The 60,948-nt window shown below is 39.7% G+C and overlaps 4 protein-coding genes across 10 annotated transcripts; 2 read left to right on the top strand and 2 right to left on the bottom strand.

The window, feature by feature from the left end:
* Positions 1-1,290: 1,290 nt before the first annotated feature.
* On the bottom strand, positions 1,291-10,068 carry LOC114297498 (ankyrin repeat-containing protein At5g02620). 5 transcript variants are annotated; one of them, XR_014363549.1, is made up of 5 exons: positions 9,582-10,068; positions 8,606-8,970; positions 7,523-7,932; positions 2,176-7,123; positions 1,291-2,095 (listed from the first exon to the last, which is right to left on the bottom strand). XR_014363549.1 is itself a non-coding variant. In XM_028241938.2 (4 exons), exons 2-4 carry the CDS (start codon positions 8,937-8,939, stop codon positions 6,272-6,274), a joined length of 1,596 nt encoding a protein of 531 aa, XP_028097739.2. In that variant the 5' UTR covers positions 8,940-8,970; positions 9,582-10,068; the 3' UTR covers positions 1,291-6,271. The 5 variants fall into 5 exon arrangements, 3 of the variants coding, with proteins under 3 accessions (XP_028097739.2, XP_082775416.1, XP_028097740.2); XR_014363550.1 differs by having other exon boundaries at positions 8,606-8,955; positions 9,582-9,903; XM_028241938.2 differs by having other exon boundaries at positions 1,291-7,123.
* Positions 1,303-6,538, top strand: LOC114297500 (putative membrane-associated kinase regulator 4). The gene has a single exon (XM_082919291.1). It carries the CDS (start codon positions 1,303-1,305, stop codon positions 2,554-2,556), a length of 1,254 nt encoding a protein of 417 aa, XP_082775417.1. The 3' UTR covers positions 2,557-6,538.
* Positions 10,069-25,122: 15,054 nt separating the features above from the next.
* Positions 25,123-30,373, bottom strand: LOC114297494 (ankyrin repeat-containing protein ITN1). 3 transcript variants are annotated; one of them, XR_003641520.2, is made up of 6 exons: positions 30,234-30,373; positions 29,561-30,154; positions 28,208-28,617; positions 26,648-27,510; positions 25,745-25,830; positions 25,123-25,629 (listed from the first exon to the last, which is right to left on the bottom strand). XR_003641520.2 is itself a non-coding variant. In XM_082919288.1 (5 exons), the coding sequence occupies exons 1-4, from the start codon at positions 30,253-30,255 to the stop codon at positions 26,683-26,685; spliced, it is 1,854 nt and encodes a 617-aa protein (XP_082775414.1). In that variant the 5' UTR covers positions 30,256-30,373; the 3' UTR covers positions 25,123-25,830; positions 26,648-26,682. The 3 variants fall into 3 exon arrangements, 2 of the variants coding, with proteins under 2 accessions (XP_082775414.1, XP_028097732.1); XM_082919288.1 differs by having other exon boundaries at positions 25,123-25,830; XM_028241931.2 differs by lacking the exons at positions 25,123-25,629; positions 25,745-25,830 and having other exon boundaries at positions 26,471-27,510.
* Positions 30,374-54,222: 23,849 nt separating this feature from the next.
* On the top strand, positions 54,223-56,436 carry LOC145821371 (uncharacterized). The gene is made up of 3 exons (XM_082917878.1): positions 54,223-54,255; positions 54,581-55,318; positions 56,380-56,436. Exons 1-3 carry the CDS (start codon positions 54,223-54,225, stop codon positions 56,434-56,436), a joined length of 828 nt encoding a protein of 275 aa, XP_082774004.1.
* Positions 56,437-60,948: the final 4,512 nt, after the last annotated feature.

Here is a 60,948-nt window from a genome sequence, read left to right as displayed (position 1 = left end):
ATCTGGAGAAATGGGATTGGGATTTCGAATTTGAATTATGGTGGCAGAGAAGTTGTGGGTGTTGAAGCAAAATTGCCAGAACCCAAAAATAAAAATGAAAAAAAAAAAAGGACCCAAATTTGGACCGAGGTGCATGGTTTAAAAATTGATAATTAATGATTTTTTTTGTCATAATTTTTATAAATTGTCGTTAAAATTTTCAATTAGTGACTTTTTTATGACAAATTTTTTCCATAAGACCTATTAGAAAATAAATCAACTTATTAAGATTTACACGTAAGTAACTCCTTAATCCTTGAAAGGAAATCTATTCAAATATAACAATTCTAAGTAGAAAATAGCCATGGTCCCATTTTTTGTGGAGCCCTGCATATTAGAGATTTTGAGTCTGATTTTTCTGTTATAATTTTTCTTATTATACTTTTATATTTTTGTATCACATGTTATTAAAATATATCGAGTTAATACAAAAAAATATTACAATAATGATGTTATAAGACAATGTCATTTTTTATAAGGGAAAAGATATTCTTACAAAAAAAAATTATATATAATTTGTTACGAGAAAGATGTGACAGTGACATTTATGTAATTAATAATTGATTTGATAATTTTTTTTGTTTTAAAGTGATAGGCTCTCAGTGGTACTATATCAATTCGTACAAGTTTTTTTTTTTTTTTTTTTTGTATACTTTTTCTATTTGTATAATATTATTCTTTTTATAAATAGAATTCTTCTCATAAATATTTTATTTTAAAATAAAAAAATTTATATTGATTACCACTTCTCTATTCTCAATGATTGATGTGGTTTGATGTAGCTCTCAATCCATACTATTTCATTTATAAGCCATTAGATTTGAGTCAATTTTATTATTATTACTTGTCATATAAAGTACAAGAATAACAGAAGACTGAAAGATAACAAGCAGTAAAGTGTGCAGTGAGTGCACTAACATAAACCTATAAAGCTTCAACTTTCACTCACAAAGTTCCAACTTGAAATTATAAAAACTAATTCAAACATTATATAAATAATTCAAATGAAATCAATGGCATATCACAAGGCCATACCATACACTTATAATGCATACATTGAATGAGCAATACAAGTCTAAGATAGAGATGGCAAATAAATCCATTTTCTTCTTCCCTTTTTTGTTATTTGGAAGCATTCAAGATATTAATAAAAAAGAAAATGTAATACAAACAATATATATATATATATAGATTGGAAAAACTCTAAAAACATATAATGATATAAATTGTATTTGAAATTGAAACTTATCATTTTTAAATAACATGTTCATTAGAATAATATTTAATTATAAAAATTCCACCGTCACATTATTTTGGTTCAAAACTTGCATACAAACTTATTTTTCACAAAAAGAAGAAAGAAAGAAAAAGAGAGAAAATCTGACATTTCCTCAGAAGAGTCACAAAGCTTTTCTAACTTGGCACCATCTCTGCATTAAAGGATGCTCTGCCCTTCTTCTCCCTCCACCAAGATCAGCTCCCCATAAGCATCCACACAAGAGAGAGAGAGAGAGAGAGAGAGAGTACAGTTGTAAGTCAGATGAAATGGCAACAACAAGTGCAGATGAAGACTACATAGACATGGAAGTAAGCTCTTCTTCCTCTACTTTCTTCTGCTATTCCATGAACTCTCCCCCTCCTCAAACCAGAGAATTTGAGTTCCAAATGTCTTCTATTCCCAATAACAAACCCCTCACAACCTCCCCAGCAGATGAGCTCTTCTACAAAGGAAAGCTCCTCCCTCTTCACCTCCCTCCAAGGCTCCAAATGGTCCAAAACCTCCTCCAAACCACCACCACCACCACACCACTGAATCAATCCTGCAACATTTCACCATCAGAGTCTTGCAGGGTGAGTTGTGAGCTCAACTCAGATGAGCATTTCTTTGAATGGTCCACTGAGTTAAGTGGCTTTCTCTCAGATCATCATCTTCCAAAGAAGTCCTGGTCCAAGAAGCTCAAGCTGATCAAGCAATCCTCACTTTCTCAAAAGCTCAAGGCCACAAGGGCTTATCTGAAATCTCTCTTTAGCAAGTCTGCTTGCTCAGATGAGTCCTCTGCCAAGGCGGAATGTATGAAACAGTGTATGAAAGTAGAAAACAAAAGCCCTTTTGGACAAATTGGAAAAGGAGCTTACCCAACAATAGCTTCTGTCATGAAGAGCATTGACAGAGAAATGAGTGATCAGGAGGGTGTGAATGGCCACAGAAAGTCATTTTCAGGGGCAATCAAGCGGCATTCTGCGATAAAGTCTTCGTCTTCATCTTCGTCTTCATCATCCGGGGCTTCTTCGCTGTCATCGTCGTTTTCGATTAATTCAAGTGGGTTCTATGAGTTACAGTTCTTTAAGAGGAGTATCAGTGCTAATTCAAAGATTGAGAGTTCAATTGAGGGTGCAATTGCTCACTGTAAACAGTCTCAACAAGAAGTGTTTGGTTCAAGGAAGATGTCAAGTGAAGTTGGGCTTTGTTCTGTGTCTGCTTCAAGGATTGCTGTTTCTGAGGATAAAGAAAGATGAGGGTTGTGCATTCCCTGATGTTTTAACGAGAGAGAGAGAGAGAGAGAGAGAGAGAGAGAGAGAGAGAGAGAGAGAGAGAGAGAGAGAGAGAGAGAGATGATCATATTGTTTTTCCATTGCCTGTCAATTTTTTTTTTGTATGGTTTGTCATTTAATACCAAGTTTGATTTCAGGCATTTCCATAAGCATGGTTCTACACTTCTACTGCACAACCATTAAACCAAAATACAAATAGATGCTTCACTTTTCCCTCCACAAATCCCAACTCAAATCTTTAATCCAAACACAACCTTACTATCTATCTAGACATACACACCAAAGTTCCTCTTTCTAAACAAAAATATTTGGAACTTATTCATTCATCAAAGAATTTAGGGTAAATTACATCGACCTACCCTAAGGTTTGGAGAAAGTACAAGCCACTCAATTATGCATAATTACACCTACCTCCTATTTAGTAAGGTTAAAGAGACTAAAAACTAATGCAAATAGTGTTGTGACATAAAGATAAATTGGTAAAATATATTTCAGTGTAAATGATATGAAAACATCATTTTTGCATTCTAATGATTAACGAATTACCGATGAAAAAGAGGCTGAGTATTATACGAATTAAAACATTAAGGGAACCCAATGTAATTATGCTAAATTTTATGAGACTTACTATATTTTTTCCAAACCCCAATGGACGTAAGTGTAATTTACCCAAGAATTTTTTGTTCCAAATTACACTTATGCTCTCTCTCCCTCTGCAAAGTCACATTCCACACAGAACTAAAAAGACCTTTTCCGCATTGAAGCTAAATTTCAAGCTGGTTGGTTATTGAAATTCATGCTAATTTTTTTTTTTAAAAAAAGGAAAAAGAAAAAGAAAAGAAAAAAAAGGGACTGCATTTCAGAGAAAGGGAAAAAAGAAAAGAAAAGAAAAGTAAGAAGTTAGAAGAGTAAAAAGAAATACAGCTTTCACACACATCTAGGTAGTGGACAGCTTTTCCAGGAAAGTTACCTTAATCTTTCTTCCACAAGTACTGTAAAAATTTGAGCTTTCTATATTCAAGAGAGGATTGTGTGAAATATTGTACTAGTTAGTTATGCATCAAAGTGAGGAATGTAATCTTATTCAACTTTTCTCTTTACTAAAGAGAAGTAGAAAGTAGATAGTCATTTAAGGGTATCTTCCACAATCAGCAGGAGAGAGAATATAGTTTCAATGAATACCTAGAATTAGAATTTTCTTGAGAAAGTTCAATTTTAGAGGAATCATCCTACATCTACCTTTCTTTGAAGAAGTATACATAAAGTGATAAACGGGGATTATAATCTTACATTAATAGAAAGCTCATAGTTTTGGTGAATACCTAGAATTTTTTTGAGAAAACTGTACTAAGCAAAATCAAATTTCGAGGAATTATCCTACATCTACCTTTCTTTTAAGAAGGATACATGAAATGATAAAGAGGCATTATAATCTAAAATTCAAACAAAGTGCAGTTGCCACCCATAAGACATCTTGAATCCACTGCGTATTAAACTAATCTATTGAAATGTAAAATTTCATTTTATCATCAAATTTGCCAAAGAATGAATGCATTGATATCATAGTGATCTGAACAGAAAAGCCCCGGTTTATATGTTTCATGCAAATGTTAAAATGTAAAGTAACACAAACACACCAAAAAAATAATAAGAAACATATAAGAAAAAAATTGTGATACAGTAAACAAATGACACACCTGCAATAATAAGAAGAAACAATCAACTAGACAACTTTCATATGCAGACAAATCCCTTTTACATGCTTTTATGTTCTATTTTCTGATTTTGACCAAACACAAACCTAGAAAACATGTCATCCTATTTTTAAAATTTTTTTTAGAGTGACAAAATATCAGCAAATTCCATACCCACTTTAGAAATCAACAAATTTTTGCATACAGTTGCTAAACTATTATTGTTCTTCCCTAAGCTACTAAGCTGAGTGAGCGGTAAATATTCATTTTGTCCCGGTGCATGGTTACTCTCCCTGTGATTCCTGACAAGCTTTTTCGCAAGACAAATTTGCTAGTACAAGTAATTCACCCACCATATATACTAATTTGAGCATTCAAAAGAAATAATGTTGAATGTTCATCTAAACTGAAAAAAAGATAGTTGTGGTAGCAACAGGACCAGTCAAGCCAGCGGAGCATGTGGGTATTGTCAGGATTGAGGAGAGATAAAAAAAAAGAAAAAAGAAAAAGAAAGGCACCATCACTATTATTATTATGCACAAAACCTTGGAACCCTAAATCTTTCTGTAACTAACTTGTATCTTCTTACACTATTCTAATGTTGTCCTCAGTAATGTGCCCACCAACAAAATCAGCAACAAGAAGAAATGGAGAAAACACATCTCTCTGTCCTATGCTAACTTTTTGCAGTCTGTTATTTTCCCCCCCACAGATTTCAAGTTCTCTCTCTCACAATATATATATATATATATATATATCATACTGATCAGCTTACTCTTTCAAATTAGGAATTAACAAATTAACTAAAGCAATTATCCGACATGAAAAACTAATTGAAAAAGCAAAAGAGCCTTATTTTCATAAAAGCCTATTCATATGAGTCATCCTTCCACAAGACTGAAAATCTGAAATGAACACGGAGTTAGGATATGAACAATACCTCCTAAGTAACAAAGAACAATGGTTATGGTAGCAGCGAGGCACCATGCACTGATACATTGTCTGATTCATTTGGATACCTTTTGCCCTTTGGTCAAGCCACTTTCATGTCCTCTAGATTATTGTCTCCATCTCAAGTAAAAAGAAGCAACACTAGAATGTGGTGCTATGCATGTAGCATTGTTTTTTTTATTTTTTTAAATATATATATATATATATATAAACAAAAACCGATCTTTGAAGATTTTTGCCATGTTACATGGGTATTTTCGAAATACCACGTTGGAGATGACATATCATGGGTGTGTGGGTACTGGATATATTGTGTGACAGGCCTACACGACCTATATTCTTTCCAATCGAAGATCGTATATATCAATAAGCAAAAGATTAGACTTGGAAATTTCGATTGCACGAGATTTAACAGGACAATAAGTCATGGGCAATGTTTTCTAAAAATTTCTACCTTGAAAGGACTAGTTTTCCTGCCAAAAAATAGTCAAATAACAAGTTGGACAAAAGCGATAATGTGATATGCTGATCTCAGCTAAGTATTAGCAATTTTATGTTGCCCTATCTTGCATGAGGCCAGAACAGGAATCGGTACAGTGGCATTAAACAAATGCCGATGAGAAAGTCCATTTTTCGTGCTTAGTTTGGAAGGAACATTGATATAACTTAGCTAATAATGTTATGGAACAGAACACAGGACCAAAATATAAATTAACCGACACAAGTACATGACACATGTAAATGAAATTTAGTATGAATAATTTTTTTTTAATCTGGTCAACAAAATCACTAAATTTAAGGATAAAGAGGTTACAATACAAGTCTCTGCTACTTGTTTACATTCTACTAAACTTTCGTGAACTGGCAGTCACACTTACATTCTTCAAAGAAAAAGGACAGGATGAGATAAAATTGCAATCATTTATACACACAAAGGAGGAAAATCATAAAAATATGACGGAATAGATCAGAAATGCTAAACAAGGGGTCAAAAAGGATACACGTCTTACTCACAGCAAATTGCATATTGTTTTTTATACCCATTGCTCAGCATCTCCAGCTGAGATCGCTGGCACAGACCATGACTTACTACTCCTTCCTGACCTATGGATGCTACTCAAATTGTTAGCCCCAATCCGATGCATAATCAACCGATAACACATTGTCCCCAATGTCGATCCCATCGTAATTGTACCGAATACTGTCACTCCAATGGCCAACCATCTCTCAGTCCCAACAACAATATATGACATGGCGAGGAAAGCCACCGACACAAAAACGCAAGCCAACCACATGAGCTTGCTAATAACACCCATCATTTGCTTCTTAGCCTTCGTCTCTACAACTACAATCGATGTCTGAACAACCACAACAGCCAAAGATATGAAGAGTGCAAGTGAGTCAAATATGATGAATATCAAGAAAGAGGTTTGTCGAGCAATGTTTGCTTCTCCTAGAGAGACTTCGGGAGGAATAGGATTGGACCCATCAGCGTACTGGCCAGGGATAGTAAAAATGGCAGCGAAGGTAACAGTGGCAATTAGAACAGGAACAACTGTGGCCGAGTTGACAGTGCTGTTGAGCCCTTCCTCATTCATTATGTTGATCCTCTTGGTTATACCTTGTACATGATTTCGTGTTTGGAATGTGTGCTCGAGCTGGTCGTGTACCTCGTGTTTTATGTCACTTACAGTTTGCTTTAATTCCTTGGCTGTATTTGTTGTTGGCATTGACTTCATGGTTTTTGAACTCTGCACTCCATGATTCTTAAGGATAATTGCAATCTCTGAATGCCCCGTTTTCTCAGCAGTGTCAAGAGCAGTTTCTCCTGATTTGTTAATGGCTTGTTTATCGATTCCCTCATGATTCAGTAGTGCCTGAACAATCTGCAGAAAAACATGAGGCTCATCCAATCACAAGGCTTTATAAAGAGATTGAGAATCTTTTTTTAAACAACTCTAGTTCTTTAGTTTTTGTTTTGCAGATTGGGCTTATGTTATGAATGACAAATTTGTCTCCATTACAATCCAATTAGAAGATCTTTTGCTATGTTACATGAATATTTAGAGGGTATTTGGGATGCAGCTAAAATGCTGCTTTTGCCTAAATAAGCCAAAAAGTCAAAAAGCTTGTTTGTCATCAGCTAAAAAAATCAAAAAACAGCTACTTTTCAACCCAAAAAAAAAAAAAAAAAAACACTTTTATAGCACCTTCACAAACACATTAGCTTTTTTAGCTTCTACTTAATAAGTCAAAAGCCACTAAAAAAAATCACTGCCAAATACCTGTGCACGACCCTTTCGGGTTGCTATGTGCAGTGAAGTGTTGCCCTTGTTATCAACCATTTTTATCAAAGCAGAATCTAACTCAATAAGCTCATCAACCACCTCAATACTCTGCCCCTTAACTGCCATGTGAAGAGACGTCTGCCCCTTCTTATCAATCCTCAATGCAATTCCCGGTTCTTTTCTCAAGAGGGCCTTCACAACCTCCAAATGTCCATTTCTTGCAGAAGAATGCAATGCAGTTTTTCCATTGTTTTTTGTTATCGTGGCCAGGCCACTTTTTCCTTCCAATAGGAAATTGACCACTTCAATATGGCCATGTATTGCAGCAGTGTGCAATGCAGTGGTGTTGGATTGATCAAATGTCATTGAAAGGTCAGGAAGGGCCTTCATGAGTACCTTCAATATCTCTGCAATATTTAAAAAAAAATAAAAATTAAAAGTCAAAGTCATGAGAATATTTCAACCCTGAGAATGATTAACACGCCTGAAATGACCAGAAGCTTGGAAGCAAACGATGTAAAATATGGGAAGACTTGTAAGAATTTAAATAAAACGTCCAAAATAGTTTGCGATAATGTTTGGCTTATAATTTGCACCTAGGTTACTTGAACTCTTCTAAATGTGTGAAGTTTACCCAATAAGCATGTCTAGTAATTCGAGTTTACCATAAATTCATGCATTAAACTTATATTCCGTATAATGCATGAAATGCTCTATGTTACCATGTAAACATGAGTTCACCCTAGAAAATAGAAGATAATATTAAGAAAAGCAAATAGTTTGTCATGTTCCCATGTCCTTAGACATGGGAATTAGATGAATCCAGTGCTTAGACACATACCCAAGCCTGACACCTGTACACGAGTCCATGAACATGGATTTGCACTTTAGATTATTATTATAATGACTTTTGCAAATATGGTCAAAACAATCACCAATCTACGATTAGTACATGTGAGATAAGATTGAATTAAAGTTCAATGAAAAAGATAAAGACTTCAAATGGAACATGTTTAAACAAGGTAGATATTTAACAACACAAAGATATCACAAAGGACGGGCATCTTTTTATGAACTTACCCAAGTCTCCTTGCTTGGAAGCAATGTGAAAGGCATCATACCCATTTTTAGCTTTGACAGTAGCAGATGACATATCATAATACTTTATCATCTCCTTCACCAAATCAACATAACCATATTCAGCAGCAACATAAAGGGCAGTTTCGCCCGATTGATTTGGCTTAGACAACAATTTCTTCAACTCTTCATCCCCACAATTAGTGAGCATTTCCAAAGCCACTTCCAAATTCCCTGCTCTTGCTGCTGAATGCAAAGGGGTGTCATCTCGTTTCCCTGTTAACTGCTTCGTCATCTTCTTCCTACGGAAGCTTTGCTGCCTCGCCGGAGACTCCATGAAACTCTCAATTTTACTAAAAGATTCACCTCTATATCAATATCTCCATGTCAGTGGTAAGATTTAATTTTCTAAACAGAACTGAATCGTAGTGAATCGCAATTGAATCATACGATTTACTCAATTTAAGATTAAACAGTACGAATCAAATCCTTACGGTTGAAACTCGTATCCAATCATATTAATAGAATTGGGAATTACAAGATTCTAGTAACCATATCTCTAAGTATCAAATTGTGCATCAATTGAAAGAAGATACTTTGGATGACTATTTCACATGAGGGTTTCAGTTTTGATACCCAGTGCCAAAATCTAACATCATACACACGCAACTGTATATTCTCTTTAACTACCCAAAAAACTGTATATTCTCCTCACACCAATACCCAATTGCTTGGATATTGTTCAGTTCACACCTCTTCAATCATTATCACCATAAGAAACAGGACCAAAAGACGCAAAACTGCATAATTTTCAACCAAAACTGTAAAAATAAAGAGTATTTTTAGTTTTTCCAACTTAAACTACATAAAAACATTGAAGAAAAAAGAGAAGGGAAAAAAAAGGGCAATTGGGTACCACCCACAAGATCAAAAATCAACAATAAACCATGCAAATTCAAGATAAATTCAAGATATTCACCTGGGCAGCTTTGAAGAGCAGTAGCAGAAACTTTACAATCTCTCAATCCATCTCAGAAAGTAGAAAGTGCACAAGCAAAAAAGGTATTAAAGAACACTAGGTTTATAAGGGAAACCACAAAAATCACATAAAGATTGAAGAAATCTAACTTTTTTAGCAGCTATATATGTTGGAGAGGACAAGAACATAGGAATGAGAAACAGGCCAAAAAGATAAGAACTAATAACAGTGGAAAAAGAGTGGACACGTGGAGGGCAAGTGAAGGCGAGAAAATTGTCATTTATTGGACCTTGGACCCACTATAATCTGTGAATAATTAAATATATAGATTTTATTTACAATTGCACAAATGATAAGGTTTTTCAATTTGATTGATCATCAAAATGACTAATTGGAAATACATTTTAAAAAGGCTGTTGTTTTTGAAGGACAAAATGGTATCACACCATAGTCCTTGCTATGAAGAAGCAAAATTTATTATAGCTATTACAATTCATCATCTGTTGGTGGGTTATATAGTGGCACAAAAGTAGATCCATAATGTTACGTACCTCAAATTTTGTGTCTCAAAAATAGTTCAAATGGTTAAAACGACGTTTTTTTGAGTACAGAACAACATAAAAATGGCCAAAACGACATCGTTTTGGCCTTTTGAACTACTTTTGAGCCACAAAATTTGAGTTATGAGACATTTTCCAAAGTAGATTACTTTAGTGAGTGGGATTTGAAACAAGGATTTGTAGAGTCAGTGATAGAAAAAAAAATAAAAAATAAAAAATATTTGTATTGAGATTTTAAAAAATATTTGAGATTGAAAATATCTTCCTCAATTAGATTCATAATAATTTAATTTAATTTAATTTAATTTAATTTTTAATTTATCACATATTTAATCATATAAAGTCCAGTTTTCTTATCAGATCATAGTGCTTAAATTTGTTAATCTAAACTATGTGTTTTTAACCTTTATTGATTATACTAATACTAAGAATATAAAATTAAAAATAGAATAAATCACAAAAAATAAAATCACATACATAAATTTATTGTAAGCGTGAATCTTATAATTAGGTTTAATCTTGTACGGGGAAGAAATAATTCTCCTCGTATAATCCTGTTGACTATGTCCTCGCTCCTCCGTACGACGTCGCTTTGTCACCTGAAAACACAAACGTGAGCTAGCCGGCGGGTGTGTGCCGGAAACCTCTCCGATGCCTAAGTCAGAAAACTTGACAAATAGACAAAGCTCAATGTATTCAAGAAGCAAAATTGTAAGTTGTGTGCTGTTACCCCTTTCCAAGGTAATGCTTGTGAGTTTTTATAGGTTTCGAGTGGCCCAATCCTAGTAGGACTTTTATTTCTCCATGCAGAGTCCTCCTAGGATTCATACTCCTAAAGGATAATGCTTATCCTTTTACACCCCCCACTGCTTAAACCAAGTGGGATGGTTTTCATCATGGCCGAACTTCCATACAACCGAAATAAACCTGGATATGCCGAGCCATAGATTAAGCCGGACTATCATTGGTTCGGTTCTCCCTTCATTCTTCCTTACCTCGGTTCTCTCATGTTCAACCCATAGTACGTTCAGACCGAACCCACGATTCTGGACCGATATAACTCCAAACTGTTTCCGGACCGAAGTACTTTACAACTCCTAAGCCGAAGTAACTTCTTCTTCTTTCGACCGGAGTAACTTTGTCCCTATTGGGCCGAAGTAACATTACAGCCTCTTTTACACAGTCCTCCGTACTTTGGGCCACAAAATTCATCTTATAGCTTGGCCCAATTTTCACCAAAAATTACCCTCTCAATTGCCCCTTAATTCCATCTGCACAACATGATTGGGATTACCAGTCTACTAGCCGAGCTGGAGTTTTTTAAGCTTTTCCAGTCGAGCTAAAAAAATTCCTAAGTCTTTCAAGCCGAGCTAATTTTTACTCCGGGCTCTGTTTTGTCCGGTCAAAACGTCTCTTCAATCACTGACTGTAACGCTTCACTTTCCAATGACACGTGGCAGGTTCTGATAGGCTGTGAGCTGTCACCACGCCGCTTTCGTACTTCGAAATTTTTGAATAGTCCCGCCCCCTTTTTGCCGCTTTTTCTCTCTCCTCTTTCACAAAACCACCCTTTCATTTTTCCAATCATTTACTCTACTCCCTTCTTCTTCTCTCTCTTGTTCCTGAGCCCTGAGTTTGAGCTAGCTGTGTTCGTGCCCTCCATTACCGTCACTGCCTCCATCTTCAAGCTCCTTCCTTCTTACTCTAGTAAGCAAATCTAACCTCCTCGCTTTGTTTGTTTTCATATTTTGCTTTCTATGTTTTTGCGAAACATTTTTCCTCCGTTTCTGCTTTGCTGCTGCTGTTTTTCTATAAGAAGAACTTCAACTGTAGAACACATGTGTGTGGATTTATTTCGTAGAAAACTAGTCTTAGATCCAAAATCATGTAGCAACCGAACTAGGATACTGTTCGTCTTATATAGGTAGATCACTTTAGCAAATAACCGAACTAAAACTTGGAAGAATCAGTAGTTTCAGTGGGTTACCAACTCCGGATTCACCTTAGCCAAAATAAGATCACCGAGGTTTGAACATATTAAACTAGGAACCTTGGTTTCAACCGAACTAAGTTTTTGGGGCTAAGCCAGCTTTCTTAGTTTCTAAACCGAACTCAGAAAGCTGCCCCTAGAGGCTCAACCGAAGTAACTTTATTCATACATCAACCGATTTAGGCCTTTGGGGCTAACTCAGCTTTCTTAGTTTTTTAGACCGAACTCAGAAAGCTGCCCCTAGACGATGAACTGCTCAAACCGAGCTATCAATCCTTTTGATGAACCGAGGTAGAACCAGCTCGCAAGGCCGAAGTAGGGCTCTTGTATCTTGCTTTTAATTTGTAGCACGGTCTAATGATCAGTGCTTAACCCCTTTGTTTTCTACTTTGCAGACTTAGGTTACCCAGGCACTCCTGTGCGCGCTCAACCGAGCTACTGAGCACGATTTTTGCACCGATATAATTTATTCGTAAATTATACACCAGATGGGTAAGTATAGATATTTGGTAGAGACCCCTGGTGGCATGGCCGAATTCCGAAAGGATTATGGTATTCCAGACGATGTACACCTTACCCTTGCCAAGAAGGATATCATACCCTGGGGTGAGGCAGGCTTTGTACCCTTTACCCTGCTTTCAATAATAGAGACCGGACTAAGGTTCCCAGTCCAGCCTTTAATTTGTGAATTTCTTAGGCAAACCAGACTATGCCCAACCCAGCTATCCACCAATACATACCGGATAATAATGGGTATAGCCGAGCTAAACCGCCAAGCAGGCCTGAACCTCGGTTTAGTCGAAATCTTCCACCAGTACTCCATAGGTTCCAAAGAAGATGGCTGGGTTTATTACCTTAGGATACGCCGCCGTAGAGAAAAGATAATACAAGACACGCCGGATAAGAACGTTAATGATGACGACTTTTTCTGGGTATCGGGCAATTTTGAAGATCAGCAAGCCCAAATCCCAGGCCGAAGTATTAACTGGAAGAAAGGAAAACCTGGTAGAGTTTACTTCGGTTTTATGTATGTTTTTCTTTACTTCGGTTTCTGGCGTCATGACCGATCTAACAGTTGTATATTTTTTGCAGACTTAGCCCATCTTGCTTCCTATTATAGTTACCCAAATCTGAACACACTCCGAGCTGCACTACGGATTAAAGAAAGAAGTTGGGCCAAGCTTCTAAACTTTGAACCGACCTACAGATATAGCGGTCGTCGAAAGGCCCGAGTGACCGATTTCCTTCTTGAGGAAGCACCAGAACCGGACCCAACCTTGCCCGAAATACGACTTGTCCCATTAACTGCTGAAGAAGAGATGGCAAAGAAAAGCAGAGTTAGGGCCCTTCTGAATGCAACAACTAGGGCCGAAGTGCAGCCATCCATACAAACACAGCCTGCCGTTGTGGCCCTTCCTTCCTAGCAACCTTCTTCATCTCGCCCTTCTAAACGCGCCCGATCTACATCGGCCGAATAGCAACTTGTCGATGAGGTTGAATCCATCCCCAAAAGTCCTCAACCTACCCAACCGGAGCAAACTGACCGAGCAGAATCTTCCAAATGGGCTCCGAAGTTAACCTTCAACGACCGAGATATCAAAGATTCTGATTCGGTTGTTGCTCAAAAAGATCATCAATTGGCCTTTAACCTGGCCAAAAGTGTGTGCCTCCCCAAGGACATGGAGCACCACCTAAAGCAATTAAACACCGAAATGAAGTCAATTCGGTCTACATCGAAGTCCATGATTTTGGTAAGTAGCTCTGTCCGTTTTTTCTGTCTAAATTTTCCAACTTTTACTTCGGCTCAAGAGAAGTCTTCGTTTTGACAGGCCTTACAGAAGAACAACATTACTTACAAGAAAGTCCAAGAGCTTAGAAAAACCACAAGGCAAGCAATGGCGGAAGCCGAAGCAAAGGTGGCCGAGCTAGAAGAAGCCGAAAGGAAAATGGCCGAGCTACAAGCAGAGAACGGCCGACTTGCCGATCTGGTTAGTTCGGCTGAGGCGGAGAAGCAGAAAGCTGCCATTGCTATAAAAGCCAAGTATCTACGCGAGTTGGTAAAGCTTGAAAAGAGAAAAGACACCGAAATAACTCAACTGAAAAAGAGCGCGGAGGGAGCTGAAAAGCAGGGTTACAAGCGGGGTTACAAGAAGGCAGAAGACGCTTATGTCAAATAGTGCGACGCTGCCAAGGAACTGTTCTTCAAGTGCGGCTGGAGGGCGGCTGTTGAGAAGCTCGGTCACGATCCACAGACCGAGGTTTTCAACCCTCCAGCCTATTTTATACCGAGCTCCCTTGGGGAGTATGCTGATGCCCTGCAACAGCAGTTTTTAGAAGACTCAGATTCTGACGACTCCTCTGCTTCTGAAGATATTCCGGTTGTCAGTGCGGAACCATCAGTTCGGTCGGAGCCCACTGTGGAAGACCTAACTGTTGATCTTCCTAGTGAAACCATGGTTCCAGCCGAAGTGACTCTCCCAACCGTGAGTGAGCTCCCTTCTGAAGCCGGTCTTCATGCAGATGCTGATGTAGCTTTTGATGCCGAAATTGAAGAACTTTTCTCTTGATTATGTACTTTTTTCTTTCGTTATTCTTTGTTCTTGTAACCGGGCTATGCCCCTCTGTAATGGTTTTTCAGTGAATGAAATTTGTGCTTGAACTCTTATTCCGGTTTTGATATGTATGTTTGTACTTTGTACTGTCTTCTATAACTCTAACTGCTACTTCGGTTTTAGCTGGTTAAACTACGCTTACTAGCCAACCACTCCTTAGCCGATATAATCACTTCGGCTGAGGAGTACAGAGTTGGTTTATCCAGCCACTTCTTCAGCCATACCCTTACTTCGGCTGAGGAGAAACAAGAGTTGGTTTATTTTAGCCAACTACTCTTCAGCCATTCCCTTACTTCGGCTGAAGAGTAATAAGAGTTGGTTTATTCCAACCAACCACTCTTCAGCCATTCCCTTACTTCGGCTGAAGAGTAACAAGAGTTGGTTTAATCCAGCCAACCACTCTTTAGCCATACCCTAAGAGTTGGTTTATTCCAGCCAACCACTCTTCAGCCGTACCCTTACTTCGGCTGAAGAGTAACAAGAGTTGGTTTATTCCAGCCAACCACTCTTCAGCCGTACCCTTACTTCGGCTGAGGAGTAACAAGAGTTGGTTTAATTTAGCCAACCACTCTTTAGCCATACCCTTACTTCGGCTGAAGAGTAACAAGTGTTGGTTTAATCCAGCCAACCACTCTTCAGCCATACCCTTACTTCGGCTGAAGAGTAACAAGTGTTGGTTTATTCCAGCCAACCTCTAAGTTAGTTTTTTCAGCTAACTTAGAATAATGTTTGGTTATTCCGACCAAACGTCCTGCAGCCTGGATCCTTATCCTGGGCTTAGGAAGGTGTTGGCTTAATCCGGCCAACCTCTAAGTTAGTTTTTCTAGCTAACTTTGAGTAAAATGCTTGCAATGTACCTAACCTTTATTAAAGCTAACTTTTACAAAGAATAACTTGCGTTGAAAAGAATTGCTTGTTTTTATTGAAGAAAGAGAAAATTACATATGTTTGAAAAAGAAAAGCTAAAAGTAAAACAACTTGAGATTGGCCGTGTTCCATGGCCTAGGGATTGCTTTGCCATCCTTGTCTTCCAGGTGGTATGCCCCTTTGCCTGCTAACCCCACCACCTTGTAAGGACCTTCCCAATTTGGGCCTAACTTGCCATCGCCTGGGATCGAGGTGTTTCCCATTACTTTGCGCAGTACCCAATCCCCAATCTTGAATTGTCTTGGAGGCACCTTCTTATTGTATTTTCTGATTAACTCTCGTTGGTATGAGGCGATGTGAATCAGTGCTCATTCTCTTCTTTCTTCTGCAAGGTCGAGTTCTAAAGCTATGGCTTCTCCATTTAAGTCTGGATCAAAATTTTCGTTTCGAATTGTGGAGAGGCCAACTTCTAGTGGGATTACTGCTTCCATTCCATAGGCTAGGGAGAATGGTGTTTCTCCTGTTGATCGCCGAGGTGTGGTGCGGTACGCCCATAAAACATGAGGAAGTTCTTCTGCCCACTTGCCTTTTGCTTTTTCTAGCCTTTTCTTTAGTCCATCCAAGACGACTTTATTTGATGCTTCTGCTTGCCCATTCGCTTGTGGATATGCCGGTGTAGAATTGTAGAATTCTATCTTGTACTCTTCACAAAAGCTTCTGAAGATTCTGCCGTCGAACTGAGTGCCATTGTTTGAAATTAGGGCTTTTGGAATGCCAAACCGAGTGATGATGTTCTGCTAAACAAACTTCTTTACATCTTTTTCTTTGATTGATGCCAATGTTTCTGCTTCCACCCACTTTGTGAAGTAGTCTGTTGCTGCAAGAAAGAACTTCCTGTTGCCAGGAGCTGTTGGAAGTGGTCCTACTATGTCCAAGCCCCACATTGCGAAAGGCCATGGGCTAGTTAATGGTAGGAGTTCTCTTACTGGTTGATGTATTTGATGTGCGAATTTTTGGCATTTCTCGCACTTCTTCACATATTTTTCTGAGTCTGCTTGCATATATGGCCACCAATATCCTTGCGAAATGACCCTGTAAGCTAGCGATCTTCCCCCTTGATGACTTCCACACACCCCTTCGTGTATTTCGAATAAGAATGCTTCCACTTTGCTGGAATGAACGCATTTTAGGTAAGGTCCTGAGAATGACTTCTTGTATAATGCCAATGATGGAGATAGCCAAAATCGCTGTGACTTTACTCTTACTTTGTTGGCTTCTTTTTTCTCTTCTGGTAGAATGCCGTCTTTTAGGAATAGGATGATGGGATCCATCCAAGAGGGGCCTAATTCTGTGCAACATACCTCTTCTGCTTCGGGGTCTTCTATGCTTGGTCTTGGTAAGTAGTCGATGAGCAATGGATGAGGGATGGATGTGTCTGCCATTGAGGCGAAGCCTGCTAGTTCGTCTGCTCTGCTGTTTTCCTCCCTGCTGATTTGTTCTATCCTTACTACATCAAATTTCTTGATCTCTGTTCTAACCAGTTCTTGGTACTTGGCCATTCTGTCATCCTTTGCTTCGTAGTCGCCAGAAATTTGATTTACCACCAGCTGTGAGTCGCTGTAGACCATTAGTTCGGTGGCCTTCATGTAATGTGCTGATTTGAGCCCTGCGAGAAGCGCCTCATACTCCGCCTCATTGTTGGATGCTGGGAAGCCAAGGTTGATTGCTTGCTCTACAACCAGGCCGTCTGGAGAGATGAGGACTATGCCAAGTCCTGCACCATGCCGGTTGGATGCTCCATCCACAAAGAGCTTCCACATCTCTCCAACGAATAACTTCTAGCAAGTGGAGGGGTCAGATGATGTCGTGGGGTCAAGGATGGTGTTTTCTTCAAGGTCCATGTTTGTTGTCTGCCCTTCGTCATCTGATTGTACTGTTGGTGAATCTTTGTTTGTCTCTTCCTTGTTGTCCTTAGTATGGTCTGCCTTGGTGCTTGATTGACTACCTTCTACTAGGGGTTGCGCTATTCCGGCGTCAACTTTCGTCCCTAGTTCGGTTGTGTCAGTTAGGTCGACTGGGCAGATATGGTGACTTCCAGGAGTAAACTCTGCGACGAAGTCTGCCAAAGATTGGGATTTTACTGCGGTCTTGGGTTGGAACTTGATGTTGAATTGTCCCAACTCTACTGCCCACTTCAAAATTCGCCCACTAAAGTTCGCCCTTTCAAACAGGGCTTTTAGTGGAAAGGCTGTGAGGACGACTATGGTGTGGGCATGAAAGTAGTGCGCCAATTTCTTGGAGGACATCATTAAGGCTAATGCTAATTTTTCCAAGGGCAAGTACCTTGTTTCGGCTCCCAACAACGTCTTGCTGACATAAAAAATGGGCAAGTGTTGTATTCCTTCTACACGAACCAACACTGCGCTTACTGCGTGCTGAGAGACTGCTAGGTACAAAAAGAGTTCTTCACCAGGTACTGGAGTAACAAGTAGTGGTGGGGAAGACATGTACTCCTTCAAGCTTTCCAGAGCTTGGTCGCATTCTTCATCCCACTCAAACTTGGCCTTTAAAGCTTGGAAGAATGGTCGTAGTCTGTCTGATGACCTGCTTATGAACCAGTTGAGTGCAGCCACTATGCCGGTGAGATGCTGCACTTCTTTGACTGAGTTTGGTCTCTCCAACTCCTGGATTGCTTTGATCTGAGAGGGGTCTACTTCTATACCTCGGTTGGTCACCAGGAAGCCCAAGAATTTGCCAGATCCCACACCGAAGGCGCACTTGGACGCATTGAGGCGCAACTTGTGCTTCTTTAAGACTTCAAACATTTCTCCCAAGTCCTTGAGATGGTCATTCTCATCCTTGCTTTTGACCACCATGTTGTCGATGTAAGCCTCAATCGTTCTTCCTAACAATGGTTCAAACATCTTGGTGACCATTCGTTGGAATGTTGCCCCTGCGTTCTTCAGGCCAAAGGGCATGACCTTGTAACAGTATAGTCCTCTTGGAGTTGTAAAGGATGTGACCTCCTGGTCTGGTTCATGCATGGCGATTTGGTGGTAGCCTCTGTATGCATCTAGAAAGCTAAGTCGGTTGTGCCCCGCTGTTAGGTCTACCAGTTGATCTATCCGTGGAAGAGGAAAGCTATCTTTTGGGCACGCCTTGTTGACTGTTTTGTAGTCGACGCAGACGCGCCATTTGCCATTCTTCTTTGGCACTACGACCGTGTTGGAGATCCATTTTGGGTAGTGCACCTCTCTAATTGCTCCTGCCTCCAGCAGGTTGCCTACCTCTTCGGCCACTATTTCGGCGTGGTGGAGTACCGATCTGCGTGTGCGTTGAATGACTGGTCTGGCGGATGGGTGGACATTGAGTTGGTGACTGATGAAGTTTGGATCAATGCCTGGCATGTCGTAGGGTGTCCAGGCAAGCACTTCGATGTTAGAGGTCAAGAATTCCAAGACCTCTAATCTTTCAGTGCTGGACAATGATGAACCAAGCAAGAAGAACTTATCCGGGTTCTTCTCATCTATTTTTACCTCCACCAAGTCCTCCACCGCTTTCTGATCAGCCTCTTTGCCGACGTCCGCGAATAGTTCATTACTTTCCGGTTCTTCCACCGAATGAACGTATCCTTTGGCAGCGCGGCTGCCATTCACCGTGGCGAAACATTGCTTTGACATGATCTGGTCTCCATAGACTTCTTCAATTATACCGGTGTCGTTGGGGAACCTCATTACTTGGTGGTAAGATGACGCCACCGATTGCATGTCATGCAGCCATGTTCTGCCCAGGATGATGTTGTAAGTGGAGGGGACCTTCAACACCCAGAACTCCACTTGTTTTGTCACGCTTCCTGCTCTGACTGGAAGAATTATCTTGCCGACGGGCCATTCTGGCATGGAGTTGAATCCAATTAGGGGAGACACGACAGGCGCCAAGTCTTTATCTTGCAGCTTCAGTTGTTTAAATGTGTCGTAGTACATGATCTCACATGAACTACCCTGGTCAATCAGAATCCGCTTGACATCAAAATCCTTGACTCGGAGAGTGACGACCAGAGCATCATTGTGAGGACAATATATTCGATCCAAGTCCTTATCCGAAAAGGACATAACATTTGTTGCCTTTGTCTTTCCCTTCTTGATTGCGGGTTGGGCACTTAGTACTTCTCTAAAGTGCTCAGCCTTTTTGATTGATCCCCTGAGCTCGCATACATGCTCAGGTTCAAAGACTCCATGTATTACATTGATAATGCCTTGAGGTGGGGCGTCAATTGGCATTCCGTTGGGGTTATTGTGATCCTGGGGGGCTGGCTGTGTCCCTCCTTCAATGTATTTGTCCAAGTAACCTGCTGCTACCAATTCTTCCAAATCCTGTCTTAACGGCGTGCAATTCTCAGTTCAGTGCCCCTTTTCTTTGTGGAAGGTGCATCGTGATTTGTCATCGTAGTCTTTCTGAGCTTCCCCTAGCTTGGCTGGCCACTTGACAAAAGGCTCATCTCTTATTTCGCTCAGGATCCGATATATTGGTTTTTTGAACACCGTGGTTATGGCGGTGCGGATTCTCAACCATCTTTTGTCTGGGTCCTCTCCATTATCTCGTTTGCCACGTCCGTTTCTGTTCTGACGATCTACTGTGTTGACCTTTGCTGAGGTCCTCTTTTCTGGTACTGTGGTCGCACTAGATTTTGCTTTGGCTCGAGCGCCATCCTCTTCTACCCTGATGTGCTGATGCACTCTTTCCATCAGGGCTTCCATAGTGAGGGGTGGCATCATGGTGATCGAGTCCCTTAGTCTGTTTCCGACTGAAAGGCCTCTTTTATACTGTGCAATGGCGAGATTGGTGGGGCAGTCTCCAATCTGGTTAAATGTCTCCCAGTAGCGACTGTTGTAGGATCTAAGGGTCTCTTTATCCCCCACGTCGATGGAGAGTAGCTGGTCGATCTCCACCGGTGTTTTAGTGTTTGTTCGGAACCTTGTTACAAACGCTTCTGCCAATTGAGCCCAGGAGGCTATGCTGCCTTCAGGGAGTTTTTCGAACCAAGTCAAGCCTAGGTCGCCAAGGCTTGATGGGAAGAGTATGCACATTAAAGCCTTGTTTCGCCTATACACAGCCATGACTTGGCGAAAGTGGCTCAAGTGTAAATACGGATCCGTCTTTCCTTTATATGTAGTGAATTTTGGTTGGAGGAAGCCTGATGGTAAGGGCGCGTTTTCAATCGCTGGGACAAACGGCGAAGTTTGTAGTCTTGCCAATGCTTTGTCCGTTGGTTCGTAGGCTGGGCGCGGTATTGGCATTCTAACCTCGACGCTTCCATGCGTCCGAGGAGCCAACCGCTGTAAGGCAGAAACTCTGTGTAGATCCCTTGCCCTGGCATCCTCCTTGCATCGTGCTTTCTCTTCGAGCACGGTTCATAAGTCGGATGATCTGGGTAATTCTGTCTGTCTAGATCTGGTTTGGTGCGAGTGCGAGGGCCAATACGTGCTCCCTTTAGTGTATGATCTCTCAGATCTCGTCCTCTCAGACCTGGAATGACGAGTTTTGGAAGACCAGGATTGAGTGTCGCCTGTCCTGAGGCTTCTGCTCTCTCCTTGCGAGGGTGTAGTATTCCTACTACGATTTTCTGAGTGGCGAGGGGGCGTCTTGTTTTTGCACCCCTCTCCTGTCGCCACTTCTTTTTTCTTCATCTGGCGTTTCAAGGCCTCCATGTCCGCCGCCATCTTCTTTATCAATTCATCTTGCTCTTTCACGCGATCTTCCAGAGTTTGAGGGTCAATCCTCCGTCTTTGTCTGTCGGGACTTTGAGAATGGGATTGACGGGGGCTGTGAGTCCGTCTCCCTCTAGCATCCCTCCTGGAGGTATGTCTTTGGGGCTCCAAGTCCGCCATGGGAGGGACAGAAGGTAATCCTTCACGCCTTGCGCCCCCTTCTGGAGTTAGTCCGTCGACGGCGGACTGCGGCAAGTCTTCAATGTGTGCCATTGAATGAGAAAAGGAGAAGCTTAGTCAAGAGGTTTCGTTCTGTCTGTTTTTCCCACAGACGGCGCCAATTCGTATAATCCTGTTGACTATGTCCTCGCTCCTCCGTACGACGTCGCTTTGTCACCTGAAAACACAAACGTGAGCTAGCCGGCGGGTGTGTGCCGGAAACCTCTCCGATGCCTAAGTCAGAAAACTTGACAAATAGACAAAGCTCAATGTATTCAAGAAGCAAAATTGTAAGTTGTGTGCAGTTACCCCCTTCCAAGGTAATGCTTGTGAGTTTTTATAGGTTTCGAGTGGCCCAATCCTAGTAGGACTTTTATTTCTCCATGCAGAGTCCTCCTAGGATTCATACTCCTAAAGGATAATGCTTATCCTTTTACACTCCCCCACTGCTTAAACCAAGTGGAATGGTTTTCATCATGGCCGAACTTCCATACAACCGAGATAAACTTGGATATGCCATGCCATAGATTAAGCCGGACTATCATTGGTTCGGTTCTCCCTTCATTCTTCCTTACCTCGGTTCTCTCATGTTCAACCCATAGTACGTTCAGACCGAACCCACGATTTTGGACCGGTATAACTCCAAACTGTTTCCGGACCGAAGTACTTTACAACTCCTAAGCCGAAGCAACTTCTTCTTCTTTCGACCGGAGTAACTTTGTCCCTATTGGGCCGAAGTAACATTACAGCCTCTTTTACACAGTCCTCTGTACTTTGGGCCACAAAATTTATCTTATAGCTCGGCCCAATTTTCACCAAAAATTACCCTCTCAAATCTCTACTTTTTTTTTCTTTTTTATATTACATTTTTTGCAATTATTCTACTATCCATTCTATGCATTGTTGTAAAAATGATGGTAATAACAATAGTAGCATTGATTGATTGGTGGAGTTTTTGGAGCTCCCACCGAAAGTGTGCGATATGATTGGATTCTTGATAGAGGGAAAATTATATGATGTTTTTAGGTGCTCCAATTTGTATTGAATCATTTAAAATAATAGAATTTTTTATTTTTATGTTAGTTTTTAGTAGACAATTAAATAAATATCACACAGTAAATGGTGTGAAATAGAGGTGAAGGCTTGGAGTTTGCCGTATACTTCTTTCATGTCTCAAATTTGAAATTTCTTAAAATAATTTTTTAAGATCAATCTATCTTAATGGATTAATCGATTTCTTAATTTATTGAATCGGATAGCGAGTTATAAAAAAAAAAAAAAATATGTGAAATATTGCTAGACCAAAGTGCTAGTTAACTTAACCAAACTCTAGTCAAGCCGCCTCAAAGGACCACAGATTTTGTTGCTTTCCGGAAAGCCCAGAACTTAAAAGACAACTTTTTTTTTGTTTTCTTGTTTTCAGGGGTATAATTTTAGGGGATACACCAATAAATTTTAAATTAATAATTTATATACTATTTAGTCTTAAAAGTTTTCTTATAGACTGAAAGGTTCCATTACAATGTTTCAAACATCAGATTAATGTTTTGAAAATTAGATTTCGAACATCATATTAATGGTTCAAACATTAGATTGATGTGTGAATAGGACTAAATGGAGTATAAGAAAACTTTTAGGACTAAATGGTTCAACTTTTCAGAAACTAGGACTTATGGGTAAATTTTTCATAATTTTAATTTTGTAAAACATGAAAGCCAACTTTAAAAATTAAGTAGAAAGGTAGTAAAAAAAATTTAAAAAAAATCATTGGGAAGCCATTATTTCTCAAATAAAATAGGGCAAATTACATATACACCCCTCGAGGTTTGGCTGAATTACAAATATCCCCCTGAGGTTTCGGAAATTACATCCCACCCCCTGAGGTTTGTATTTTTATAACAATTTGCCCCCTGAGGTTTATATTTCATAACAAATTACCCCCTAATTTCTTATGCAAATATAGCATTCAGGGGGGAATTCGTAATTTCTCAAACCTCAGGGGGGCATCTGTAATTTAGCCAAACCTCGAGGGGTGTATATGTAATTTTCCCAATAAAATAATAAAATCTCAAAATATTATAAATAAGTTATTTATTATTATTTTTTTTAAAAAAAAGAAACTGAATGATGTCCTTTGGATTATTCTCTACTAGACTACTATTATCGGTCCTATTGAAAATATATGGATATATTGTTTGGCCAATGCTTTTTTTCTACACTAATTTTAATTTTAATTTTAATTTTTTTTTTAACTTTTAAGTGACTCTAAACTAAAAAAAAAAAAGAAAAAAAGTTATTGAATAGCTAATATGTGACTCGATCAAAATCATATTTAATTGTAATAAAATTACATAAAACTAACAATCTCACGAGATTTTAAATCACCAAAAGCTGAAATTAGCATTCTTTTTGGCAGCATGTAAAAAGCCAATTTTTTATTTTTTGACTTTTTTGGGTCACATCACCTCTCTTTTTTTTTACACAAAAAAGCCAAAAAATCGCAAAAAAATAAATAAATTAAAAAACTAATATTTTACCAACTTCCCAAAACACCACACTAGGTGAGATTCACAATTCAAGCTTACAAGGTTAGATGGCTAAATATTTCACATTCCCTTTAGAAAAACAATAAAAATTGATAGGTTTAATCACAATTAACTAATATCACAGCCTTCGTATACAAGTCAGCTTCCGTTTGGGAAGTGGGTTGACTTTTTGGCTTTTTGACTTTTTTGACTATTTTAGCTTGAGCTAAAAAGCTTGGTTTGGGAAGGATTTTTTGATTTTTTGGCTTTTTTGACTTTTTTGTGAGAGAAGAGTGTAATGATTATGGATTTGATGTGATGTTTTGTTTTTTGTGGCTAAAATAGCCTATTTTGTCTTTTATGGCTAAAATAGCCAAAAAAATCTGGAAAAGCTCTTCCCAAACGGACCCTCAATACAATTTATTATACATCTCCAACTTAATACCACTACACTAATAATTCTATCATCCAATTTTACTATTCTCATAATCCCAATCAACTTAATACGACATGTTTGGTGTTGCTTTTAAGAAGCCAAAAGCACTCTTTCTCTAGTTCCTCAATAATTAGCTTTTTTATACCTAATAAGTTATAAGCATAAGTTGCAACAGACTCCAAAATTAAAATAAACTATATAAGCAATTCATTTGAGCTGCACCAAACAGACAATGAAAGATGGAAATAATAGAGGTCAAATAGAATATGCAATGTTGATATGTACAGAAATAGCATGCTTAAGTTTCCTTTGAAACCAATCCCAGACAAGCCCAAAAGTTACCATCCACAACCATGTTGTTAGTTATCTGAAATAGAAGTTTCTCCCCCATAAATTAGCCCAACCACCAAGACAAAGATAGGTTTACAGGCTGAGAATAAACACAAGCAGTTCAAATAATGTATGAACTCATATCAGATGGTATACCGAATGTTTTGATTCACAAGACCCAAATAACATAATTACGAACGCAAAATAAATTAAAGAAAACATTCATCCCAGACAAAAATTGGCAACCAAAAAAATCCAGACAATAACCTTGCAATGAAATTGATCTACACAATGTGGAAAAACAAATTCTTCATAGCCGATCATCACTGAATGTATGATTTTAACAAAAATATCTATTTTCATCGACCTGGCATAGGTGGTTGTTAATCTGTAGTCTGAGAAGCTTGACAATTACAACAACAGCTACAGTAACCAACTTGCTGCAAAAAGCATGCAATTTCATGGCAAAGTTGGGTGATGCAGTCATTTCTCTAAGAAGGCAAAACAATAGAAAAAGCTAGGTTTCCAATGCCTCCCCAACCTTAGGGAATACATATATGGAACTGAATATATGTACATAAATGAATACATACATTTTATACATATATAGACACTCATGCAGGTATTGTACGGCTCAATCTGTGGCGGAGACTGATGTGTGCCATTACCTAAATACAATTTTACAACCAACAGAAAACTCTTTTCATTTTGATATATATATATATATATATATATGTATTTATTTATCTATTTTTGTGGGTATAGATCCATCCTCATTCTTAGTTGAGTATTCTTAAGAAGCTGCAATGCAAATAAAAACAGAATGAACTTCAGCATCAAATCAACAGAGTTCTCAAGAACTTGCATAAACAAATTTACACAAAGTTAAAACAACTTTAAATTGCATTGAGCTTACCAACTACAACAAGCTAGGATTATAACAGAAGCTAACCAACCTTCCGTTCTGTGCCAATAGATCTTCCTGATCTGTCAATCCCATATCTGAAATAAAATAGCAATGAATCAGGTTAAAATTTAAGCCATAATACAACAAATTATTGCAGCCATGAACTAATTTTAAAAAATATACAAATTTTAAACAATTAGAAATATGTCATCCTCTGAAGACGCAGGTTTCTGATGTGCCAAGGTGACCATTCTGTTGTGATCCCTGCAATATCCCATTGAGACCTTCATTTTTTGGGGGGGGGGGGAAAAAAAAAAAAAATAATAATAATATAAGAACCTTCACCTCATCAAATGATGATCAAAATAACAAAATCAGAAGATATTGTAGAAGCTTCGAGTATCAATTTCATACTGTGAGTAACTGTCAAAATATGGTACCACTATTGGTTGAAGAACAATGTAAAAAAATGTGCAATTAGGAGCCCAAGGTGAGAAAGAGCATTGTTTGTTAGGGCTGTGCAGAATCGGCTAGCAAACTAATAGGGTGAGAACAAATGCTTATCAGACTTTAACCAAAAGCATTTTACGAAGTTTGCATAATTAGGTTCAGCCCAAACTAGATTTGCAGATGGATTAGTCAATTGATCATTCGGAGCTGAACCTGCTTATAAAAAAAACCATGACATTTTCTCAGTCAGCACGAGAAACTCACTCTCTGTGAAATCTACAAAGATTGCAGAAATATGTATAGTACCCATTAATAGTTAAGAGATTAACAGTTCTGCTCTAACTCATTTCTTATCACACCATATTTCCTCAACACACCAAAATGCAATTACTCCCAAGAAATTCATCCATTTGCAATGTAACTCATTGGCGGATACAGTAATTACAGCACAGAATCTCTTACACAAACTGCATTACTTTTCTTCTGATATTCCTCCATCAAAGAGCATAAATCGGATTTACTTCTGAATCAGATAAATCTGAATGACGCCACGAGCTGTTTCCACTCTGCGAATACTTCTCTCTCTTCCTCACCTTCCGATGCCTTTTAGACTTCACCACATAATAAGTCATAGTACCAAGGACCCCAGCCATTATGACTCCGCCTACAACTGTAACAAAAATTGCAGCCCACTTATGATGCCGGCCAACTACAATGTAAGATGAAGCAATAAATGCCACGGTAGTGCAAACAGAGGCCAACCACATCAACTTATTGATCACTTCCACAACCCTCCTCTCAGATTTTATCTCTCCCCTAACAACCGTAATCTGCACCAGGACAACAGCCAGTGATGTGAAGAGTGCAATGGCATTAAAGATGAAGAAAACCTTGAAAGATATACTGCCCACCATCACGGCCACCCCATCATCATCATCACCTCCAGGAACTGTGAAAATAGCCGCAAATGCAACTGTGGCAAAAAGAACTGCCACCACAGTGACCGAGTTAGTGGCATTATTGATTCCTGCCCTGTGGAGCTTTCGGAGCTCCTTCGCAATTCCATTCATGTTCTTGTTGGTTTTCCGGGCTTGTTCAAGCTGGGTGTGGACATCGTTCTTGATTTCTGTTACAGTTTTCCTGAGCTCATCCCTTGGCTGGTTTAGTTCGTTTGCTTTGACAGCACCGTAACGAGCCAAGCAATCCTTTATTTCTGAGGATTCTTCAGACAGAGGAAGCCCTTCTGCAATGTCAAGAGCTGTTTTGTGGTCTCTTGTTAATGCATTCACATTGGTGTCACGGAGGGATAATAGCTCATTCACTATCTGCAACAAATCAATTACAACATTAATAAATTGGCACGTTCTCTTCTAATTTTACAGAGCTTTTCTTGGTTTTTGTGTTTTTTTTTTTTTATTCCTATAATCTTTACATATCCATCATGTTTTGTGCATACTTTAGTCCTTTCCACATGATACTTGTTCATGTATTTTTTTTCTTAAATGTTTTCTGGTCCACATGAAAGTTTGTTTACTAGCCTATAAGCATGCCATTATTTTATATGCAAACTTTTAATTTCTTTTTTGGTTCTAAGTAGCATGCAACATGCATATTCTTTCAGTTCTTGTGCATAAAGTTGCTTCTCCAGTTTGATAAGGGCTTGCCCCCTTGAATTTGAATGGCAATGGCCCCATCAAACTTTTCCACAGCATTCAATGTAAAATTTTTTCATATTGAATAGCATCATCATTTGTAACCAATGCAACCATCCAATCTTGAATTTGTCATTTCAAGGAAACCTAATAATGATCATGCATGAAGACGTACAGTGAAATCCCCCATCTAGCTCCAATGAAGATGATCTATTTCTACATTTTCACTTCAGAAAGGACATGGTTGACTTAAATCTAACTGAGGATATGACTTCGAATATAATCAACTGAGACAAATTTTTAAGCCTTGCCCATATATTATCAAAAAGATACATTATGTAGATATTGAGGTGTCAATGTTAATCAATACCTCTGATCTCTTTTTCCTGGTGGCTACGTGTAATGCCGTGCTACCAAACTTGTCCGGAAGCATCACAATGGCTGCATCTGCCTGAAGAAGCAACTTCACAACCTCACAACTAACCCCTTTGACAGCCATATGCAATGAGGTCTGTCCTTTCTTATCCGTTCTCCTTGCTAATTGTGGATCCTTATTAAGCAATGCTTTCACGATCTGCACGTGCCCCTGCCTGGCAGCTAAATGTAAAGCGTTCTTTCCATTGGATTTCGATATCTCTAGCAAGCTGGAATCTTTTGCCAGTAACTCATTAACCACTGCTAAATGGCCTCTTGTAGCTGCAGATATAAGAGGGGTTGCATTCGATTGGCCAAGTGTTTTGCTTAGCATTGGGTCATGGTTTAATAGCACCTGGACAATGGCTGCAAAAATATAGTCATTAAACCATATTGGAGTGGTTTCACAAATAAACAATCTGTCATGCATAAATTAAATAATTGAAAAATAGAACATGAACTATGAAGTATGGATATTTCCAAAAGAGTCGTGTATCCATATCATACCCGTGTCAAATACTGACACTCCTCAAATACTTAAGGATACGTATTGATAATTCCTAAACCTATCATTTTGAGAAGTATTGAATACTCTTCATACACTCAAAGTCATGTATACAAACTATTATGAAATTGAAATTGTAATAATTTTTGCATAGTATTAGGGGATAATTGTTAGAATAAATACAAGAATAGTTTTCTATTTTCTTATTCCTTATTGAAGAAGTAAATAATAATATTAAAATAGTACTTTACTTTAAGATTTTTTGAAATTAACAGATCTACCAAAAAAAAGAAGGATACTAACTATTAGCTCTTAAATTAATATCTAATTGTTATAGAATGGATTCTCGCTATTCTTTTACCTCATGTATTTTTCACTATTCTTTAAGCTCAAGTATAATATAATACTAAATTTTATGTTTCAACATATCTAGCTATATCCTTAACTGTATTTTATATTTTAAAATTTTATCGTGACGTTATGTCCGTATCCGTATCCTGTATCTATATCCATGTTTCATAGAAAACAAACTGATAAGCTTTTCAAAATTCAATGATGAAGCCAATACATTTTAGGTTATATTAGAAGGATACATTTTGTTACATCCTATTGTATCTTTTTTAACATTCATTTCTGATACCCTAGATCATTTTTTTTGAAAATTTACCATGTAAGCTACCCTCCAATTCAATGACAAAACACAAACATCAATAAATTTGCTGTAATACATTTGCATCAATTAGCATATAGTGAAAACAACTTAAAGAGCATTGACCAATGAAATCTAAAATTCAAAACCATTACCATGGTGACCTTGACTTGCAGCAACATGAAATGGATCAAACCCGACCCGATTCTTAGCCATAATCCCCTCCTTGGTGGTGTAGGGCAGGAGCTCCCTCACCACATTGATATGCCCCTTCTCCGCCGCCGTGAACAACGCCGTCTCCCCCAACTCATTCACCTCATTCACAATTGCCGCTCTAATCTCCGCCACCTCCGAATCGAACTCCGCCCCGCTCAGCGTCTTCACCATTTGCGCATCGATCTCACCGAGGATCTGCTTCACCGCCGCCACGTCACCTCTCTGCGCCGCGAGGTGGAGCTCCGTATCGTTGTGCCTTCCGGTCACCTGCTTCACATACTTCTTCTTCGCCGAATTCGGTTGATCCATTCGCTTACCCGAACCCGACTGGTCCATCCGCTTACCCGAATTCGAAAGGACCAGTGCTTTTCCAGAAGTCGAAACCCTAAGCGCTTTTCCAGAAGTCGAAACCCTAAGTGCTTTGCCGGAATTCGATAAAATTAGAGCCGGTGCCGCCCTCGACGACGGCGTTGGTGGCTCGGAGGGGAGTTTTGCGGCGGAGGTCAGTCCCATCTCGATGTCCCTCTCGCGTCCTTCACAATTAAAACATTGTTATTAAATTTATTGGAATTCAAAACATTGTCATTATCATATATCACAGATTGCACATACCTTCATCGTTGAATGAAGCCATTGTTGAGATTGTGAAGAAGAAGAAGAAGAAGAAGAAGAAGAATTGCTATAAATTCATTTATGTGTGTATATTTTATGTATATGTATGTATAGTTACATGGAAGGTGGCGATTGGGAGGCGGGGTTGATCGGAAAATATGGTGGTAGGCCGCCGGCGGTGGTGGTTGTTGGTGTTTTTATTTATTTTATTTTATTTTATTTGGGAAATAGAGTGGCCGCGGGGGCCTACCATTTGGTACGGTAGGACAAATTTCGTTGGAGTTTCGTCGTAAAGCAGTTATTATGGTTGATGGCATAGGGTAGGTTTGGGATGTTGAGTTGGTTTTTGATTTTTGATTTTTGATTTTTTTTTGGGTTATTTTAGTTTGGGGTTAAAACGTTTTGTTCGTGATAGACTTTTTAATTTTTTTGACTTTTGTGAGAGAAAAAATAAAATGATTATGATTTGAATGTGATGTTTTATTTTATTGGATTAAAAAGTTTATTTTGGATTCGTTTGGTGTAAAAGTTTGTGTTGGGTTGGAGCTATTTTAGTCAACAAAATAGGTTTTTTAGTCTAATAAGATAAAATGTCACATCCAAACTATAATCATTTTATTTTTTCTCTTACAAAATTCAAAAAACCTATCACAAACGAGACTCTTTAGCCACAGATTAAAATAAAAAAAAAAAACCAAAAGGCCAACCCACATCCCAAACGAAAACTTTGTCTTTTTGTGAATAAAATAGCTAAAAAACCAAGCATGCCCAACGAAGGCATAATAAAAATAATCTATTTTGTTATATATATATATAAAGCAAAGGCTTGCCTAGGTTTATGTCACGGTTTTTTTTTTATGGACCTTTCTTAGGTATGCCTTGCATATGCTTCAACAAATTCATAGATTTTAGTGGTTACCTTCATGTTTTAATAGTTCTCAATTTTATTTTTTTATTTTTTTTAATTTTTTTTTTTTAAAAAAAAGGGAAGAGAGACATGGCACAACCTATCTACTTTGTTTTTTATGCAGTTACATGTCAAACTGAATAATTTTGGGTTGAAAATCTACCATTGCTTTTAAAAATATTTTCTAAGGCTTCGTTTGAGAAGCCAACTTTTGGGCTTTTTTTTGGCTAAAATAGTCACAAAAAATAAAATAAATTCTTTAGCCCAATAAGACAAAACATCACATCTAACCTATAATCATTACATTCTTTCTCTCACAAAAAATTCAAAAAAGCCAAAAAAGTTAAAAGCTCTTCCCAAACTAGGCTTTTTAGCCCTAAGCTAAAATAACCAAAAAAGCTAAAAAGCCAATCCACTTCCCAAACGAATCCTAAGTGATTCACCAATTTTATATAATTCACTATAAAATGGATTCGATTGGTTGAAAATCTACCATGGCTTTGAAAAATATTTTCTAAATGATTTATCAATTTTATATAATTCACCCTTTAATGGATTCAATAGTGAAGTCAATTGAAAATAATTAGGCATAAAATGAAATATTAGGTCTATGCTAGACTATTTTGTCAAATGATTGATTAAATACTAATTTCTGCCCGCATTCAAATGAAAAAAGAAGTTAATTATACTTTTGATCCCTCTAGTTTGATTCAAATTTTATTTTTATTTTTTATACTTAAATCTAATTTCAATTTGGTTATTCTACTTAAATTGGAAATTAAAATTAACGATTTTGCATTTACCAATCGTACAAAAAATTAACCAAATTTCAATAGAAGGATTAAATTGAAATTTGACTCTTAAAGGGTAGGGATTAAATTGTTTAAATTACAAATATAATGATCAACATAAAATTTGAGTTAAATTATAAGAGTGAAAAGTTTAATTGAAGTGCCAAAGTTCATATCCCTGAGATTGTTAGTAGATTTAAATGTACCGTGACAAGTAAAATAAAACTAATATATATATTTTGAATCAAATTATGGGACAAATGATAAAAGGAATTTTTGAAAATATCAAATTAGTAGTTCATGTTTTGTTTTTTTTTTTTCTGAAAAAATAACATTATCAATCTTTCCATGCATTCAACCAATAATAGGTTTGTGACCATGGACCTAAATCCGCGTTGTCAAAGATCATGTCATGTGAGTGTTCCAAATTTTTTTTTGAGGACCATTGTGTGCATTTCTTAGTCGAAAATGTTGCAATAGACTATACAGTTGTCTTAGTTTTCTCCTATATCTCAATTTACTTCTTTTATTCAGATTGTGTTTTGATTTTGACTTTTGCACAGTAATTTGTGAACGAAAAAGAAACACAAAGAAAAAATGAACAAAATCTTATTTGGTTTCTCTTGTTTTAGTTTCCCTCTATAAATTCCTCACAAATTCAAAATCTAAATAAACAATAATATGTTACAGATTTATCCCAAAAAAGAAGTGATATTAACAAAACCACCACCGATGTACCAAAAAAAAACTATTCAGTATGTTTAGTTTGAGTTTTCTGAATTAAGTTTTTTGAAAATTAAGTTTTTTGGTTTTCGAGTTTTTTTTTATTTTTAGTGAATATTTTTAAATTTTTAAGCATATTTTTTTATTTTTTTAGATGCACCTTACTTAGATGTATCTAAAAAGTAAAAAATTTGTGAAAAAATATTTTTAAAAATTAATAAATACATAAAAATATAAAAAATGTACTAAATTCTTGTATTTTTTTTGTATTTTTGGTATTTAGTGAATTTTTAAAAGATTTTTTTTACAATTTTTTTACTTTTTAGGTGTATTTATATTAGGTGTGTCTAAAAAGTAAAAAAAAATTGCTTAAAATATTAAAAAAAATTCAGTAAAAACAAAAAAATACGGAAAATAAGAAATTAGAATTTTCTGAAAAATATTTTTTGAAAAATGGAAACAAACAAGTTATTTTTCTTACTGTAGCTGGTCATTTGCATTGTCTCAATATTTTAAAGAGTAAAATAGTTATAAAACAATTTTATGAGCACACAAGATTCTTATGAATTTGGCTGAGAAGCTAGTTCATTTGAATTTGACCCTTGTTTGCTTGATCAATTACCCCAAATTATTTAGTATTATATGGCTAATACAAGTTGTTTATAGGATTAAATGCTTGAAAATGATTATTTTGGTGAATCTCATTAAAAATTATAAAGTATATTGTTTAAATTGTTTACAATGACAATACTAAATTTGAAGTATATTTTATTTCATTTTATTTAAAGTATATTTTATTTTTATTTGAAATATATTTTATTTTATTTTACGAAAACCTCTTTTAATTTTATTTAAATACAACATTAGAAGTGTATTTGTATCTATGATTTTGCTAATACAAAAAAGAAAGAAAAAAAAAAAGTTTGAGAAGACTATTATATATCATGAGATTAATTTATACATGTTTAAAAAATTCAACATGTTTAAAAAAAATTTAAAAAATGAAAGAAATAAATTATATATATATACTTAAGGGTTAATTTTGTCATTTAACTAGTTAATCCAGAAGTTGGCTCAGTCTCCCCATTTTTATCCCACACTCCCATAGAATTGAGTTATCCCATATATTAGGGATTATTAGTCTGACCGGACTATTAGTTTGGCCTTCACTTTTCCAACCAAACATTGGACTATCTACTTTGTTAGACATGAAGTCTAATCCCATACTTTAATCCCACCAAACCAAACAAACACCCCAGAGACTGTTTGGTATAGTTTATGAAGTTGTTTATATATATATATATATATATATATATATATTTAATTTAAAAAATTTGTGTCAAAGTAATTAGTGTAACTTTTCTTTATAGTTTATGAGACAAAAATAAATTTAAATAATTTTTAAAAGAAGTTGATTATTAGAAAGTTGTTAAACTTGTAGTTATTGTAACAAACAGACTTAGATAACATGGTGTAATGATCATAATTTGAGAGTATTGAGGTCTTTTAATCTACTAATCTGAACCTTTCTCAATCGGTTAATTTTGTATCACATCCCCTCATCAGACTCATTTTTCAATCTGAACCTTTTTCAATCGATTAATTTAACATTTTTCAATCGGTTAATTTTGTATCACATCCCCTCATCAGACTCATTTAAGAAGACTCAATAGTCTTCTTAAATATATAGCATAAGAAAATTGTCAATTCAAAGACTCATTTTTATATCCAAAACTGGAATTTAGAATTGATTGGACAGAAGTCTATTTTGAGAAGTAAGTTAAAAATTGATTTTTTATTTTTATTTTTTTGACTTTTCTTAAAAAAAAAATGTATAAAAAAACAAAGAAGTGATGTAATCTAAAAAAAGCCAAAAAATAAAAAATTAATTTCTAACCAACTTTCAAAATAAGCCATAGTTTAATCGCATGATTTTATATCTCTAACTAAACACAACAAATAGCCAAGTCTTTTCCAATTGAAGACTATTTACTAGTCTGTTTGGTGTAGTTTCTAACAAGTTGAATGCTGAGAATCATAAAGTATAATTTAAATACACATGTTCTCTTACTTTTCAATAATCATATATATATATATATATTAATTTATTTAAGCTATTTTTCCCTAACAAACCTATATTCATGAGACTCAATAATAAGAGTGGTGTTACATCCCCCAATATATCATCCCACGTTGACCTCTAATGAGATGGAAGAGAGAGAATAGAAAGGGATAGAGAGAGGAGGTGTCATGACCCGAACCCACCCCTAAACGTTTGGGTCATAACTGACCAGTAATCCGTAGATTATCGAAGGCCTCAAACGATCATACATAATATTTATGCTAATGGGGCCATAAACGGAAACATATAATAATGAGAAGTCCATTGAGCTGTGCCAATCATGAGCAAAATCATAGAGTTAACCACATAACACAATAATACATATACATGCTCATCAAAAAATATAAGAACCATTGGAAAATTGTACATAGTGTTTACAACCCAAGACCATGGAAGCAAAAACAAAATAAGGTCAAGGTATGGTGTGAGTCAAGACAAAACTCCGTCTCAGAGGCATGACTCGATTGGGTCACAAAAAGGCTTCTGAAACTGACTCTAGGGGTGTGCTCCATATGCTGATCACCTACATGTGCATACATAAAATTGGGTAAGTGAAGCTAAATGAGTAATAATACAGTAAAGTAGTGTAAGTACATGATTATAAGGTTCTTACAAAATCCATAATCATACAAATCAAGTCGTCTTAGGCCCAAGCACATAACAAGCGACCTCAGGCCCAAATATATAACAAACGGCCTTGAGCCCAATCATACATCAAGCGGCCTCGGGCCCAATCATATATCAAGCGGCCTCGGGCCCAATCACATAACAAGGGGCCTCGGACCCAAACACATAACAAGCGGCCTCGGACCCAAACACATAACAAGCGGCCTTGGACCCAAACACATAATAAGAGGCCTCGGGCCCAATCATACATCAAGCGGCATCAGACCCAGTCATATAACAAGCAGCCTTGGGCCTAAACACATAACAAGCAGTCTGGGGCCTAAACATATAACAAGCAGCCTTAGGCCCAAACACATAACAAGCAGTCTGGGGCCCAAACACATAAAAAGCGACCTCGTGCCCAATCATATAGCAAGCGGCCTCGTGCCCAATCATATAGCAAGCGGCCTTGAGTCCAATCATATAGTACATGTCATATAATATTAATGAAGTTTCTCATTTCAATCAAATTGCAATGTCGGCACCAATCACCATTCATGGTTCGAGGTACACAATAAAGAATATATATGTATGATATTATTACTCATAGTGCTTGGTTGGATGATAATCCTTAACGACTCAGCTTGCAGAAACATAACCAAGCATAACATTTCAAAACACATTGCCTTCAATTCACTCAATCGATTTATTCGTTACATATGCATTCAATCATTCCCCATTCTTTAATTTCTCTCAAGTGTTTACATAATTCCTACAACGATTCCATATGCTATCAAGTTTACATATTTAAGGTTTAAGGAAGAAGGAAGAAGCAAGAAGTGAAAGTAAACTAAGTTAGGGTAAGGAATGGCATGAAATGATTAAAAGAAAATAAATAACCTACACTAATTTAAGCATATCTATTTGTGTATTTAGAATTTGGATGTGAAACCACCACCATTAGAAAATAGACTTCTAGGGCTTGAATTTAGGCTCAATAATCACTTAAAATGGAGTCTGGATGAGGAATATATACTTATTTGAAGTTACCAGGTATAAGTTGAAACAGGGCTAGCCGCACGTGCGCCCACTTTGACCGCTCGTGCGGTGACTGGGCCACTCGAGCGATGGTCTAAGTAGAATGAAATTATAGCGATCCCAGTTTTACCCCAACCTTTATTGTGTTCCAGACTTGGGTTCCGTGATTGTATGTTGTTGTCTATGTCTTGTTTCCTCCCTTTAATTCTTTGAATTTTGAAGTTTTGGGACTTGTTGGGCGAGTTTGGAACAGGTTGGTTGTCTATTGGTATAAATGGTTGTTGCCCAAATTTTTCCCTCTTCGCTCGAACGAGGCTTCTTGCACTCGAGTGAGCCTTGTATAGTTTGTTTCTTCGCTCGAGCGAGATTTCTTGCGCTCGAGCGAGAAATGTGGGTCTTCAAGTTTTCTTCCAGACGCAACTTTTCTGGAAAGGTGAGAGTGCGTCGCTCGAGCGAGCCTTCTTGCACTCAAGCGAGCCTTGTGAAATTGTTTCTTCGCTCGAACGAGACTTCTTGCGCTTGAGCGTGCATCTGCGTTGGTGGAAGACATGAAGCTTTGCATTCTACGCTCGAGTGACGCTTCTTGCGCTCGAGCGAGGTCACTGTTGTGTCTGGTCACTCGAGCGAAGACCCCTTCGCTCGAGCAAGGACTGCGTATATCAGTTCGCAGTAGCGTGATTTTATATCACTTTTGGGTCTCCTTTTCACTCAAAACCCTAATCCAGCTGTCTCTCTCTCTAGAACACACACTCTCTCTACAAATACTCCATGATCTTGGGTCTCTCTACCCTACTCCCTTTGTTAAAAAGATAGAGTTTTGCGTGGGCTTCTATTTGATCCGAAAAAGTTTGAGTTTTGGGCATCTTCAAGTTTCTCCTTCTTCCTCTTTGAGTTTCTCCACTTGAGGTAGGGATATTCTATTCGTTAATATGAGCTTTAACCTAGATATTTGTCATTTTGTATAAATGGTAGGATTTGGGAAGATTTGGGAGAAGTTAAGGTTAAGGTTTTGATATTTAAAAGAGCGATTTTCTATTTTGGGCTCCATATGTGTATGTGAGGTCTTGAAAATGGGATTAATTATGTATGAATGGTGGAATTGAGTTTTAGGGGTTGATGTTTGAAAAAGGAATAGATTTGCCCTAATATGATTTAAATAAATTATTGATATAAATAATGAAATTGTTATGAGAAATATGAAATTAGAAGAATACACAAATGAGATGTGTAGTAGGATTTGATAAATCACTCATCTATGGAAAATATGATAAATTATTTGTTTATTAAATTCATTTATCTGTTTAGAAATATCTACTTTGGGCTATCGGTGAAGGATAGCTATGATTGTTGTAGAAACTGCATGAGGATTAGATGAATTGAAACTAATCAATTGGATTATGTCATTGAATATGACGGTTGGATTAAACCATTGAATATGCGTTTTGATTGGTCATTGTATATGACAACGTGTTTAAATACATTGTATATGTATCTTTGTTTGGGAGGAGATAAGGGGATGTACTCCATTGTTTGGGAGGAGATAGGGGATGAACTCCATTGATAATTAAGTTGGCCGGAGTGTCCAGAGTGTCCAGAGTGAAAATCCCAAAATCTTATATATTTATGGGTGTCGGTTCCCTCGGACGTAGTTCCGTAAAATGGCAAGAAATAAAAGTGCTAGATTGATGAATGTATTGAATTGTGAATCATTGAGTTGTAGTCTCATATTGGTTGCTTTGATAATAACGAATTTGGTTAATTGATTTATCCGAAATGGAAGAATAGAAATGAATTAAGATATTGGTTATTTAAATTGAATGACCTTGAAAAGAATATGTATTGGTTAAGAATGTTGCACATTTATCGGACGCTCATATTTTAGTTAATTCTCATTTATTGTTTAGTATATCTCTACTGGGTTTTGGCTCACCCTACTTGGAAAACCATTTTCAGGTATAGGTGACATGCCACCTCCAAGGACATAGCTTGGGAGTCTTAGGGGCTGAAGGCTCCGTTTTGTTGTTACATTTTGTGTTTATATGTTTTCTTTTAAACCGAGGGCTTTAATTGTAAAGAGCTTCTGACTCTTCTTTTGTTGTAACCAAGTGATAACTTGGAAAGATGTAAACCCTTAGGGCATTTATTTTGTTGTTCTCAATTAGGATTACATGTTATAGTTTCAAGATAAACATTTATGAAAATGTAAAGCATGTGATATCTCTTGTAATATTAACTCTGATGAATGAAAATATAACATTTCTATGGTGTCTATAGATCTCGTGAATGATTGACTTATATAATATTTTGAGGGCGTTACAGAAATTTCTTGTTTTTGTTCATATTCCTCTCGTGCAGAGCCCGTGACTGCTCGTGTGGCCTGGGCAAAGTCAGACAGTCCGAAACTTCATCAAAGATTGAGCTTTCAAACCCAATTTCAAGCCAAGATCTCATGTAATCTTCCTTTAAAACATGAAATACTAACGTTATACAAGTGTAATCCACATTAAGCATATCAATCTTGCATCAACAACAAATTCATGGACTTATCTTCTTTCCATATTTATACATTACATAAACAAGTTCAAAATACATAATTCATGAATAATCTTTCAACAAATCTTGTTTTCATAAATAATCTAGGGTTTGTTTCATGGGTCAATTATAAGAGTGAACTTAAATCAAACAAAGATGGAGAGATTAGGGTTCAATTTCATGTCTTTAGCTCAAGCCACCACACAACTCAAAACCTATAGCGATCCCGGGTTCACCCTTGTTGTATAGTGATCCGGACATGTGTCCGTGGATGTTGGTAGTTGTTCATTATCTTGTTTACATCCTTTCTTACGTTGTATTTGAGTTATAGGATGTGTTGAGTGGGTTTGTTACAGGTTGGTTGAGTTTAGAAACCAAAACTAGTTGCCCAGATTTTTGGCCTGTCCGCTCGAGCGGAGGTGTTGGCGCTCGAGCGGGGATTACATCCATCCAGTATCTTGTTGTGCAGTGTTGTGAGCTCGAGCGTAGGGTTGGGAGCTCGAGCGGAGGCCTGGTTCTGCAAAAGTGCTGGGCGAGTGCATTCTGCGCTCGAGCGGGAGGTTGGCCGCTCGAGCGGAAGTCTGGGAGTGGCCGCTCGAGCGGGGTGTTTTACGCTCGAGCGGAAGACTGGGTTTAAGTCCCGAAATTGTGACTTTTCAAATCACTTTTTGCTTTCTCTTCTCTCTCTTACTTTTCCAAAATCACCATTGTTGAGCCTCTCACTCTAGATACTACCTTCTCTCTAGGTTTTGATCTAGTAGGAGTGATTTACTCACCTTTGGCCTTTACAAAAAAGTTGTTGATCGTCGAGGGCTTCATTTTAATCTGAAAATCTCGGGTTTTGGAGCACGTTGAGTTTTGTCTTCTTCTCCCTTGGAGCTCCGAATTTGAGGTAGGGATATCCTACTCCTCTCTATGGGTTTTGTCTTTAAATTTTGGTATTTTGAGATGTTGGGCTTGGGTTGGTAATTTTGTGAAAGTTTGGGGCTTTTGTGTAATTTTACAAAAGTTGGGGGTTTTATTCATAATAAACCTAGATGCATGTTTGGCATAGAAAAATAGAATGATTGTTGAATCATTGATGAAAATGGGACCTAAGGGTTGAAATGGTAATTATGGAAAATGGCCTAATTACATTGTTTAATTAATTGGGATAATTAATTGATGAGAAATGAGGAAATGAAATGTTGATTGAATATCCATTTGTGCATTTATTTTCTGTTTTAGAAATAACTGCTTTGGGCTATCGGTGGAGGATAGTCGTGATTGTTGTAGACAATGTATGTTGATTAGGCAAACTGAAACTAATCAATGGAATGTGTTATGGAACTTGACAGTTGCTAGAATACATTAATTGTTTGTATTGTGTGATTGTATATAGAACCAATGTGTTTATATACGTTATGTGTAGAGGAGGAGATAGGGGATGTACTCCGCGGTTTAGGGGAAGATAGGGGATGGACCTCTAAACCGGATAGGTATTTGGAGGAGATAGGGGATGTACTCCGTAGACAGAGCTCATATGCTTGTCTAGAGAAGTGAAGATAGAGCTCATATGCTTATCTTTGTGAAGTGAAGTGTGGATACAGCTTGTATGCTTATCTGTGGATATTGTTGATATACATATCTGTTGTAGAGTGTGGATACAGCTTGTATGCTTATCTGTGGATATTGTTGATATACATATCTGTTGAGATTGTGGATATAGCTTTTATGCTTATCTGAATGTGAGATATAGTTTTTATACATATCTGTGGAAATGATGATAGAGCTAGCATGCTTATCTGTTGAAAAAGGGAAAATGAAATGTAATTGGGACTTGTAAGTCGTTGACATAAATATGTAATTTATGTGATTGTATCAGTGTTGACCAACTATCAATTGCTAATGTTTTAGTCATTGTCCATGGTTGGTTTAGTGTATTTCTACTGGGCTGTGGCTCACCCTATATGGGAATATCATTTTCAGGTACAGGAAGCATGCCACCTCCAAGGACGTAGCTGGGAGGCTAGTGGCGGGCATAGTTTTGTCGTTTTACTTTTGATGTATTACATGTAATTTCAAGCCAAGGGCTTAATGTGTAAACGAGTTAGAACTCTTTGTTGTAACCAAGTGTTAACTTGGAAAGCTGTAAGCCCGTAGGGCATTTTGTTATGAGGTTAACATGTAATACTTATGTCTTATCTGATGGGTTTATTGTTATTATTTTGAGGGCGTTACAACTTGGTATCAGAGCGTACCGGGTTCGAATACTTTGGGTACGTGGGAAGTGATTAGTATCACAATGGGTTTGTCTCGCTTGATAGAGACTTAGATGTAGTATCATATGCTATGTGCTTAAATGCTAACATGCCTATGTGACTATGTGGGTATGGGATTTAATTTCTAGGATGTTGATTGGATCCTTGAGTTTCTGGGAGTCTTGTTGGAAAAGCACTTGATCAATGCTGTTTCTAACCGGAACTCTAGTAACGTCTCGGGACTATCATTATCCGGAAATGAAGTTCGTAAGTGCTTATGTGTTTATGTGCTTATGTGGAGTGAATTATAGTTGTCCATGCATTAGGACGTGAGTGATTAGTTTCGGCACACCTATGAATGTGCTAACGTTCTGTGTTGCCTTTATTAGGATGTCAGGACGAGGAAGAGGTGCTAGGCGTGGTAGACCTGCGAGGCAGGAAGTACCGTTACAGGGTGAGATTCCGGTTGTGCAGGAGGGAGTTGGGCAGGCCAATGTGGCCGAGCCAGTGGGTCAGCAGGCTATGGGTGCCTTGGCCAGAGAGATAGCAGGAGCTTTGGGTATTCTTAGAGCTGGGAATCAGGCAGCTGAGGCAGGGCCGTCCTTCTTGAAGAGGGAGTTCTTTCGGTGTAATCCGGACGAGTTTATCGGGGATCCTAAAGAGCCGCTTAAGGCAGATGAATGGCTCGAACAGACAACGAAGACGTTTGAGATGCTTGGCATCGAGGACGGAGCACTGAAAGTGACCTTGGCATCTTTCCAACTGAAGGGAGATGCGGGTCAATGGTGGAAGTACGAGAAAGCTCGTGTTGGTGGTACTTGGGAGGCGTTTATAAATGCTTTTCAGGAGAGGTTTTTGTCTGCAGTAGCTAGGGAGAAGCTGAGGGATCAGTTTAGCCGGCTTAATCAGCAGGGCTTGTCAGTGGCCGAGTTTGAGGCTACTTTTACCAGTCTGTCTAGGTTTGCACCTGAACTGGTGGCGTCTGAGGAACGCCGTTGCTATGAGTTTGAGCGGAAGTTGAGGCGGGGCCTCAAGTTGAGAGTTGGTGGGTCTTATATTCGAGAGTATAGACACCTAGTAGATGCTGCAGCTCATATGGAGCTTATGATGCAGGAGGAGGATGAGGGTCAGAGGGGCTCCAAGAGGAGCCAGGATAGTCAGAGTGATGGCAGGAGGCAGAAGGGTAATAACCCTCAGCAGTCTCAGGGTGCAGTCTCTAGATCGACCTTTCCAGTGCCTAGTGTAGGCTCGGGGAGAGGCAGTCAGGGAGAATTCACTTGTTACAAGTGTGGCCAGCTGGGTCACAAGGTTTCTGTTTGCCCGCAGAAGGGTGGGGGTCAGAAAGCTGCTTCTTCTTCAGCTAGACCGCAGAGTCAGAGTTTGGGCAGGGGGCAGCACTTGATTTGTTATCAGTGTGGACAACCTGGGCACATGAAGAGGTTTTGCCCACAGTTGAGTGCCACTTCGGGAGCGTCTGGTTCTAGGCAGACGCAGGGTTTTCAGCCAGCTCAGTCTGTGCAGGCCTCGAGGGCCAATCCGGGAGTTTCGTCATCCCAGTCTGTGCAGCAGTCTTTTGCTCCGAGAGGTGAGCAGGTAGACCAGGGGCCTACGGGGCGCGTGTATGCTGTTACCGCGCAGGATTTAGTACCGGCTCCATCAGTAGTGAGAGGTACTTTTCTGTTTTGCAACTCGGTTGCTAGTGTGTTGATAGACACGGGTGCATCTCATTCTTTTGTATCTGCTGCATTTGCATCTGTTTTGGAATTGGAGTTAGCACAGTTAGCATCTCCTATTTGTGTGGTATCGCCTTTGGGTGGTGAGTTGATCCTGAAACAGGGTGTTAGAGGATGTGATATAGAGGTCGCCGATTATAGGCTTCCTTTTCCGTTTGTTGTCATGCCCATGAAGGGTTTTGATGTTATTTTGGGTATGGACTGGTTATCGTCATACCGGGCTGTTATTGATTGCTACCGCCAGAGGGTTACATTGTGTACCTTGAGCGGGGAGTGGTTCCATTTCTTGGGAGACCGGGTTGGTAGTGTTTTGCCACCGGGGTATGATTCGCGAGGGCGAAGTGAGCTTAGTGGTCTACTTGCTAGCTTTGAGAGTAGTAAGTGTGATGAGACACTGATTGTGTTGCCGAGGGTGGTTTGTGAGTATTCGGATGTTTTTCCCGAAGATCTTGTTAGTTTGCCACCTCACCGAGAGATAGAGTTCTCTATTGATTTAGTGCCTGGTACGGCGCCGATTTCTATGGCACCTTACCGTTTTGCTCCAGCAGAGTTGGTTGAGTTGAAAGTTCAGCTCCAGGAATTGCTCGATAAGGGCTTTGTTCGCCCTAGTGTTTCACCGTGGGGAGCACCGGCCCTCTTTGTTAAAAAGAAAGATGGTGCCTTGAGATTGTGTATTGACTACCGGAAGTTGAATCGGGCTACGGTTAAGAATAAGTATCCTATGCCCCGTATAGATGATTTGTTTGACCAGTTGAAGGGTTCCCGTTGTTTCTCTAAGATAGACTTGAGATCGGGTTACCATCAGTTGAGGGTCAGGGAGGAAGATATTCCGAAGACGGCATTCCGTACGCGGTATGGCCATTATGAGTTTCTGGTGATGCCATTTGGGCTTACCAATGCACCGGCAGTCTTTATGGACTTGATGAACCGGATTTTCCGGGAGTTCTTAGATCGATTTGTGGTTGTCTTTGTGGACGATATCCTTATCTATTCGTCTTCTGAGAAGGAGCACGAGGCACACTTGAGAGTGGTGCTTGAGTTGCTTAGAGCTCATAGGCTGTATGCCAAGTTCGGGAAGTGTGAGTTCTGGCTGGGGGAAGTCAAATTCTTAGGCCACGTGGTATCCGGGAAAGGGGTGTCTGTTGATACATCCAAGGTTGAGGCAGTGCAAGATTGGGCACAGCCTAAGAGTGTGTTTGAGATCCGCAGTTTTCTGGGATTAGCTGGGTATTACCGTCGGTTTGTGAAAGATTTCTCCAGGTTGGCGTCACCGTTGACTAGACTGACTCGGAAGGGAGTCAAGTTTGTGTGGAGTGAGACTTGTGAAAAGTCGTTCCAAGAGTTGAAAGTTAGATTGACCACCGCTCCGGTATTGATTATTCCGGAGAGAGGGTTGGGTTATGCGGTTTATTGTGATGCCTCACGAGAGGGTTTGGGTTGTGTGTTGATGCAAGAGGGGAAAGTGGTAGCTTATGGCTCACGTCAGTTGAAAATACACGAGAAGAATTACCCTACTCACGACCTAGAGTTAGCAGCAGTGATCTTTGCCTTGAAAATCTGGAGGCACTACCTTTATGGTGAGAGGTTCGAGGTATTCTCGGATCATAAGAGTTTGAAGTATCTGTTTACCCAGAGAGACTTGAATTTGAGGCAGAGGAGATGGATGGAGTTCATCGAGGATTATGATTTTGAGTTGCACTATCATCCGGGAAAGGCCAATGTTGTGGCCGATGCCCTTAGTAGGAAAACCATTAGTGATGTAGCTTGTATAGCCATCCGGGAATGAGAGATGTTGGGAGCACTGGGCGAGTTTGATTTGCTACTGGGCGAATCTGTCGAGGCTGCGGCCTTGTTTTCTGTTGTTGCGCAGCCTACACTTGTGATTAGAATGTTAGAGGCACAGAGAGGTGACCTTGAGGTAGAATCCCTCCGAGAGAAGATCTCCAGTGGGAAAGTTGAGAAGGGTTTGACGGTGTATCCCGACCTGAGTGTGAGATACCGAAACCGTTTGTTTGTACCGGAGTCTTGCCGAGAGGAAGTACTCCGAGAGTTTCACCATTCGCGCCTTGCGGTGCATCCGGGAGGTACTAAGATGTATCAGGATTTGGGTCGCCAGTTTTGGTGGCGGGGTATGAAGAGAGATGTGGCTGTTTTCGTATCGAAATGCCTTACTTGCCAGCAGGTGAAGGCCGAGCATCAGAGGCCAGCGGGTTTGTTGCAACCCTTGCCTATTGCCGAGTGGAAGTGGGAGCATGTCACTATGGACTTCGTTGTAGGTCTTCCGAGGACTCAGCGGGGTAGTGATGCTATTTGGGTGGTTGTAGACCGGTTGACTAAGTCGGCGCACTTTATTCCTATGCGCGTGAGAGATTCGGTAGATCATCTTGCCGATTTGTATATTCGGGACGTAGTGAGATTGCACGGGGTCCCAGTGACGATCGTCTCAGATAGAGATCCTCGTTTTACTGCTAGGTTGTGGCAGAGTTTGCAGAGTGCCTTGGGCACTAAGTTGACCTTTAGTACGGCTTATCATCCTCAGACTGACGGGCAGTCCGAGCGTACTATTCAGATCCTCGAGGATATGCTTCGGGGTTGTGTCCTGGACTTCAGTGGGACGTGGGAGAGGCACTTGCCATTGGTAGAGTTTGCCTACAACAATAGTTTTCAGTCTAGCATCGGTATGGCACCGTTTGAGGCCTTGTATGGCCGACCGTGTAGGTCTCCAGTGTGTTGGGCCGAGGTGGGTGATGCACCTTTGTTGGGTCCGGAGTTGGTTAGGGAGACGACGGAGAAAGTTGAGCTTATCCGTAGGAGGCTTGTTACAGCCCAGAGTCGACAAAAGAGTTATGCCGACCGTAGGAGGAGGCCTTTGGCGTTTGAGGTAGGTGATCATGTCTTTCTGAAGATATCACCTAGGCGAGGTCTGATGAGGTTTGGGAAGAGTGGGAAGTTATCCCCTCGGTTTATTGGTCCTTTTGAGATCCTTGAGAGGATAGGTGAGGTTGCTTATCGGTTAGCCTTACCGCCGCAGTTGTCCGGAGTACATGACGTGTTTCATGTGAGTATGCTTCGGAAGTATGAGCCAGATCCATCACATGTGTTGGATTGGACCGATTTAGAGGTAGATGAGGATGCCTCGTATGAGGAGAGACCGGTTCGGGTCTTGGATAGGCGGGATCAGGTCCTGCGTGGCAAGACCATTCCTTTGGTGAAAGTCTTGTGGAAACATCACGGAGTGGAGGAAGCCACTTGGGAACGTGAGTTGGAAGTCCGAGAGAAATATCCGGACTTGTTTGTTGATATGTAATCTTGTATTTAAATTTTACATTTTGTTGAACTTAAGAGCTTTTATATATGTCTTAAGTTGTGAAACATTGAAAATGTTTTGGTTATTGGAAGTATGTTTTGGAACTTGCCTCATATGGAAGTTGAATGTAACATTATATCTGTTGAATATATTGTTGAAATTGGAAAGATAGTGCATAATGTTAATGCATGTTGAAAGTACATATGTTGTTTGCATATTGTGATATGTCTCTTGTTAAAGGGATGGGATGACTGGTAATGGGTCGAATTGTTGAATGTTCAAGTGTAACATTGTTTAAATGGAGAAAAACTTGTTTTGCAAACTTGTGCTTAATTTCGGGGACGAAATTCTTTAAGGGGGGGAGGTTATAGCGATCCCGGGTTTACCCTTGTTGTATAGTGATCCGGACATGTGTCCGTGGATGTTGGTAGTTGTTCATTATCTTGTTTACATCCTTTCTTACGTTGTATTTGAGTTATAGGATGTGTTGAGTGGGTTTGTTACAGGTTGGTTGAGTTTAGAAACCAAAACTAGTTGCCCAGATTTTTGGCCTGTCCGCTCGAGCGGAGGTGTTGGCGCTCGAGCGGGGATTACATCCATCCAGTATCTTGTTGTGCAGTGTTGTGAGCTCGAGCGTAGGGTTGGGAGCTCGAGCGGAGGCCTGGTTCTGCAAAAGTGCTGGGCGAGTGCATTCTGCGCTCGAGCGGGAGGTTGGCCGCTCGAGCGGAAGTCTGGGAGTGGCCGCTCGAGCGGGGTGTTTTACGCTCGAGCGGAAGACTGGGTTTAAGTCCCGAAATTGTGACTTTTCAAATCACTTTTTGCTTTCTCTTCTCTCTCTTACTTTTCCAAAATCACCATTGTTGAGCCTCTCACTCTAGATACTACCTTCTCTCTAGGTTTTGATCTAGTAGGAGTGATTTACTCACCTTTGGCCTTTACAAAAAAGTTGTTGATCGTCGAGGGCTTCATTTTAATCTGAAAATCTCGGGTTTTGGAGCACGTTGAGTTTTGTCTTCTTCTCCCTTGGAGCTCCGAATTTGAGGTAGGGATATCCTACTCCTCTCTATGGGTTTTGTCTTTAAATTTTGGTATTTTGAGATGTTGGGCTTGGGTTGGTAATTTTGTGAAAGTTTGGGGCTTTTGTGTAATTTTACAAAAGTTGGGGGTTTTATTCATAATAAACCTAGATGCATGTTTGGCATAGAAAAATAGAATGATTGTTGAATCATTGATGAAAATGGGACCTAAGGGTTGAAATGGTAATTATGGAAAATGGCCTAATTACATTGTTTAATTAATTGGGATAATTAATTGATGAGAAATGAGGAAATGAAATGTTGATTGAATATCCATTTGTGCATTTATTTTCTGTTTTAGAAATAACTGCTTTGGGCTATCGGTGGAGGATAGTCGTGATTGTTGTAGACAATGTATGTTGATTAGGCAAACTGAAACTAATCAATGGAATGTGTTATGGAACTTGACAGTTGCTAGAATACATTAATTGTTTGTATTGTGTGATTGTATATAGAACCAATGTGTTTATATACGTTATGTGTAGAGGAGGAGATAGGGGATGTACTCCGCGGTTTAGGGGAAGATAGGGGATGGACCTCTAAACCGGATAGGTATTTGGAGGAGATAGGGGATGTACTCCGTAGACAGAGCTCATATGCTTGTCTAGAGAAGTGAAGATAGAGCTCATATGCTTATCTTTGTGAAGTGAAGTGTGGATACAGCTTGTATGCTTATCTGTGGATATTGTTGATATACATATCTGTTGTAGAGTGTGGATACAGCTTGTATGCTTATCTGTGGATATTGTTGATATACATATCTGTTGAGATTGTGGATATAGCTTTTATGCTTATCTGAATGTGAGATATAGTTTTTATACATATCTGTGGAAATGATGATAGAGCTAGCATGCTTATCTGTTGAAAAAGGGAAAATGAAATGTAATTGGGACTTGTAAGTCGTTGACATAAATATGTAATTTATGTGATTGTATCAGTGTTGACCAACTATCAATTGCTAATGTTTTAGTCATTGTCCATGGTTGGTTTAGTGTATTTCTACTGGGCTGTGGCTCACCCTATATGGGAATATCATTTTCAGGTACAGGAAGCATGCCACCTCCAAGGACGTAGCTGGGAGGCTAGTGGCGGGCATAGTTTTGTCGTTTTACTTTTGATGTATTACATGTAATTTCAAGCCAAGGGCTTAATGTGTAAACGAGTTAGAACTCTTTGTTGTAACCAAGTGTTAACTTGGAAAGCTGTAAGCCCGTAGGGCATTTTGTTATGAGGTTAACATGTAATACTTATGTCTTATCTGATGGGTTTATTGTTATTATTTTGAGGGCGTTACAAAACCCTCGCTCAAATTCCTAATTTCTTCTTGATTTCAAGGCAAAGATGAGTTAGAGACAAAAATTGTAAGTAGTTTAACATACCTTAACTCAATTCTAACGTTTGCCCCTTGATTTTCTTCAAATCCCTTACTTTCTCTACTTTCTCTTCTTCCTCTCTCTCTAACTCACTCTCTAGAGCTCTCAAGCAACAATGAAGAACAATAGGCTAAACACACATATATGACCTAACTCACAAAACATGATTTAATCATTATGAATCGTAATTTTTCAAAATTTCACCATAAGCTCTATAAATCATGCTAATCATAGATATGAAGCCGGTTTTTATTTATCGCGCCTCTAAGGCCTTCAATTTCAGTTCAAAGTTTCAATTGCAACAGATTTTCCTACTTTCAACAGATATTTTTTCCAAATTCACATATTTTAAACTTGCAATTCTTATTTAACACATAATCACATCCATAATTAAGCATAGTTACGGGTTGGGTTATCATAGGAGGAATGAGGAGTGTGGGTCCCTTTTCATATGATCATTCCATGTCATTGTGGGTGGATTAGGAATGCTCAATTAGAGCTTCCAAATATTTTTCTTACAATAATAATAAGGGGAAAAAGAAAGAGAAAAATATGGCACACCATATCTACTTTCATTATTATGAAATATTTTGTCAAACTTAATAATTTTGGGTTGAAAATCTACCAATTCTTTGAGAATTATTTTCTAAATGATTTACCAATTTTATATAATTTTACGAAAAAAATAGATTTGGTAAAAAGTCAATTGAAATTTTTTTTAAGCATATAATTAAATTGTGTGCTTATATTATATTATTTTATATTTGTCAGATTACCAATTTAATACAAACCAATGATATTGTAGGCACTCAAATGAAAAAATAAAAAGTAAGAGAGAACCTCAATAGTTATCCTTATATTGAGGTGGTCTGCTTAGAAAAAAAAAATATTAAAAAAATTACTAAGAATTTAAAATGTGTTGAGTTTTACTTTTTAGGTATATTTTTTAAAATTCATTATGCAAAACATTTTCACATGAAAAAATTTAGAAAAATTGCATTATTTAAATGTATGGTGATGATAGAGAAAGGAAAAAAAAGAAAAAAAAAAAGAGATCAAAGATAGATATCAAACAATCAATTCAGGTGAATTAATGTATTGTACAATAATCTTTTTAAAGACAAAACTATCTTTTTATTATTTTCTTTTTTAAAAAATATATTATCCATCTCAACAAATACAAAAGACAAGAAACAAAGAATATTTTCTGAATAAAAATAAATTAGATGATATTATGACATATTATTACATCTTAACATGACAGTTGTTGAGTACAATGTTGTGATATTAAATATATTAATTAATTTTCATGTGAGTTACACTGTGGAAGGTGGCTGCGAACATAGCGGCATTTGAGCTGCAAGTAGAGAACCCGCTTGATGAGGTGATTCCTCGAACGGTGGTCGTGATGGCACTTGATTAGTTGGCCATCGTTGTACTTTATTTGTTGGATTGGAGTTGTTGCAATAGACTATAAATTTGTTATTGTTTTCTCCTATATCTCATTTTTCTATGTTTAGATTTTGTAAGGTAATTTGTGAAAAAAAATAAATAAATAAACAAAAATTTATTTATTATTGCATTCACTTCTCTAACTTTTTCTTCATTTCCCTCCACAAATTTTCCACAAATTCAAAATATAAAATTCACAAACATTAATGCCTTATAGATTTACCCAAAAAAGCAACTAATCCTAACAAATAGCATTTCACTAACCAAGAAAACCCTCCATTTTTTTACGTTGGAACTTTTCATTTGCATTGTCTCCACATTTAAAGAGCAAATATAGTTATAAAATATTTAAACCTTATTATGAGCACACAAGATTTGTGTGACTAACTGGTTCATGTGAATTAGACCTCAGTTAGTTTGACTAATTAATCCCAAATTATTTAGTATTTTATGATCAATACAAGTCCTTTAATTTTGTCAAGTTAAAAGAAGTTGCAATATGAAATATGAACTTCTGAAGAACCATTAAAATACCAACAGGATGGACAAGCATGAGAGAGTATGGCCAAGAATTGGTTTCATAAAAATAAAAATAAAGGAAAATTTTTGATATACAAATAAAAATTTGTACAAAATAATGTCATAGACTTGAATTCGTTCATTTCAAAAGAAAAAAAACGAAAAAGAAAAAAAAAGACCAATATTAAACTGATTTATTATTTTAAAAATGTCATTGACATAAATAAAATGCATCAATATATGATAATGACATTTTAAAAATAATAAATTAGGTCTTTTGGTTTAAAATCACTGATACAAATTTGTATGACATTTTTAAAATAATAAGCTAGGTCTTACAGTTTAAAATAAATTGATATAAAACTCCAAAATCATATTCTATATAAGTTATTTTTTGTTTTTTTTTTTGTTTTTTTTTGTGGGTATACTCCTTATGTTTATATATTTGTCCAATATACAAAGAATATAGGATATCAAACAAACAACATAGTAAAATCAATTATGGATTCAAAATTTATTGATTCAGTTCCACCCATGAGCTAGTTGGTATTTCAGCTGAAAATGAAAGGATAAAAAATAATATATAAATTTTTTTAAAGACCCATTTTTATATCCGAAAATGGAATTAAGATTTGACTAGATACATAGTCTAATCACATGATTTTATACCACAAACCAACACAATAAAATAGAATTGTAGCTAAAGCTATTTCAATTGAAGACTATTATCACTATGTTTGGTGTAGATTTTAACATGTTGAAATTGAATAATAAAAAAATATAAATTAAAATCAATTTTTTTTTTTTGTTTTGCGTTTCAAAAATTATATTTTTTTCATTTTATTCAAGCTATATTTTTCCTTATGAAATGTAAGCAAAAGTGATACCAAAATTCTTGCACAAATTAAAAAAAGAAAAGAAAATTATACTAAGTCGCCCATAAATTGCACCAAATCGTTCTAATATGAGATTCCAATTAACAATGGGTTGATGATGGCGTCTTTAGTTGCACGTCTTATTTCTATCAATAACTCAACATGTTTTATCTATAAATTTTTTTTTTTTTTTTAGTGTACATAAATCTCGGATGTGCATTTCTTAGTCGGAAATGTTGCAATAGACTATACAGTTGTTTTAGTTTTCTCCTATATCTCAATTTACTTCTCTTATTTAGATTGTGTTTTGATTTTGACTTTTGTAAAGTAATTTGTGAACGAAAAAGAAAAACAAAGAAAAAATGAACAAAATCTTATTTGGTTTCTCTTGTTTTTTTTTTTAGTTTCCCTCTCTAAATCCCTCACAAATTCAAAATCTAAATAAACAATAATATGTTCCAGATTTACCCCCAAAAAGAAGTGATATTAACAAAACCACCACCGATGTACCAAAAAAAACTATTTATTTTTCTATACTTTAACTGGTCATTTGCATTGTCTCAATATTTAAAGAGTAAAATAGTTATAAAACAGTTGACATGGGTAAGCTCATAAAGATTATAGCCCACCATTTAGGGCCCAACACATATCTCAAATACTAAAACCCAGCACTGCTGAAGCCCCACATAGCAATAAGAACTAATGACATCAAGACACATGGCAAGAGAAGGGCAAGACAGATCGGCAGACAAAGATCTGCAAAGTTATAGCCACGGTACATCGCCATTAATGAGGCCCCTTACAGCATTTATTGCGATAACCCCTATCCGTCGGGACAACACGCCCTCACCCTGTGCAAGGTAAGCTACAGCATAGACTTTCGGCCAAGGTGACAGGTCGGAAGGGACAACGAAATAATTACCAGAGGATATAAGCAGACGTTGAAGACAAGAAGAAGGTTAAGTTTTCTATCTTTACTCTATCTCTACAATCCACTTCTCTTTCTAACTTGCTCGTCAGAGGGTTTACTGGGGGACTCCCCGTTCCCCGTTGAACTCTTGTGTAGGTTCCCCCGTGGGCTTGGTCACTCGGACATCGGTTTGGGAAGCGTGGATCAGTCCGACCCGTTCCATCTGGAATCCACTGTATCATTAGTTGGCGCCGTCTGTGGGAAAGGTTCTTGTTCCGCGCACCAGTTGTGCTCATTATCGTCGGAGACCTTCTCCCAATAACTCCCTCCTACCACCTGTGAAGGTGGATGGTCACAACTAGATCCATGGCTTCTTACCCCAATGTTCCTGATCATCAAGCCGACCCTCCCAATCCAAATAACCCACCACAGTATTTCACCGAGCTCACCAACAGCATTAACCACTTGGCCGAGCAAAACCAAGCCCTGATTAATGCTCTACTCCAAAGAAACCTTCCTATGCCTCCTCCACCACCTCCAGATATTACCCCCAACCAAGAACGAGCCCCGAGCCATACTATCCTGCAGCCTAATCCACCCAACTTGGGAGGCTTCCAACCCCCTCTCCCAGATATAAATCCACCACTCCGAGCCCCGCATCCATCGGTTCTGGCACCAACCCCTGAAGGAGAGGCCAGCAACGTCCAACCCCTGCTGCCCTCCGGTGGTGACAACATTCCACTCTGGGATGCAGAACTTCGAGCCATGAAGCTCCAACTCCAAGGAGTCATGCAGAACATACAGCATAAACCCTCCACCACAGCCAACTCACCATTCGTTGCCTCCATCCGGGACAAACCTCTACTCCCCAAATTCAAAATGCCCTCCATCGACTCCTTTGATGGTACGACGGATCTTGTCGACTACTTTAAGACCTACAGAACCCTCATGATCCTCCATGCATTCCCTGAAGAAATCATGTGTCGGGTTTTCCCCGTGACACTCAAGGGGTCAGCTCGACTTTGGTTTAGTCAACTGCCAGTAGATTCTGTCTCCACTTTCCAGCACCTTAGTGACTCCTTCCTCAGCCATTTCATCGGAGCCCAGCGCCAACGACGTCCGGCAACCCAACTCCTCAACATTCGTCAAACCGAGGGGGAGTCGCTGCGTAGTTTCGTTTCCCGTTTCAACACTGAAGCCTTACAGGTAGCGAAAAACGATGACAAGGTCATCCTTACAGCTTTCATAGCCGGTCTACGGTTATCTGACTTCCTTTTCTCCCTCTCTAAAAACCCCCCGACCTCCATGGTAGCCCTACTCTCCAAAGCTCAAAAATACATGAATGCCGAAGATTCTCTAGCCGCTTGCCAAGACCCTGCAGCCAAAAATCCCACCCCCAGGGAGAAGAGAAAAGATTCAGAAACCCGAAACACCCAGTACAATAACCAAACACCGCATTATACCGACCAACCCCCCCAGCAGGCCGGTCAGCCCCAGCCCAAGTCGTCAATCAGATCCAGCGGGACTACCCCCTCAAATGGCCCCAACCATTATGAACTCCTTCCAATCGGAGAGACCAGTCCAAATATTGCCGCTTTCACCAAGACCACGACCATAATACCGAAGAGTGTGTTAACCTCAAAGATCAGGTTGAGGGCTTGATTCGCTAAGGACGTCTCAGTCGATTCACGGAAACTCGCCCTCAACAGAGACAACGGACTGAACCCATCAGAAACAACCGCCGACGCACCCCTCCCCGCCAACCAGCGTAACCTAACCAAGGCCATGATCGCCCTCCACAGCAACCTCGCGTACAAGGTAATCCCGCCCCACCTGTGGAGAAATCAGAGTTATTTCCGGCGGACTTGCTTGTGGAGGACCATCCCGCTCGGCTCAGCGGGCAGAACTCAGGAAAATAAGGCAAGGCTCAGACAAAGAAGTTGCCACATTGGACCTACCCTCTAAACAGCCCAAGCAGTGTACAGAGCCTATCACCTTTACGGATGCCGACTGCACAGGCATCCGTTACCCCTATGACGACCCTCTCGTCATTTCTACCGTCCTCTCCAACTACAAGGTCAGACGGGTTGTCGTCGACAATGGCAGTTCCTCCGACATCATTTTCTTAAATTGCTTCCACCAGCTCAAGATCGGGGAAGAAAGCCTGTCCCCTCTCCAAACCCCATTGGTCGGTTTTACTGGTGATCGGGTGACCTCCATCGGCTCCATCGATCTCCCCATCACAATTGGAGAATACCCCAGGCAGACCACGAAGTTGCTCACCTCCTTCGTCATTGACTGCCCCTCTGCTTACAACATCATCCTCAGTTGTACCGCCCTCAACGCTTTCCAAGCCATCACCTCCACCTTCTATCTTGCCGTCAAGTTCCCCACCGATCTTGGGGTTGGCACAGTCAGGGAAGTGCAGACTGTGGCCAGAGAATGTTATGTTGCCTCACTTAAAGAAGTCAAGCTTACGGAGGCTATGATTATTGAAGGACTTGACGTCAGGGACGAGGATGAGCTGGTCAGAGGGGAACCAGTGGAAGAGCTTATCGAGGTCTCCATCGACCCCACCAACCCAGCAAAAACTGCCAAGATCGGCAGCCAACTATCCTTCCAGGCAAAGGCCGACCTTACTGCCCTCTTGATCGAACACAACGATATATTTGCCTGGACCCACTCAGATATGCCAGGTATTGACCCCTCTTTCATAACTCATCGCCTCAGCATTGAGCCCCATTTCCGACCCTTCCGCCAGAAGCAGCGCATCTTTCATCCGGAGCGCAATACTCTCATCACTGCAAAGGTAGATAAGCTCCTTGAAGCACAATTCATCAAGAACGTTGACTACCCTAGATGGTTGTCAAACGTGGTCTTGGTTAGTAAGAACAATGGTAAATGGCGGCTCTGTGTCGACTACTCCGACCTCAACCGAGCTTGCCTCAAAGACAGCTACCCTCTTCTTCGTATAGATCTGCTAGTTGACACTACGGCCGGTCATCAGATGCTCAGCTTCATGGATGCCTTCTCTGGGTACAACCAAATTCTAATGCACCCGTCTGATCGGGAACACACCTCCTTCATCATTGACCGAGGGACCTACCATTACCGTGTGATGCCATTTGGGTTGAAAAATGCCAGGGCCACCTACCAACGGTTGGTCAATGCCGTCTTCCATCATCAGATAGGCCGGAACATGGAGGTATATATTGATGACATGCTAGTCAAGAGCAAGCTCTCCACTGATTATCTGGCCGACTTGCGAGAGACCTTCGGCACGCTACGGAAGTATCAAATGAAGCTCAACCCGGAGAAATGCGCCTTCGGCGTAGGATCTAGGAAGTTCTTGGGTTTCATGGTCAGTCAGAGGGGCATCGAAGCTAACCCCGAAAAGATCAAGGCCTTAATTGAAATGCAGTCACCAAGAACGGTTAAGGAGATTCAGCGGCTTATTGGCCGAGTTACCGCCCTCAACCGCTTCATTTCCCACGCAACAGACAAGTGCCTCCCCTTCTTCAAAGTTCTCCAGCAAACTTTTGATTGGACGGCAGAATCCGAAGAGGCCTTCCAGCAGTTGAAATAGTGCCTGGCCAACCCCCCTTTACTTTCTCAGGCAATCACGGGCGAACCCCTCTTCCTTTATTTGGCCGTGTCAAACACCGCAGTTAGTGCAACACTCATCAGGAAAGACAGCTCTGTCCAACGACTGGTCTACTAAATCAGTCGGGCTCTCAGTGGAGCAGAACAGAACTACCCATTGCTTGAAAAAATGGCCTTAGCCTTGGTCATAGCCTTAAGACGACTCCGACCTTACTTCTAAGCCCACTCCATTGTCGTCCTCACTGACCAACCGTTGAAGAAAATCATACAACAACCAGAGTTGTCCGGCTGACTTATGCAATGGTCAGTTGAGCTCAGCCAATTTGATATCTTCTACAGACCTTGAACGGCGATCAAAGGGTAGGCTATCGTCAATTTTATCCTGGAATTCACTAATCCCATTCCGACCACGGCCCCACCACCTCCTCAACCCCAGACTGAGGCAGAAGACCCCCACTCTTGGACCCTCAACGTCGACGAATCATCCCGCAAAGAAGGCAGTGGGGCTGGTCTTATCCTCACCGCCCCTAAGGGTGGTTGTTTCAAATGTGCTCTCCGCTTCTTGTTTGATGCAAGCAATAATGAAGCCGAGTATGAGGCATTGATAACAGGTCTCCACTTAGCCAGAGACATTGGTGTCAGCCATATCCAAGTGTTCAGCGATTCCCAGCTCATTGTCGGCCAAATCATGGGGGAATTCGATGCCAAGGACGACACGATGCGGGCTTACAGGGATATTGCACTCCCTCTCGTCCGCCTCTTCAGTAATTTCCACATCAAGCATATCCTTCGGATAGAAAACTCCAAGGCAGATGAAATGGCTCAGTTGGCCTCGGCAGGCCAGTCAGACCTCAGCCACAGTGTCCGCCTCGAATACCTAACCCACCCTGCCATTTCCCCAAACCAACAGGAAGTTCACTTCTTCCAAAATGAACCTATCCCATGGGCGGCAGACATCTTCCTGTTTCTGTCAACGGGGGAACTGCTAGATGACAAACTGCAGGCCGCCAAAGTCAGGGCCAGGTCGTCGAATTACATTCTTGTCGACGGCCTCTTGTACAAATGCAGTTTTTCACGCCCGTATCTGCGATGCCTCAATCCTGCTCAAGCAACCTATGTGATAAGGGAAATCCATGAGGGTATCTGTGGTAACCATTCGGGGGCCCGGTCCCTAGCCCACAAAGTACTTCGCACAGGTTATTTCTGGCCTACTCTTAATCAAGATACGACTGACTTCGTGCTCAAATGTGACAAGTGCTATCGCTTCGCCAACATTCCCCATGCTCCTTCTACAGAGTTGCTCACACTTTGCAGTCCCTACCCATTCGCTAAATGGGGGATCGACCTAGTTGGTCCATTGCCCACTGGCCGAGGCCAGACCAAGTTCGCGATTGTCGCCATTGATTACTTCACCAAATGGGTGGAGGTAGAACCCCTTGACACAATCACCGAGCGGAACACAACCAGATTCATCTGACAGTCAATCGTATGCAGATTTGGCATCCCTGAAGCCATCGTCTCCGACAACGGCAAACAATTCGACAATGCCAAGTTCAGGAAATTCTGTGCAAAACTTCAAATCCAGCCATATTTCTCCTCCCCAGGTCATCCCCAAGCCAATGGCCAAGTTGAAGTCACCAACTGTTCTCTTCTGAAGATCATCAAAACTAAACTGGAAGCTGCTAAGGGACTCTGGGCTGAGAAATTACTGAATGTACTTTGGGCCTATCGCACTACCGCCCAAACTCCCACTGGGGAGACCCCCTTTCACTTAACATACGGCACTGAGGCGGTCATCCCAGTGGAAATCGGTCTGCCTACCCCAAGGGTTCTACATCCGAATCCAGAACTAACTGAAGAGTTGCGTCGGGCAGACCTAGACCTAATTGAAAAGCTTCGAGAAACCATTGCAGTCAGACGGGCCTCATACTAACAGAAAATGAGAACTCACTACAACCGCAAAGTCCGACCAAGGGAGTTCGCTGTGGGGGACCTTGTTTTATGAGAAGCAACCTTTGCCACCAAAAATCCGACTGAAGGGAAACTGGCAGCCAAGTGGGAAAGACCTTACGTTGTTAAAGCCAGACCTCGTCTGCGTGCATACCGACTTCAGGACATGGAAGGTCGAGACCTCCCCCATCCGTGGAACGCCAAACACTTGAAGCGTTATTTTCAATAATTTTCCATTCTTGTACTAATCAGTTATTGTATTTTCTTTTCGGCAATCTACACACTTGAATGTTCTTATTCTTCTCTCACATGATGTAAATTTTTGATCAAATGGGCTACACTTTACTGACAACAAGCTTATATCTCAGTTATCTGTGCGATAGTCCAATAACGCTTTGATTACAGCCTCAGCCAGACTGAGCATAAAAAGCCTCAGCCAGACTGAGTATGAAGACCTCAACCAGACTGAGCTTAAAAAGCCTCAGCGAGACTGAGCATAAAAAGCCTTAGCCAGACTAAGCATGCAGAGCTCGGCCAGACCGAGTTACGTAAAGCCTCAGCCAGACTGAGCATGAAGAGCTTGGCCAGACCGAGTTACGTAAAGCCTCAGCCAGACTGAGCATGAAGAGCTCGGCCAGTCCGAGTTACTTAAAGCCTTAGCCAGACTGAGCATGCAGAGCTCGGCCAGACCGATTTACTTAAAGCCTCAGCCAGACTGAGCATACAGAGCTTGGCCAGTCCGAGTTACTTAAAGTCTCAGCCAAGCTGAACATGCAGAGCTCGATCAAATCGAGTTACGTAAAGCCTCAGCCAGACTGAGCATGCAGAGCTCGGCCAGTCCGAGTTACTTAAAGCCTCAGCCAGACTGAGTTACTTTAAGTCTCAACCAGACTAAGCCACCATTGCAACTTCATGATCGTAGCATAGTGGCCATACTTAGTCAAATTCCAGTTAAACGTTTTCCAGGTCAGACTTGCTTCTTGTCGGGTCGTGATTCACAACTCCACGTTTTTAAACTTCACTCTGCGTTGCAGTTTTCTTACATTTTAAACTTGGTTCTGCATTGAGTTTTTCTTACATTTTACACCTCGCTATGATTTATACACAAGCCCTGTGCAAGTCACCATTCTCATTCATTGTAGAATTACACACATACAAACAACAGTATGCCAAACACAATTCATAATTTTATTCATTCACAAACTTGTACAAAAGTTTGTTACAGCAATTAAAAAAAAAAAAAAAAAAAAAAAAACCAAGACAAACAAAACAATAACCAAAACTCTAAGTACAAATTTTCTCCACCCCACTCACTCCTCTTCACTTGAGGCGAGATCTTCTTCTTCAACGCCCTTGTCTAGGAGGGTTTGGGCCACGTGGTCTTCGTCAATCTTGACACTACTAAAGTTTACATCTGGGAACAGCTCTTCAGCTTTACGCTTGAACATCTTCCACCCGTTGTCCCAGAACTCAGCCATTTCGTGTTTGTAGAAGTCCGACCGCTGGAAACTCTAGATCACTTCATCCTCACTCCTGCCCCCAGCGGTCGTCCCCGACGGGCCAACCCCCCTGGACCCTTCTCTCGCCAAGTTGCTGGCGATCGCAGCATCGATAGCCATCTGAAAGTCAACAGACCTCTTGAACTGCTCTATTGCTACCACGCACAAATCGGGGTATGCTGCCCTCTCAGAGGCTGCCTTGGTCTTCTCTTCCTCTAACTCCTTCTCTAACCTCGCCTTCTCTTCCATCGACTTAGCCCCCTCGTCCGCCAACATTCTCTCCAGCTCAGCAATCTTCTGATCCAACTCTTCTTTCTCTTTGATTGACTGAGCGCGAAGATCTTCGTTGTTGGAAATGGCCTCCTCCCACTGATCGTTGGCGACGGCGCAGGCTGTTTGGGCCTCTCCTAGCTTCTTTTGCTCGTTCCCCAATTGGAACTCGAGTGACACCACCTTGCGGCGTTCGTCCTCCAACTCCAACTTGGCCGCGAGCAGCTCAACATGGGCACGCTTGGCAACATTGCTCTGTACCATCGCCAGCACTTCCATCTTCTTTGCCTTCTAAACCTCCTCCAACCCCTTGGCATACACATTCCGCGCAACCCTTCTCTAGCCTACACTCTCATTTTTGAAATTTTCAAGTTGGGCCTCCACCTGCCCCAATCTCTTTCTCTCCTTCCTTACGTCACCTTTTGCTGCTGTCGCCTTGTTCAACAGGGCTCCTGCCAAGGCAGTCACCTCCATTTGGGCGGAGCATAACCCCTTCATTAGCTCAACCTCAGTAAAACCAGCGACTGAGCGAATGGCTGTGTCTTTCACCACCCCCAAGAGGTAGTCTGCAGCCATCCTGGCTTCTCTCCCTTTTCCTTCCACTTGCCCAGACACCGCAGGGATGTGGTAGAAGGTGGTTCTCAACCCAAGCCCTTCCCCCTCTCCTTGGGGCGCCAGACCCTCTTTAGGCTGTGGCTCTGCCCTCTTCTCAGTGCCGACTGCGACACTTTGCACTTGTTCCTCAAGGCCAGTCGCCCCACTCTTCGCCCCCTTTGCCGCTCCCCCCCAACCCCATTTTAGGGGTCTCCTCTGCTATCACCTCTTTCCTCCTCTTCAAGACGAGCTCCCCCTCAGTCTGATGGACTCTCTTCTTCTTCTTCAAACCCTCCATCTCCTTTTTGTTCCTCTCCTTCAGAGGATCCACCGGGGGCGGTCGTGGCTCGAAGCTGCCCAGATCTTTCTCCTTCAACGACCTGGGGCGCGGTCAGATGCGCTCCATCGCGATCGATTTCGGCGCAGGCCCAAGTTGTGTCTCTTTGTACTTGTCATCTCGGGCAAACAATCTCCTCTACTCCTCCTCCTCCGCCTTCCTCTGCGCTTCCAGCTCTTCCCTTGCTGGGTCCTCCCCCAACAGTTGCGGTCCCAATTTCAGGGCGAACAATGTTGAGGGCAGGACTAGCTCATCCCA

This window comes from Camellia sinensis, chromosome 3, assembly GCF_055761805.1.
Source record: "Camellia sinensis isolate YWXY chromosome 3, ASM5576180v1, whole genome shotgun sequence".
In the NCBI taxonomy this organism is placed as follows: domain Eukaryota; kingdom Viridiplantae; phylum Streptophyta; class Magnoliopsida; order Ericales; family Theaceae; genus Camellia; species Camellia sinensis.
The sequence above is the reverse complement of the archived record's forward strand: the minus strand, read 5'-3'. Positions and strand labels throughout refer to the sequence as shown.

Coding starts and splice junctions, on each gene's coding strand:
- LOC114297494 (XM_082919288.1), bottom strand. CDS start 30,255: ATGGCTTCATTCAACGATGAAG. Junction 28,618..29,560: donor TGCAAGTCAAGGTCACCATG/GTAATGGTTTTG, acceptor ATATTTTTGCAG/CCATTGTCCAGGTGCTATTA. Junction 27,511..28,207: donor CCAGGAAAAAGAGATCAGAG/GTATTGATTAAC, acceptor GATTTGTTGCAG/ATAGTGAATGAGCTATTATC.
- LOC114297500 (XM_082919291.1), top strand. CDS start 1,303: ATGTTCATTAGAATAATATTTAATTATAAAAATTCCACCGTCACATTA.
- LOC114297498 (XM_028241938.2), bottom strand. CDS start 8,939: ATGGAGTCTCCGGCGAGGCAGCAAAGCTTCCGTAGGAAGAAGATGACG. Junction 7,933..8,605: donor TTCCAAGCAAGGAGACTTGG/GTAAGTTCATAA, acceptor TAAATATTGCAG/AGATATTGAAGGTACTCATG. Junction 7,124..7,522: donor CCCGAAAGGGTCGTGCACAG/GTATTTGGCAGT, acceptor GTTTTTCTGCAG/ATTGTTCAGGCACTACTGAA.
- LOC145821371 (XM_082917878.1), top strand. CDS start 54,223: ATGATCGCCCTCCACAGCAACCTCGCGTACAAG. Junction 54,256..54,580: donor ACAGCAACCTCGCGTACAAG/GTAATCCCGCCC, acceptor TGCTTCCACCAG/CTCAAGATCGGGGAAGAAAG. Junction 55,319..56,379: donor GGTTGTCAAACGTGGTCTTG/GTTAGTAAGAAC, acceptor TATCTTCTACAG/ACCTTGAACGGCGATCAAAG.